Genomic DNA, 72,089 nt, shown 5'->3' with positions numbered 1-72,089 from the left:
CCATGATGGCCGCCATCTACATTTATCAGTTGCAACAAACGGACCAAATAACTAACTTCGGGGTGGACATCGCGCGCAGGCTGTGCACAGTGCTAGAGTACTCTAATGAGACTGTGATGCTTCAAAAGTGAGACCATACGGCAAAGATGCACCAAAAACTGTCTAAATTTCGCAAAGAAATATGCGCGCCAATTTCCTTCTCACCTCCTGAACCCTAGTAAACAGCATATCTGGTTGAGCCGAATCGGTCAGCGCTGAATAATCACATGCATGCATGCACTTTAGTACTGGCGCGCTCAACAGGTATTGACTTTTTCCCATTAGGTATTGCAAGTTACGGCCTGCAACCGATCTAGATGGCACGCCATAGTTTGAATCCGCCAAATTTCGAATTGATTGCGAATATTGTCTTGCAGCAACACCAAATTTTCTTACTAACCAGCTGAGAACTAGAATGTGTGGACAGATACATTTTAAGGTATTATTAAAACTGTTAAACCTGTAGAATTTCATGAATAATGAAATAACGATGTTTATTGTTATTATAATTTTCTTCTTTCCTATAGTGCAAGCCTGAATACAAGGTTCCGGGTCTCTACGTGATTGATTCAATTGTTAGGCAATCAAGGCATCAGGTAAGCATTGAAAAAATATCACAAAAGAATTTGATGTAATCCAGGCTGTAAATAATAAAATGTAAAGAAAGCGAGTATTAACCAACAGAGCACAGTGCTGAAAAATTCCATCAAAATCTAATGGATGTTTTTGAATTTCAATTATAGCAATATTTTGTGAATATAGCTTTGATATGATGTCATGTCTCCTGCTTTTTGTCTCATTTTATTTATAAAATCATTATTATCATTGAAATCAATTATTTCATACATGTATTCATGTCGCCCATGTAACAAATCAAGTTTCAGCAGCGATGATCTTAATACACAGTACCGGTAATCAGTTGGCAGTCCCATTTTTACGTTCTTGATACAATTTGAATACATGTAGTTTCAATGAAATACATACATGTACTGTACAAAGAATATAAAGGAGATGACATCATCAGCTGGCTCATTGCATATTCAATGAAGACATGAATTAAACTGTTTCATCAACATAATGCCAAACTGTCTCTCAATATCAAAAATTTTCTTATTCCTCAATCGACTTAGATGAAATTTTCAGTGTTTTATTTTTGTGATATTACTCTTAGCAGTTCAAACGATAATATTTGGGGGGTCACAAGATCAAAGGTGACCCACATGTAGGTCACATATCTCAAAACTTGTTGTTCTTGTGAAGTACCATTTGAGGGATCAACTTAAAAGAGACACAAACCAGCAGCCGTAATAGCGCCACCTCAGGTCCTCAATTACTCACATCTGGCCAGGTTCATTACCCCATAATGCAACATTCTAAGTTGTGTAGTCTTGTAATAGTCTTGTATAGGCCCACTTGAATGATAAACACTAAATCACCACTCAATTCATTCATACCACTAATTAAGATACCAAGTAGCAAAGCAAGTACTTTTCTCTCAAAAATATTTTAGTTTCTCTATACAAATGCAATTATAGGTCAATTTATTCTCTTTATCATTAGTGGTGATCTCAAACATATACAATATATATTTTTTAGACTATTTTTTAAAGCTATTTATATAAACATGCATTTGCTCCCATTAAAAAAAAAAAAAAAGCTGATACATCTGGGAGTGATGACTTTTTGCTTCAATGTGGGAGTCACAAAACAACTCAAACAAGCCTTTGTATATTGTCATTCTAATTCAGTTTGGAGCAGAGAAGGATGTCTTTGCTCCCCGGTTTGCCAAGAACATCCATGGCACATTTCAGCACCTGTTCAAGTGTCCTACAGATGACCGAGCCAAGATTGTACGAGTGCTGAACCTTTGGCAGAAGAATGTGGTGTTTGGTGAAGAAGTCATCCAGCCCCTCCTGGACATGGCAAACCCCGGTGAGGATCAATGCAGGATCAGTGAGCCTTTATGTAGAAGCTTAAAATGGACACCAGGGTCCCGTAACACAAAGCTTAACAATGATCGTAGAACATTTTTCTACGATTGATTCCATCGACTACAACGTGCAATCAATCGTGAAAATCGAGCAATCGATTAATCGCTAACCTTTGTGTTACAGGAGCATGTAACAGCAATGATCGTAGAACATTTTTTTAAACGATTGATTGTATTGACTACGATGTAAGATCAATCGTAAAAATGAAGCGTACGATCAATCGCTTACCTTTGTGTTACGGGACCCAGATATATTCCATGAGTTAGAGCGAATATTGCACGAATCGTACATTTAGGTGATTCCAACAAATGGAATATTTCTGGTATTCCATTAAATAAAGCCATACAATATTATTGTTACTGTACCTATGATCTCCCAAAAATGTTTTTTTCCAAGATTTCAGTTTTTACAAAAAATGGCATTTTCTGTTGTGTACATCTCACCAAAGAATACAAAATTTGATGTTTAGAACAGCACTGAAGAAGTCAGACTTTGCATTTCAGAATTAACAGAAAACTGGGGACTTGTGTCTTACCTGTTGTTTAACTATGGGGAGTCACTTGTGACATAAATCTTAGGGTTGATACAATGCTTGAATCTAAAAAAAAAAGGAAACTGTCTGGTAACTTTGAATAGTTTTCTCCATCTTTAAAGCATCAATGAATACAGTGAAAATGTGAAATATACAGTGTAAACAAACTATTAACATATTTGGCTTCCCATAATTTTAGCTCAGAAGTTAGACCTTGTCTTTTATAAGATAACAAGAGTTAAGGGGACTGTTGCATACTTGCATGAAACAAGTAGTCAGTGATTTTCACTAACTAATTTATTCTGAGCCAATCAGTTCAAGGATCTCTTTTAATAGAGTGTATCAATAGCGGGCGAAGGTTTAATGTAAACTCCCCAGAATATATATAGGCATAAGAAGATATTACACTCGATATAGTATTTTGAAACTGACAGGGAGTTCAAACAAGCCACCAAAAGTTTCTTATGCAAGTATGAATGGAAGCTCATTCGTTAAAGCGCTGGTTTGTTCATCCAGTATCTTGGTTCAATTTCCACATGCGCACATGTATTTTCATTAGTCTCATTACCAGGGAGTAGTTCACAAAGATTGAAAATTGACTTAGAATTTGACTTAGATTCTTGGTTGTGTGCGCTATAAGAGGCATCACGGCATTGGTCAAATCATGCTAAGAAGATGCACGCTACAAAACATCAATAAGATTCTCTCTCTTCACTTCATCCTGCTACTACTCAAGCCATATTCAGCTCATCTCATCTAGTTTACAGTCCTTTTCAGGACTTCACTCTTCTGATTTCCTCTTTTCATCCTATCTCGTCTTTCCATTTCAATCTTTCTGCCTGTATTTCCTTCCCTTCTTCACCTTACACATTGTGAACCGTAAACCTTCTCCAGGTTATAAACTCCACCATGCAAACCTACAAAGATCATTAGATTGCATGTTGCGTATCATGTAAGCATAAGCATGAACTTACGTCACTTAACTCTTTGGCCCGTATTCTGAAGTCGGGTTTAACTTAAACTCAGGTTTAAAGTTGTGGTTCAAGTATGGGAAGCCAAAAGTATCAAAATTTTTTATTAAGTTGAACGTTTCTTATGTTTACTGCGCTCTTTCCTGAGCCATCGATGGTGAAGACAATAATCTATTTATACTTCCAAGACAATTATGAATGCTTTGAGAGCCAAATGAGCTGAAATATGATATCTCTACCGTTAGTGATTTATGTAACAATTGGCTATTCATACTTAAACCACAACTTTAAACCCGAGTTAAAGTTAAACCCGACTTCAGAATACGGGCCATTGTGTTTTGACACACCCCTCCCCAGGTCCCCGAGAGGATCCAAGGCTTACAAGTTTTCATGCTTTCTTTTATTGGGTGACAAGTCACTGCTATCTCCTCCAAATTTGTTTCCATCGCAGGTAGCATAAAAGGAGGAGGAGATGCCGTAGTTAAGCCAGCTGCGCATGTACCCGCCCCAGTAGTAGCTGCTTCTGTAGCGCCTGAACCGGTAAAGCAGGAGAAGGGTGCCGCTGATGTGGGCTCTTGGCTCTCCAAACATAGTGAAGCTGCCGAACAAGTGGTAAGGTCCTTTCTTTCCTGGCTTGTGCACTGTCAAAACCTGTGTATTAAAGGGGTATCCCTGGCTGAGAAATAATATTGCTTGAATAGGTTAAGACAAATCAGACAAAGCACTGAAAATTTGATCGAAAGTGGACAAGGAAGATAACAAAGTATAAAGAAGCAATCCTAGGTGCCCAAAAGAATTTAGGGCAGCTGAGAAAAAAAAGTTGTATTTCAGAAACATGGCAATGCTGGCGACCTCATATTGTCTAATTCCCGAAGAGAACACTTTCTAGGCAAGAGAAGTTTATGCCTATGTCAAAATCTAAAAATCACACATTTTCACATTTGAGATATGATGTTGTAACAGCCCAGAAATGTCTATGCCTTTGACAGCAACAACAACAGCAGCAGATAGAGCAGCTGCAGCTCCTGCAGAAGCAGCTTCAAAAGCAGTCTCAGGTGCCGAAGGCTGCACCAGGCATTGATACGTCTCTTCTGAGCCAGATGCAGACCTTGACCAGTCAGCTCAATGTATTGACCAACCAAGCATGGACAGGAGACGCGCCCGTCAAGGCGGAGAAGGCCGCCCCTCTCCAGCCAGTCAATACAAACTCCAAACCCTCCGGGTTTAACAAGGTCAGTGTTTTGTCCAGACCCTTCCAGTAAGGTCTAGTACAGAGGCAGTTTTTCTTTCAAGGGCATTTTTTTTCAAATGGAATTTGAAATATTTGGAAACCAAAATTTAAATAATCAGAACAAATTAGAATGAAAAATAATGGGCCTTTTTATGATTATCATCTTCTGACTTTGCATACAGATTACAAAAATATGTGATTTTAATTGCGTAAAAAACACACATTAACTTGCATTTGAATACTAAAATAAACTCTAATCTGAATGAGCAGACCAATTAGATTGAAAAAAAATTTCATTTTTTTTTCTACTTTTGCGCAAAATTGAGCCATTATGGGGAATGTAATAATTAACCCGTATTTAACAATTCAGCGTCAAACGTTGTGCAGACTTAAAAGAAAATTTTGAATGCAAAACGTTGAGGGGGGGGGGGGGGTGGCTTTTCGAAACACCACATACTACATTTTTGTCTCGCCTGCATAGCAGAGCGAGACTATAGGCGCCGCTTTTCCGACGGCGGCGGCGGCGGCGTCAACATCAAATCTTAACCTAAGGTTAAGTTTTTGAAATGACATCATAACTTAGAAAGTATATGGACCTAGTTCATGAAACTTGGGCATAAGGTTAATCAAGTATTAGTGAACATCCTGCCTGAGTTTCAGGTCACATGACCAAGGTCAAAGGTCATTTAGGGTCAATGAACTTTGGTCATGTTGGGGGTATTTGTTGAATTACTATCATAACTTTGAAAATTAATGGATCTAGTCCATGAAACTTGGACATAAGGTTAATAAAGTATTAGTGAACATCCTGCCTGAGTTTCAGGTCACATGACCAAGGTCAAAGGTCATTTAGGGTCAATGAACTTTGGCCAAGTTGGGGGTATTTGTTGAATTACCATCATAACTTTGAAAATTTATGGATTTAGTTCATGAAACTTGGACATTAGGTTAATCAAGTACCACTGAATATCCTGTGCGAGTTTCAGGTCACATGACCATGGTCAATGGTCATTTAAGGTCAATGAACTTTGGCCGTGTTGGGGGTATATGTTAAATTACCATCCTAGCTCTGAAAGTTTATGGATCTAGTTCATAAAACTTGGACATAAGAGTAATCAAGTATCACTGAACATCCTGTACGAGTTTCAGGTCACATGACCATGGTCAAAGGTCATTAAAGGTCATTGAACTTTGGCCGTGTTGGGGGTATTTGTTGAATTACCATCCTAACTGTGAAAGTTTATGGATCTAGTTCATAAAACTTGGGATATAAGAGTAATCAAGTATCACTGAACATCCCCTGTGAGTTTCAGGTCACAAAACCAAGGTCAAAGGTCAGTTAAGGTCAATAAACTTAGGCCATGTTGGGGTAATTGTTGAATTGCCATCATAACTTTGAAAGTTTATGGATAGAGTGAATGAAATGTGGACATGGGTGTAGTTGACAGTCTTAAGTCTCCGTTCAAATGTCATTTATGGTCAATGAACGTGGTATTATGTCATTATATGAATGATGTTTTTGTGAATGATTATTTTATAGTAGTTTTCAAAGTTAGCACTGCTGCTATATTAGATTGCGTAATGCAGGCGAGACTGCCAGAGGCGTTCCACTTGTTTATACAAGTACAAACTTGGTAAATCACTGTCGGGGGATTAGACTAATCCAACCAAATAATCTCCATTTTCCTATAACTATTTCTATCGCATACTTATCCACAAATATAATTCTTCCCAATATTCATGAAAATGGAAATATCCCCATAATTATATTCCATAATTACAGTAGTGCTCAAATGTTAGTCAACCCCGCCAGAAAATGAACATATGAAAGTGTTCAAGTTTTATCCAGGTTAAAGGGGAATCCAACCCAAATAAAAACTTGTTTTTATAACATATAAGAAAAAGAAAAATCAGACAATTTGATAGGTGAAAGTTTGAACAATATTGGACAAACAACAAGAAAGTTATGAATTTTCAAAAGTTGTAAATATTGGTAATCACTATACCCATGGAGACTTCAAATTGGCCGCATATGGGATGTCATAGTGATGTAAGGCAAGGACTACTCTTCCATGTACTCCAATACATATTATGGCTAATATGTCATTTTTCCCAAAAGTTTTATTTCAAATTATATTTTTCTTTCATGAGGACATAAAACAATATACTACCTGGGTTATATTTAGATTACTGCCCCATGGGAATGGGTACTAAGGAGAAAACCACAAATCCCTGATAATAAAGTACATGGCCTATGGGAAAGTTGTCCTTGCCCCTTGTCATAATTTACTTACCCAGTTGCCAATTTGAAATCTACATAGTATTAGTGATCTCAATTTTAAAGCAGCTATAACTTTCTTATTGCTTGTCCGATTTCTTTCAAACTTTCACCATTCTGTTTAATTTATTTTTCTCCTTCCCAACACAACATTTAATGGCCAAGGCTGGATTCCCCTTTAAAGATATTTAATTGTGAAGTCAGGTGATGAGATGTTACATTCAATGAAGTTTGTTTCTCTGGACTCGCCGAACATTGTCGTGTTGTCTACATTCAACACTCGGCATGAAGGAATACATTTTGTGGTGGTGTTCCTTGATTTTTTTTAGCATATTCATATTATGCATATGAATTTCTATGTTCATTGATTAGTTTTTTGTGGGTTTTTTTTTATGTATTCAATAGGCTTTACTTGACTTTGATTATGGAGATGAAGAAGATGAGGATCAATCGTCCAAGAAAGAAGTCACACCCACACCAAGTACAATGTAAGTTCTAGCTCGAAGATTTGAAGATATTCCCTCATGAACTGCCTTGAGGGAGCATTACTAGTATGGTAGGGGGCCCTAAAGCTACGCACCATTCCAATGCGCATGCAATTTCAATTGCAAAATGCGCACTCTGTGTGGAGCTAGTGACTGCAGTGTGACGAACGATTCCTATTCATTTTTTTTCTACAGAGGCTGCAATAAATCGCTAAATACAGAGAAAACCAGCAACTGTTTGGAATTTTGGAGTTATATTCAGTTTGATTTCATATTTTCCTATAAGAATATGAACATTATTTAGAAGTTTAGGCACAGGAAATACTTTTTCTTTGCATGATAAATTGAGTGCGTAGCTTTAGGACCCCTTCTACATCGGGCGGCGAAATCAAGAGGTGTTCGGAAAACACGGCGGGATTTTCGTATTAGTGAGTTTTGTGATATTTTCTTTTTGGTTATGAATCTTTACAATATTTAACACAAATTTGTGAAAGATGGTTTGTTAGAATATAAAAATTTGCATAGTTTTTATTGTTTGTAAACAAAGTGCGTAGCTTTAGGTCCCCCCATCATACCCTTTGGGCAACCTGTTGTGGGAGTGGATCGATCAGCATCCAGTGCTGTCCCTACAAACGGGGTTGGCTGCTGTGCATCTGCAGTTCCTTTCTGTCAAAGACCCTTGTTCTAACCTCTCCATAACCAAGACTAGTCCATCTGATTAGTTCCTGTGATCACAATGTCAAATGTGCAATAATGATAGCACTAAAAAGAATGATGACGATGATGATGATGACGATGATGATGGTAATGGTGGTGGTGGTGGTGGTGGTGATGATGATTGATGATGATGATGATGATGGTTCACAGCTTAAGCGAAATTGTACAAGTCTTTAACAGATAAAATGACAAGAAGACATGAATACAGCAATTTGAAAATCATGTTATTAATTATGAAACGAAGTTATTTGTGATATGAAAATGAGACCTGTTCACATATGACCTTACTTTCGTCTCCTAGGATCCCCAGCTTACAGGCAAGCTTGGAGGCAGTTCAGCGCCTTACCCACCAGCTTCAGCAGGCCGAGTCTCAGGACCAAGTCAAGCAACAGCCAACCTACCCAGAACCTCAGCAGCAACAACAACAACAGCATTTCCAAGAAGAAGAGGTGGGTTCTCCCTATCCTGGGGAGCGTTTCATGAAAGGACTTGTCGGACGTTTTATCCGACAAGTCCCATTTTATCCGACAGTTACCATAGTAACAGTACCTCTCAGCCAATCAACATCAGAGAAAGATGTCAGATCTGACAACTTTTCGGATGAAAATGTTGATGAAACACTCCCCTGATCTCTGTTCGAACAATTACATGAAGTTAAAACAGGGATGTGTTAGAAAGGATAGGAAACTCAGACACGATGCATTTGAAAATCTATCGGAATACAGAGGCATTCCAATCACTGGCAAAGCACTCCACGTGGGTTTTGATATCCCATGTGGCGTGCCGATGTTAACCCTTCGGAGCCGACTGGCTTCTGCAGAAGCAAAATATAAGTATTTACTACTTTTGTCTCTAGATTTGGATCAATTTCTTGTACAAATTTCAAATAAGTTATGGACAACAAAAAGATAAGCCCTTGTGATATTTGCGTGCCAAAATAATACAAAAGATTCATGAAAAAAGACATAGATTTTTTTAACTACTTATAAAATTGACTTATTTCAGCATCTTCCGACAAATTTGCACTATTTCAGAACTCACTCATTATGAAAGATGTATAATTATGAACATAGTTTGTACAGTAATTTATGCGTGTTCTTGCGTGAATCTGGGATAATTAACTTTTAATATTATTCGAATGATGGTTCTTTCTGTTCGCTGATTCCCATTATGCCCACAAAACGTACTGATGCATCATTAAGAACTGGACAAGCGAATTGGAATCTGACCTTATCTTGTTGCTCCGAGAAAATGTGGCCTGAAAAAAAATCTTCCGACATTATCTTGTCGTCGGCTCGTCACATGGGGTTAAAGCATGCTGGTACATTCCTATCCTTTCTAACACATCCCTGGTTAAAATGAATCGACTTGAATTGATCAAAGCATCAACATTTCCTGTCTGACAAGTTGTCAGGTATGACATCTTTCCTTGATTTATATTGGCTGAGGAGCGGAGTTCCTTCGGTAACTGATCAATTTCATGAAATGCTTTTGGAGTTTCCGGGATACTGTGAATGGGGAAAAAACAACAAAGAATTCAGGAAAAACAGGGAATTGTTAAAACTTCACGGAAAATGTAATTACTCTGGCTGAATGATCTGAATCGCAAAAAAGTACAGTGAAAAATCATTAACAAAAGTAAAATTAAATCCGATAAAACAGAAGCATGCATTGGTTGAAAATGTGCACAGTAAACATGATTGTAGTGTGTTCAAGATTTTTCTGCCTGCTGAAGTGTGCCAACCGACCTCGCACAGACATGGGTAGATGTATTAAGTCAAATAATGAATAAATGGGGATACATCGATAGCATCAATTTTGTTTGTGGCTTTCCACAAACCATGTCACATGTTGAAGATACAGTATTCCTCTTGTGTAGCAGGTAAATACGGCTCCTGAACCGGGGGAGATAGAAGCAGAACAGGAACAAGAAGAAGTTGAAGAGAGAGAGGAATACTACAGGTCAGATGAGGTCGAGGAGTACAGACGGGAGGAATCGTCATCGTCATCTAAGAGATCTAGGAGAGATAGAAGCAGGTACGTTATTTTGCCATCAGTTGCAAATTTCTGATGCAAATAGATACCTCTGTTGTTTCTAGAATAAAATTAAGTTCAAATTCGTAGTTACTTGCCAGACAGATGAATATTTGGACCCACAATTGGCTTGCATTTGTTGCTCAATTTTATCACATTTCATTTTAGATGGGAACTGTTTATTAAAGGCCAAGTCCACCCCAGAAAAATGTTGATTTGAATCATTAGAGAAAAATCAAACAATCATAACGCTGAAAAAAATTCATCAAAAAATCAGAAGTAAAATAAGAATGTTATGACATTTCAAACTTGCACTTATTTTTCACAAATCTGTTATATGCACAACCCAGTGGCATGCAAATGAGAGTTGATGATGTCCCTCACTTACTATTTCTTTTGTTTTGTATATCACAGTTTTTGCAGACTTGACAGTAAGGACCAACTTGACTGAACCATAAAATCTTAAAACAATGGTAAAAGCACATATTCAGGGAGGAATAAAACATTGTTTCACATGACAATGATGAGAAAATTAAAATATTTCATATTTCACATAATAAAACACAAAGGAAATAGTGAGTGAATGATGTCATCAGTCCCCTCATTTGCATACCGACCAGGATGTGCATATACAGTAAACTGTTTTGTGAAATTAAGCAAAATTTTGAAATGTCATAACTCTTATTTTACACCAGATTTTGATGACATTGTTAGTGTTATGCTTGTTGGATTTTTCTCTTTATGTAAATCAACTTGTTGTTTGTGTGGACTTGTCCTTTAAACGGATGAATTAACTATATCAATATTAGCAGAATGTGCTTTTTATTGTCTCACCTGGGGGCCGTTTCATAAAGCTGTTCGTAAGTTAAGAGCGACTTTAAGAACGACTGGTGATCCTTTCTTACGCGCTAAACCATCGCCGATTCAATATACCACTTACCGCAAGAAGGGATCACCAGTCGTTCTTAAAGTCGCTCTTAACTTACGAACAGCTTTATGAAACACCCACCTGCATAGCAGAGTGAGACTATAGGCGCCGCTTTTCCGACGGCGGCGGTGGCGTCAACACCAAATCTTAACCTGAGGTTAAGTTTTTGAAATGACAGCATAACTTAGAAAGTATATGGACCTAGTTCATGAAACTTATACATAAGGTTAATCAAGTATCACTGAACATCCTGCATGAGTTTCACGTCACATGACCAAGGTCAAAGGTCATTTAGGGTCAATGAACTTTGGCCGAATGGGGGTATCTGTTGAATTACCATCATAACTTTAAAGGTTAAGGATCTGATTCATGAAACTTGGACATAATAGTAATCAAGTATTACTGAACATCCTGTGCAAGTTTCAAGTCACATGATCAAGGTCAAAGGTCATTTAGGGTCAATGAACTTTGGCCAAATTGGGGTATTTGTTGAATTACAGCCATAAATTTGAAAGTGTGTTGGTCTAGTTCATAAAACTTGGACATAAGAGTAATCAAGTATCACTGAACATCCTGTCCACATTTTAGGTCACATGACCAAGGTCAAAGGTCAATGAACTTTGGCCATAATGGGGGTATCTGTTGAATTACCATCATAACTTTGAAAGTTGATGGATCTGACTCTTGAAACTTGGACATAAGACAAATCAAGTATCACTGAACATCCTGTGCGAGTTTCAGGTCACATGATCAAGGTCAAAGGTCATGTAAGGTCAAAGAACTTTGGCCACGTTGGGGGTATATGTTGAATTGCCATCATATCTCTATAAGTGTATTGGTCTTGTTCATAACACGTGGAAATAAGAGTAACCAAGTATCACTGAACATCTTGTGCAAGTTATAGTAGTTTTCAAAATCAGCACTGCTGCTATATTGAATCGCGTGATGCAGGTGAGACGGCCAGAGGCATTCCACTTGTTAGAAAGAGGTATAATGAAGCTTGTCATAGTGTGTGGTCAACATTATATAATAATGCATTATTTGTATAATAATCAGCAATTCTTGATTTGTTATTGTTGATAATGTGTACTCCTTAGATCGCATACTCCAAAGAAGAGCAGACGTTCACGAAGCCGGTCTCGTTCAAGATCTAGGTCTACCTCAAGATCCAGGTCCAAGTCTAGGTCGAAGCGGAAACGACGATCTCGCTCCAGGAGTCGGTCACGCAAGCGGAGATCACGCTCCCGCGACCGGAAGGACCGAGACAGGGACCGTGACCGCGATAGGGATCGCGACCGGGATAGAGAGGAGAGACATCGAGAGAAAGAGAGGGAACGGGAGGAACGAAGGAAGGAGAAAGAAGAGGAGGAGCGCCAAAGGGAAAAACTGAAGGAAAGAGAAAAGAAGGGTCTTCCATCCATCAAGGAAAAACATCTTAGTGGTAAGAACAAAAGTTCAAGAGATCTTTTTGCGTCTTGTTCTGTGCGTCTATGTGTAGTTTTGTACTCATTTTCAGAGCTGCCAACAATTACTGAAAAATAATGTTACTCTTTACGGAAAAAAATATGATTAGTGTTCAAGAATATGAAAGGCCATCCAAACAGTACGAATTCAGAGCCAAAAAGAGGAATAGAAACTGTTGCCATTTATGTCTTTTTCAAAGTGTAATTATATATTTGCAATTAAAACATAACAAACATGTCAACTGTTGTTGCAACGTATACTTCGTCAAATTATGTGAATTAAAAGGTAAGACATACATGTAGAGCTAGAATGCCAAAGCTGTTTAATCTAGGTTTTGATCTCCGCCTTACCCCTGCCCACCCCCTCCAATCGGGCAATTGCCACAACAATTTGCACAGTGGTAGAGTTGATGTAATTGTGTACTTCTTTTGATTGAAACATTTTTCCCTCTTGGTGTTTTCTGTGCAGTGTGCAGTACAACACTCTGGTTAGGTCGTCTGGGTAAGAATATAGCCGAGTCGGACATCAGAACACTTATCGAGGAATATGGAGAGATCGTTTCAGTCGAGGTATGTCATTCTTTTCGCACAATATAACTTTTGTGACACTGAATTTCAAACAAATTTCTATATTTTAGCAGTCCATCGTTCTCGGCATCAGATCAAACTCGGTCACTGGTAGAAGGAATATAATGACATGACCACTCAGTCCTTTCATGAAACGAACAAATAATTTTTTTTTTTTTGTAAGTCCTTACTTATCCATCTGCGCCTCAGATTAGTTTTCTAGAAAGATAGCAAATTATGAATGTTTTGTTTATTATTAATATTACTAGATTTATTACAGTTAATTTACGGCTGTTTTTTTTTTTCTTTCTTGGTATACAGATCATTGGGACAAGAGGATGTGCCTATGTATGCATGGCAAAGAGACATGAAGCCAACAAAACCCTCAAGAAAATCAAAGACACAAGATTCCGTGGCAATAATCTGAGGGTGAGTGTTTACACATGGGCCCGTATTCTGAAGTCGGGTTTAACTTAAACTCAGGTTTAAAGTTGTGGTTTAAGTATGGGAAGCCAAAAGTGTCACAATTTTTATGAAGTTGTAATGTTTCTTATGTTTACTGTGCTTTTTCCCTATTCACCGATGGTGAAGCCAATCGTCTATTTATACTTCCTAGACAATTATGAATGATTTGAGAGCCAAATGAGCTGTAATAGGATATCTCTACTGTCAGTGATTTATGTAACTATTGGCTATCCATACTTAAACCACAACTTTAAACCAGACTTCAGAATACAGGCCATGGTGTCCTATGGGTCAAATATTGCCACTTAGTCTCATCCTTGTTTATCTTCAACCAGTTTGTCTAAGAACTGTCTAGAAATGGTGTCCCATTGGTCAAGAATGTCTCTACACTAAATTGCCACTTGGTCTACCCCCACTTCGTCTACTTTCCATTTGGTCTCATCCCATATGGTCTAATCCTAGTTTATCTTCAACCAGTTCGTCTAAGAACTGTCTAGAAATGGTGTCCCATTGGTCAGGAATGTCTCTACAGTAAATAGCCACTTGGTCTACACTTGCCATGGGGTCTCATCCCACATGGTCCAATCCTGTATCATCTACAGCCATTTGGTCTAATAATCATTTGGTCTAATGACCTTTTTTTAAAAGACTGTTTACCATTTGACCATATCCATTTCATCTAATATTCACTCGGTCTAACACTATGGTTTATTGTACTGTTTGTGAATAAATTATCATTTGACATAGTAAAAAATGAAAAGTAGACCAAGTGGGCATGAGACCAAATGTGGTGTGGACCAAACAGCAGTTATACCAGTTAGTCTAACTGCCATTCGATCTATACTACTTTTGGTCTCGTGCTCTTTATGTCTACAGGTAACCTTGCCTTAGTCAAATCTTTTGGGACCACAGAAATTTAGAAATTTAATTAGAAGATGTATTAATGTAGAACAAACGTTTTCCGTAATTTAATTTACCCTATCTTAACTGGGCTATTTCGGACCAGTATATACTGGGGGGGGGGGGTCAATTTGACCCACCCCCCCCCCAGATCTCGGCCGCTGATTGCGCGATCACCGCGAAAATTTGCACGCGCGCAGAGCCGGATGTAAACTACAAGACTGTTTAGTAAAATTTTCAAAAAATTGTTTACATTTTTTATTAATTAATTATGCAAATAAGCGTATGAAATTTGCCCTAATTTCTTTTTTTGTGTATTTATTTCTTTAACTCAATTTATATAGCTACTTAGAATGCTAATTTTTGGTGGGAGTATCAATTATTACATTTCTGACAAATATCCACAACAAAATTGCAAAAATATGATTAATTTCTTATGTATTTTATTGTTTTTTCCGATGAGCTTTGTCAGGGACCCTTTTGCGATCATAAATAGCATGAAATAAATCTATTTAAACCAAAAGAAGTAAAAATAATCATACATTTATGATTTTTGGTTGAAAAACACAATTTGCATTGACTTTGTACACGGAATCACGTTTTTGAGCAATTTCGGGTCTGACATGCACTCACAAAATGTTGGGGAATTTCGGGATGGCGTACCCGTGCGTCGCAAATTTGGTCTCATAAGATGTGCAAGACTTGAAAGTAAAGAGTCAGTGAGCGGCGCGGTCAAAACATTTCGCGCGGCGGCGTAGTGACGAAATTTGTTTACGGGGGGGCAAATTGACCCCCCCCCCCCCCAGTTTAATAAGGGTTAATGTATAACAAACGTTTTCCATAATTTAATTTAAACCATTCTTCAAATTGGGCAAATATTCTAGAAGACTTCTGGGAGGCTGAGTTTGCCTACACTTAGCATTTTGCACACTGTTAATGAAAATTGAATTTATAAACAGTTATCTAATAGAGGTGATAGACCAAGTGGAGATTGGGTAAAAAGGAGTTTAGCCTAGCTGGTAATTAGACTAACTAGCAATTAGACCTAATGGCAAGTAGACAAACTGGTTGTAGATGAACTAGAAATTAGACCATGTGGGATGAGACCAAACAGAAAGTATGCAATGCTGGGTAGGCCAAGTGGCAAGGAACCAACTTTTTCATCCAACTTGTTTTTTTTTTTGCCTAACTCTATGGTTGCGTCATATTAAAGTAAATATTGTAAGAGGACGTGAATGATGCAAATTGTAAATGCCTAATCATTTCTTGTGATGTGAATGTTACCTAAAATCTCGGGTCGATTTGATCATGACAGGTTGCATGGGTCTTTGAATATTGCCTAACTCCTGAGGCTGATTTGGTTCATTATACATGTACATGTGGGTTGTTTAGGCCCTTGGTCGAGTTCAGTTCATTTATTTATTTCATTTCTAACAAATATATATCTATATACTCATCAAATATATACATTGATTAAGAAAACATGCAAGAAAAAACAACTTGAAATAAATATTATTTGAGGATAATTAGGCCTGTGTAATAATATAAGAAATTAAAAAAGGGGGGCTTAAAATAAAACCAGTAGTGGCCATGTGAGGTAAAGTCTCCTAAAATAACCAATTTAAATGGGATAAGAAAACGGACGTATAAGATAAGCAAACAGTTGGGTATAAATGGTGATATAGCTGCAAAATGAGGCTTATTTTGAAGAAAAGTATTGGTAGGTATTTAATGGGGCATGAATGCTTCAAATTGTAAATTTGAATATTGCTTAACTCTTAGGTTGATTTACTCCTTGTAGGTTGAGTGGGCCCTTGGTAAGGGCATGAACGATTCAGATTGTGAATGCCTAACCCTTTCACCAAATTAAATATTGCCTAACTCTAATGTGGATTGATTCCTTCTTAGGTTGCGTGGGCCCTGGGTAAGGGCATGAAGGACGCAAACTACAAAGAGTACTGGGAAGTTGAGAAGGGCGTTAGCTACATCCCGTGGGAGGAGCTTCCTTCCAGCGGTAACTACGACGTCATCGCCCAAGGAGCCATGATCGATGAAGACACGTTGCCCCCGGAAATCAGAGAAGGTTAGCATTTTTATTTGACATGATACGTAGAAATCGACGCTAGGGTGTTAAAGACTTGTATCTTCAAATAGACCTTATGCATTGACCTCGTCACACTTCCCTTCACTTCCCCTCACTCAAGATCGTGGCTACTGACTGTATGATTGCATCTCTTCTTAACCACAGAATGTTCTACAAAAGCGAAATGTCTTATCTGATTGATTGTGATAAATTGTGCAGCCAAATTTCATTACAAATTATTCTCCACATGACAAAATGACTAAAAGATTAGACAGGAATATTTTATTGTTAAGGCAGACTCAGATTGGATTCTATTTGTTAAAGTGGAAAAATTTAGAATGGAAGCATCTGCTGAGAACTAGGAGCATATTGTATTGAGTTAATTGAGTTGATACCAGATTTTTTGGAAATATTTTAAGATATTTTGTTCACTTTTGTTTTATTTCAGCCCAAGCCGCTCATGCAGCTGCTTTGAAGGCAGCGGAAGAGGCTGCAGCTTCTGCCGCTGCAGCTGCTGCCGCTACTCCTATTCCTACCACGGTAGCATCTGCTCCACTGCCTCCTCCGATGGCCGCAGCAGCCACTATCCCTGCACCTCCCTTACCAGGCATGCCAGTGATGACTCCAGCACAACCTCAGATCTCTTCTGCACCGGCCGTCCTTCCTGCTGCCACCCAGGTACCAGCTATGGCAGCCATACCAACTCCGATGGCACCCATGGCAACACAGCCTCAGGTTGCCTCCACTGTCACTACTCCAGCTGCAGTTCCTACACCCCAGATGGTACGCATGCCTGTCATGCCCGGTGGCGTCTTCCCTCCGTTTGTTGGGTTTGGTCAGATGGCCACTCAAGGTTATAGATTCCCTCCAGGATTCGTTCCAGGACAGCCACCACCGATTGGTGTTCCTCCTCCAGCTGGAATGATACATCCATCTGGAATACCACCAGCCATGCCACCCTCTATGCCAAGTGTCAGTCAGGCAACGGCTGCCACTGTAGCACCTCAAGAGGCCCAGAAACCACCACCGCCAGGCATCTCTCTCGGAGTCGCAGAGCCAAAGACAGAAGCAAGCGAAGATGTAGCTCCCGCAAACAATAGCATGGCTGGACTAACAACTTCGATGGTTACTTCACAACCTTCATTTGTAATGACGGGTGGTATGAGGCCTCGTTTCAACCTACCAGGCTTAGTGACACAGGGTTTGATTGTTAACCCTGGAATGATTCCAGGGCAAAGGATGCCGCCTCCCAGAACGTCTATGTTCCAACCTATCCCTCCTGCAACTTCTATCACAGCAGCTTCAGTAGCAAATTCAATAGCAGCTGTCCGTCCTATCCAGTCATTACTGAATAATGCAAATCTTCTGGGCCTCACTCCACAGGCTTTAGAAGCAATCCAAAAGACAGTGTCAGAGGCTTCGGCAGTTAAGACTGAACCCCCCAAGTTACATGGAATCTTGAAGAATGCAAGGCCGCAACCTGTTCAGGTCCGACCTGCTCAAGTGGCAGGAATGGGGACACCTCCTAGGCCTTTTCTTGGACCTGGTATTAGAGGATTGAGACCAGTTGGTCTTGCTGCACTACCTAACTCAGGCCAGGGAAATAACCAGCAACCAGGAGCTGAACCCAAAGATGCTTCTGCAGTTGGACAACCGGATAGGCAGGACAAACCCAATTTACCAGAAGTAGGAGGGAGTATGGGTCCTCGACTAGGAGTACCAGAAAGGCAAGGGTCAGGAAATCATGGAGCAGTTGGAGGAAACCCTGATAGGCGAACCCCTGAGAAGCCTGATGATCAGGATGTTGGCTTAGACAAGTTGCAGATGATGTTCGGGGAAAGACCTGGTTTGAGACCAGATATGGGAGGTATGCAGAGATTCCGGCTTCCTGGACCTGGAATGCCAGGAAGACCGATGAGGCCAGAGTTTGGAGACGTCAACAGATTTGCTGGACCTGCACTACGTATGTTGCGTCCCATCGTCGGGCAACCAATGATGCATCGAGGAATTCCTCAGGGTATGCAGATCCGTGTAGGTCCACCCATGCAGAATGTAAGGATAGCTGGTCCATCTGGAGGTGTCCAGTTCCCTCCAAATAGTGGAATGCGTGTTCCACCCCCAGGAATGGGGAATCCTCGAGGGCCACTGCCAGGTATGATGCGTCCACAGGGTATGCCTCCACGGAATCAGGGCATGCGTCCCCCTAATCAAGGGATGCCACCACCAAATCCAGGTATGCCACCTCCGAATCAAGGTATGCCTCCTCCGAATCAAGGAATTCCTCCAAATCAAGGAATCCCCCCAAACCAAGGAATTCCTCCAAACCAAGGAATTCCTCGAAACCAAGGAATTCCTCCTCCAAACCAAGGAATGCCTCCGGACATAAATGACCAACCCAAGAGGCCTGGACCAAATGTTCCTCCACTCTTACCTGAAAAACGTGAAGGGCAAAATAGGAGAGATGAGGATCCAAGAAGGCAAAGTGGAGCACCTAGTAGATGGAGTAATGCTGCACCGGATGAAGGGAATAAGTTCCCAAGTCGCTGGCAAGATGTAAACCAACCAGAGTGGAGAAATAGGAACAGGGGTGGTAATGACCAAGGTGGAAGAGATGGTGGAGGGTTTGGCAGGGATGTTGACATGAGGATGCACGAGAGTCCACGAGATAGGGACTTCCGCCGACCAGAGGAAGGGGATCACCAAGAAAGGGGGTGGAGAAAAGAGCGTGGAGATCGTGATGATCGATTTTCCCGTGACAGAGATGATCGATATTCACGACGTGATCGGGATTCAGACAGAGAAAGGGAGAGAGACCGGGGTTGGCAAGATCGTGAGAGGGACCGCAATCGTGAACGTGATAGAGGACGGGATAGAGATAGAGACCGTGAAAGAGACAGGGATTGGCGAGATCGTGACCGTGGTGACAGAGACAGAGATTATCGCAGGGACAGGAACAGAGAGAGGGACACTGGACGTGAAGTCCCTCCTGGAGAATGGAAACCCATCGGTAAGGAGCCACCTCAAAGCTCTGAAGTAGATCAAAGCACGAGTGCTGAAGGTGCAGTTCCGGATGCCTCTGCCTCTGCTCCTGGACTTCCTCAGGAGGCAATCATGAAACCTTCAGATACTCCACAAGCTGTGCTTCCTGCCCAGCCATTTGAAGCAGCAGAGCCAAGACGGCCATCCTTTGCTGAAGATAGCTATGAACCCGATAAACCAACTGAAGACACAGAGCCAGCATATCCAGAAATGTCCTCCGCAGCCATTCCTCCATCTGTTCCACCACCAGCCGAACCAATGGAAGACTTAGGAGGTGCGCCTGGCGATGTTCCTGGTGTTGCTGACATGCCTCAGGAGCCTGTTAACGACAGTACTAAGCATGAACCAGTCGGACCATACCCTGAACCTCTGGTCCATGAAGAAGCACCGCCACCAGACCCTGCCATGCCGGCATCACCGGATATGCCACAGGCAGCATCCGAGCCTGCCCCAACTGAAACTGCCCAAGTAGAAACTGAGCAAAGTCAGTCTAAAGATGGACAATCAGAATCAGAGAAGCCTGAAGAATCTTGAACTTTCCTTGTCCGTGCAAAAAGTGCCAATGATTCTACATATATTTTCACTGTAATGGTGTGAGGTTGCTTTTTTTAACCAAATCTGTATCTGCACACTCTGTCAGGTTTTCTCATAGAAATTCAACATTCTGGGGATCACAGTCATTTTTCTGCTTTTGTGATAATCAAAATTTTTTGTTGTGTATAAATTGTCCTGAAATGAAATGTAACTTTTTAAAAATTTTATCGAAGCCAGCAACATGTATGTATGAAAGGATAGTTTTGCCTGAAAGAACCCCAAGTAATGTTGACAAAGAAGCAGTATATATGTTGCATTTTTAAAAAGTGAAACTAATTCAATCTGAGCTGGTCATTAGTCTGAAAATCAAACAGATTCATTGGTTCTTGCAATAGGTTTAAAGATCAGCAATAAATGTTATGCATATGACATCATAATATCATAGCGTCCTCCCTCAGAGGATATAGGAATATCCATAAACAGAGTCAGAGATGCGCCAGCTGCAGATCACCTACTCATGCCAGTCAATGGCTTCAGCCTCTAAGATGGCGGAGCGATGACATCAATGCAGAAGGTCTATATCACCAGCTATGTATCATTTTCGGGTTGATGAGGGGCTGCAAGCAGCTTGAAGCATCCATTTCTTAAAATGTCAGGTCTTTTCCGCTCAATTATTCTTTTACACTTTTTTTCATATCGGTAACATGTTCCTTCATTAGTATTTTATACATATTCATATCTTAGGCCCCAGCATTTGAAATGTTGGTGTAAAAATTTGGTGTATTAGTTTAGGGTTCCATTTGCAGACCTCAACCTTTCTAAATTCTGATCCCTTGTTTCAATATATTCTTCTCTCTATTTTGCCTATTGAATGCTTGTGAGATTATAGGTCAAAATCCATTATGTCCCAATAGATTCAGCTTAATGAGATTTTGATATACTTTTGTAAGTTTTGTTTATTTTGATGTGAATTTCAATGAAATGATGTGTTTTAGATTTAACTCCTAAAAATATGCTGCAATGAAGTTAAGGTGAAATTGGATGTACTCAAATTTTCAAATTTCTGCACCACGTGCTTCCTATTTATCATGATTTTTTTTCTCTCTTGGGAACAAATGATTTTTTTATGAAGATTTCAATACTGGTTTGCAAAATACGATATTGAAGGTAGTTATTCAAATAAAGTCTTTGGTATGCTTAAAACTAAGTATCTGTAAAGGGTATGTGATAATATAAATTCTAATTAATGCACATCTAAATGTTAACAACACTTTAAAGGGGGAGCAAATGGACCAACGTTGGTCTCTCATTGGCCGTATGCTATAAATAACTAGTTTTGAAATTACCTTAACCCTAACTAGGCCGGGCTTTTTTGGCTGTTCTGTGGCTGGGGGGGGGGGGTTGATTCAACCCCCCCCCTGAGATCTCGGCCGCCGATTGCCCGAGCGCCGCAAAAATTTGCCACTGGTAGTGTGCGATGTAATCTACAAGGCTGTATGGTGAAATTTTCCAAAATAATGAGATTTTATTTTATATGAATTAATTATGCTAATTTATGCATAAATCATACTTTTTGCTCTAATTCACTAAATAAAGCTCCTAGAATGCTAATTTTTGGTAAAAATATTCTTTGTAGCATTCTTAACAATGGCAATTGAAAAAAACTTCAGTTTGGAAATCAATTTCTTATATATTTTATTGTTTTATGAATTTCTTATGTATTTCTTTGTTTTTCAACCTTTTGTTTTTCTTTGTTTTTTTACCAGATTTATTGCACAACCTTTTTGAAGCATAATTATGCTAAAATCAATTGCTTTCAGCTGTTTAAAGTAAAAATAATCATATCTTTATGAATAAGATGAGAAAACTCAATTTGCATTGACTTTGTACACAAAATCACGTTTTGGAACAATTTTTGGTCTGACATGCGCTTACAAAATGTTGCGTAAATTCGGAACCGCGTACCCAGGCATCGTAAATTTGGCCTCAAAAGATGCGCAAGACTTAAAAGCATAAACTCTGCGAGTGGCGCGGTCAAAAAATTTCGCGCGGCGGAATGATCGCAGAAAATGTTGAGGGGGGGGTTGATTCAACCCCCCCCCCCGGCCATTTTAGGGTTAAGAGATGAATATTATTAACCCTGAGATAACATTAGCCCAGAATTTATTATGCATAGAGAAACTGAAATGTTTTCACAGGAAATATTCTAGTTCTACTTGGTAATGTAATTATTGTGGTGTGAACATGCTGAGAAGTGAATTAGTGTGATAGTATTCAAGTGAGCCTATATTACAAGACGGCACTGCTTAGAATGTTGCATTGTGGGTAAGGGACGTCACCTGGCCGGAGTTGAAGACTTAAGGTGGTGCTATTCAAGGCATCTGTTTTGTATTGGCTTTAAAGGTAAAAGACGATAGTTGCAGCAAATAATTATTTCATGAGAAAGTCTTTAACATCAAGGTTGATTGTCACCATATCATACATCTAGATCTGATCCATTAATGTAGACTTATCTTTGTGATATGAAATCCTAGCTCAAAATCAATGATTTTGATGATCACTAACACAGAAAAGCATATGTGGGACATTGATTTTAACATTGCTTCGAAAAATACCCAACATTTGATGGAATTCCGTGCTTATTCTGCTTATTTCTCAGCAATTACGCATTTTCTTCCAGAGCTATTTGGCACATATTTTTTATTCATACATACTTGGGTGGTAATTTAATTGGATTCTGTTCGAACTCATTTTGAGATCGTTACCACAACTTCTATTGTCTTTAAGATACTCTTAAACCATGTACAACAGCTTTAGGAAGTTTATTTATTTGAAAGTGAACTCTGTATTATAAAGACAGACATCACAATTGCCAGTTGAAAGTTATTGGTGTGGATATTTATTGTAATAAAAGTGTATAATACTTCTTCAGGTCAAGTCTGCCCCAAGAAAATGTCAATTTGAATGAAAATAGAATACAGTAATCAAAATAGCATAACACTGAAAATTTCATTAAAAATTGGATTTAAAAAAAAATCAGATGATTTGTTTTCGTAGGGTGAACCTAAACTCGTGCATATTTATAGTGAGCTCAGGTCGTTACTGCCGCAAGTGTAATTTTTTCTTTTCATCAACTAATTCGTCAAAATTGAAAATGAAGCCGAATTAATTTTTCATCATCTCTCTTTAAAGCCTTATGGATATGTATTGTCTTTTTGCGGATAATCGCCAGGTCTTTCGTAAATTAAAAAAAATTACACAAATCTTTAAAAATATGTTAAAGTTACTCTTAAAAATGAAAAAAGTGGTGACATAACATACCTTTGCTGATTATTCAGAAAAATCTGTGTATTTTCACACAAAATATTAACCTTGGGTTTTTTTTTTCATTCTCTGAAATATTTGAAATAGATTGATACAATCATGTCTGGGGTCTTTACTCAATTTGGTTTATGTCATTTTCCCCATGTAGAAATTGTATTTTTTTAATGAGAAAACCTGATAGATTTGCTGGTTGTGGGAACAGAATGTTTTGCTGTAATTTTGAGTATTTTTGCTTGAAAATTGTTCATCTCTTCTCCAATAGATCTTTGGTCAGGATTTAAAGAAGAATGTCCAAGATAGGAGCATTCATGTTGCAAACTATTTCATTCCAAAATTCTCACAAAAATTCAACCTCCCACCACCAGTAACGATGTGTTTATAACGCGAAGGATATCTGTTGATCGTTGTGGAATTTTATTCCTGAAGGTACTCTTTTAAAGTGCAAATAAAGATAGTATTTTCACAATTTTTTATATGAAAGAATATCGGTCTGCACATCCTAGTGTAATCTTTCCATCTCGACTTTTCACTTATCTTTTTTTTTAACATTACTTTTTGTGGCACGCAATTTGTGTAGGGATGTAGCCGGAGCAGCATCTTTCAAAGGGAGGGCTATTGAATATTATCGCCTGTAAATTGCTTTAACTTGTCATTTATTTAGTGTGTATGAAGTATACTCCCCTATTTTGAAAAGTCTAGAAATGATTGTGAAACTGAAAAAAAAAAGGGAAAATGATTGAATAAGGTTGAAAGAAAATGCCCCTTCCATACAAAAAGAAAATAAATAGATGTTGCTGAGGAAGAGGGATGAAAAATAATGATAATTTGTACTTTTGGGCCACATTTTAGACTACTTTTCCACTAGAGGTGATGTTTATTATTAATTTGGCCACTTGTAAATATTTGCATATTGTCAACGAATCATGTTTTGTTTGATTTTTTTGGCATGATTGATTGTTGATATCTTACTCATAATGCATCGCATTTTGTAGATATAAGGTATATATATTGTAACGGTAGTGAATGTGTAGTGAATTATGTGCATTTGTGGTCTTCACTAAGACCCAGCGTTGGACCAGGTCTTCACTAAGACCCAGCGATGGAACAGGTCTTCACTGAGACCCTACGTGGGACCAGGTCTTCACTGTTGGACCATGACATGAACTGAACTAAGTGAACATTTCAGGTAATTCCCTTGCCTCTAACGTAGGCCTGGGCTGAACCACTTTAAATTCCCTCGCCTCTAACGTAGGCCTGGGCTGAACCACTTTAAATTCCCTCGCCTCTAACGTAGGCCTGGGCTGAACCTCTTTCAATTCCCTCGCCTCTAACGTAGGCTTGGGCAGAACCACTTTGGAATGATTTCTTATATTTTGTGATTCTCATGACATATATGTTATAACTTTGTACATATTCATTATACACCAGTTTCTTTGTTGCAGAGGTATAAAATCACACGGGACAAAAGAAATGTACCATTTTCTCCAGCATTCATGGTGTGCATCTTCAAAGTTTCTTTCCCGAATTGCATGTACATTTACAACTATAATTTCATAGACAAAACCTTTTTGTTTTTAAGAATGAAAATTAAGATCAGACCTGAGCAAAAGGCAATACCTGCAGTAAGTGGTAATGACCATACTTTTGTTCCATATTAAGTGATTTTATCCCCTTTATGGTTGTCGAGACCTTTCAATGTATATAATTGCGATGCAGAGAATTCTACAAAGGAGGTTCAGTTTATTTCTTTTTCTTAAAAAAAAACAAATAAGTGAAAGGTTGGTTAGAACCTGTTCTGTTGAAGTATGATGTCGGGTTATACCTTTTTCTCGAGAGGTACACATGGCAGAAATGAGAAATAATAAAGGGCCTAGTAAAGACCCCCTGTGGCACTCCTCATGTAATAAGTTTTTTATGAGAGGTGCCCCCTCTTATAAAGATAGAAAAGGGGCCAAGATTTACTGATGGAATTCTCTGTTGAGCATCGACAAACTTGTTTCTTGATTTTGTGTTTAGTGGAGTAGATGTTTACATATTGGTGAATTAAACAGATTGATTAGTACATTTCTCCCATATTCTGATCTGTATTTGATATGTGTGCCATATTCCTTTTTTTCACAGCATTCTTTACTTTCATTTTAGTCACTAACCTAATTTTAGAACAGGTAGGCAGAGGGACATCTGAAGCAGGCAAGTACATGAGCTAAATACTAGGGCGCCCTCAGGGAATTTGGATGGGGAAGACAACCTTTTTTCCCCTTTTTTTTCTTCACCTTTGGCTATAGAAAGAGCTAGTATAGGGGCAAGAGTGAAATTTTGTGAATTACCCTCCCTCCCCCCCCCCCCCCGAAAATATATTTACGGGCCACCCTAATTGTGTTTGGTGGTGGGGGTGACTTGCAAACCTGGAATGGTCAAGGTAAAATTGGATTGAGATGGGTAATATATAATAGCAGGGCCCGCTGGGAGAACAGCCAGTTTTCAGAACTGAAGTGGCTTCCTTGGATAAATATACCTATATCATTAATATTATTAACCCCCCCCCCCCCCGTATACCCAATTATTCGATATATCTTTTACCTATTGATATGACTAGCATCATATCGTCAAACAATAGGTTTTTCCACAGCAACCCTCTTTGATTAGTAAAGCGAGCTGTGATTATGGCAATTAGTGACCCTCTTTGATTTGACTAGCATTTTCATCCGTTAATTCAAAATGTTCCGCCCCCCCCAAAAAAAAAAACCAAAACAACAACAACAACAACAACTGGTCATGCTAAATTAATCTCCCAAAACCCGGAATTCAGTATCCAATTAATAGCTATGATCTTTAGAATTTAGTGTTTAACAAAACAAACTTAAGACAATTATAGGCCTCCATCGAGCACGGGGAGGGGGGCACTTCTATTGACCAGAAGATAACATGCATCTCCATGGGGTTTAAAAAAACAGTCGAAACGATTAAGTACTAGTAGGCCATATTTTCAATGGTCTTGAAACCCCCAGTAGTTTGGGACCCCATCCGGCGGCTACTAACAGAACCTTATTCTTTACAAACAATAATTTTTTTGTACCCTAAAAACAAGTAGGTCCGATAGTATTAGAGATTAGAGTACCGAAACGTATCATGTATAACCAGAGAGTTGTCCTAGTATACACTTCTTTTCTAAATAGTCCCGGCCTTGTGCAATTTCTCTTCCTCTGAATCGGTTCGGGGTAAATCGGACCCTATACAAACACTTAATGTTGGCGCAAAAATACTCTTTTATATATTTACTTTTATACCCTCGCAAAAGGCAGACCCTATAATCACAGGTTTTTTTTTTTTTTTACGAAAGTCAGCGTTTTGGTGTTTTTTAATTCCTAATACTTGTCTTATCTTGAATACCTTTTTACACATTCTTTTTTTTTTAGGACATGTATGATAAAATAGAAGTGCCCTCCGGGCATCTAAAAAAAATTGCGTCTTGATCTTGAAATGTCCTCTTCGTTGATAATGGAATAGCCAGCTAGGGACGGATTTGTAAGGGGGGGGGCTGATGGAAAAAAAAATCACAATCGGGTCATTTTTGTGGTTAAGTTTTTTTTGTACACCGGCGGCTTGGAAAAAAGAAGGAGGCCGAAGCCCACCTATACCCCGCCCCCCCCCCCTTCCGCGGCCCGCTGATATAGCGACATTATAGCGAGTATGGGCGACCCTGATGAGCGAGGGGATCTCTAAAAATTAAGGAGAATGCATGGTTCGCCATTTTCGGGCCATATCGCATATCTGCGAAGGAGGGAAGAATTTTTACCCATCCCAATTAACTTTAACTTCTGCCAGCTTTACAAATGTGGCAACCGAAATACTAAAAATCGTGATGTAGGCCTATACTGGCTATTTGACTTTTTATATAGCCAACTGTTTTGGTGCATGATGGTTTAATGGTTAGGCTAATTCAAATTTTGTGTCAAAATTGAATTCATCAATGCATGATATAGTTTACAGATGAAAGTGTTGCCGCGGGAATTCCCGTCGACTATATTAGGCCTATATTCATCATCCGCGTGTTTGGTCGACGTAGATCGAGGAAGGGGATGGGGAACGGCGGATCCATGTTTGGCCAAAAGGGATGGAGTGGCAAAATAAACATTATGGCCCGTATTTTGATAGCAGGTTTAAAGTTGTGTTTTAAGTATGGGAAGCCAAAAGTATCAACATTTTTATCAAGTTGTATGTTATTTTTCATGTTTACTGTGCTCTCACCGGCTTTCCTGATTCATCGATGATCGAGTTAAAACTGTCTGCCATTGTTCCAGCTTATTATGAACGCATATAGGCCCGTATTCTGAAGTCAGGTTTAACTTTTTAAAATCAGGTTTAAAGTTGTGGTTTTAGTATGGCTAGCCAATTGTTACATAAATCATTAACAGTATATAGAGATATAATATTTCCCCTCATTTGGCTCTGAAATCATTCATAATTGTGTAGGAAGTATAAATAGATTATTGTCTTCACCATCGATGAATCAGGAAAGAGCATAGTAAACATAAGAAACCTACTACTTAATAACAATGTTGAAACTTTTGGCTTCCCATAATTTTAACACAGCTAGAGTTAGACCATATGGTCTCAGTTAAACCCGACTTCAAAATACGGGCCGTAATGTCCTAATACCTATTATGGTGAAGAACAGATGATGATATCTGAACGAAGTCCAAACAAGTGGATATACTTTCAAGCCTGTCTAAAGCTTTGGGAAAAGGGTCTGTTATGTGAATGGGGGGGGGGGGGTCAATTCATTTATTTTCCACTAAAACTCGAGTAAAACAAATACACAATTTACAAATAAAAATCGGAAGAACCCCACGAAAACCTTTTAGAAGAATGGGGCCCTGTACAAAGACCAGCAGGCAAATTTGAAATCAAAGTGAAAAAAAAAAAAAGAGTATCTCATACATACGCAAGCATACAATCACAACACACACCCTATGCAAATCTAAGTTTGTTTTTTTAATCTAAAAATGTGATTTGAACACTTTACAAATTTCGTAATTGGTTACTGAAATTTTCAGCCCATTCCATAATCCATGCTCGAGATTTAGGGATGCACCATTAGATACCGGGGGGGGGGGGGGGGGGCTGGAAGTTTGGGTTGATGCGATTTTTTTTTTCCTTCTTTGAGTAGTCTTTTTTTTCCCAGTCAATTGAGTTTTTTTTATTTTTTTTAACCCTTTCAGATGGTTAGAGGACCAAGTTTCTTTTCTTTTACTATGATGGCGAGTCAAGTTTATTCCCCCTCATATATCAAGTCAATTTATTTTTTGGGGGGAACTTCCAGCCCCCCTGGATATCTAATGGTGCATCCCTTTAAAAAGAGGTTTTAAATCAACAAGGCACAAATATTTTATTTTCGATACCTGATCAAAAGAAATTTTGACGTAAAATCCACACAAACGTAATTTTCTCCTTCGCATCACAACTATTTCATGGCATCGATATAATCTAGCAATGAAAATGACACAAACATTGGGGGATTTAACAAAACTAAAGATGCACTTTAGGATTTGACTGGAAAACTTATTTTGATCAGATGCCCAAGAAAAAATACAAATAATTGCATTTTTATTTTCATAAAACCATTTCAATATCAAAGCCCGGGATCAAACCCAACTTTAGACAGGCTCTAAACACAACTTGACTGTTGGTTTATACAAAACTTCAGATGAAAGGCACATTTCACAAACTTATTAACTTTTTTTTTCTCTTTAATAAACTATATTCATTTCAATACCAATGTACTTTTATGAGACATACTTAGAGCTTGGCTCACGATCATCTTCAAAGCAAATGCATGTATGAGCGCATGTACATGACATATGTTTAGTTTTATAATATAACCAGCAATTGATAGTGCTTTTAGAGATATATTTTTATTTCCTTTTAGTCTATGGAGAAGACATTAAAAAAAAAATGTTTAAACTTGCAAAGATAAACATGAATCTCCATGTATGCACTTGTTAAGTGACTGGAAAATATCAGATAAATCACAAGTCTAGTTACAGGAGACAACACTCATTTCTCGAAAAGTCATCTTTTTTAACAAAATATAAATCTATTGATACAAATACAAGTCAATAATCTTTGCAGGAAACTCTCATCATGAACAACAGTACTTTTATAATCGTTTCTTTTTTTTTTACTTACAATGCTACAATATGCTCAATGACAATTCACGCGTGGAGGAAAATTAGCTGGAAAATGTGGAATACAAGTCGTAATGATTATTAACTGACGGTAAGAAAAAATGTATTACTATATACATGTATATAGCAACGAGACAGTAAACACTTTTGATAGTCAATTATCAGACGGTTTAAGGAAGAAAAATGCTCCAACTTCCAAGTTTAGTTTCTCGACACAACTCTGACACATGCATTGTGAACTTCAGCAACTTATCTGGTCATAAAATAAAAGGATTCCATGGGCTTCTGCAGTCCCTGCTCCAAACAATATCATATTTATCATTAAAACTTAAAATGAGAAATTTACACCAATTGCTCTTGAATATCATTTTAAACATGATTGTACAGAAGATAAATTGCTTTACCACACAACAAAGACACAAATGTTAATTACAGTGCAAAATGAAGTTGACCGAAATTGTTTTCCCCAAGTGAGGGTAATACAAGTTGTCTACTTAAACTTGGCCATGATGTAAAATATTACAATTTATTAAGCATTCTACTTCATATGCCACATCACCTTATTCCAAACATTTCACCCCTCGTGTTCATGTGCATATAAATGCTATGATAACTTTGGGCAAGGACAGATTAAACTTTCTTAGCATAGGGATTCCACTTGATATATTTTTTTTTTATAGAACTAATACTGGCTTAATTAATCTGTGTGAAATGACAGTGAAACAAATCAATATTAAAGATTGATTAAATTACACTACATAGTCACTGATCTTATACAAAAACAATGCCAAAATTCTGGTGTAATCAATGATCGTTCCAACAAAAAGCCACTCTCTATCTACACGTAATTGCATCGAATAAATCAAAGTGTTTACACATATACATATATATCCGAGATTATTAATGAATGTTTGAGCGCAAGGTTCAGAGTCGTGGTGCATCTAGTCAAGCCTTCCTGATTCCAATGACTCCACAAGCAAGACGCCCTCCCGCGTTACCCGTGGTCTTGCTGAGCTCGTGACCACCTTTCCCCAAATCATCAATGTCGGCATGCACCTGAATGGTTCAATAGAAGAATGAATGTTATTATAGAAATGGGGGGTTCAGGTCATTGGCGGCAGAAGCCAAAAAATTAAGGGGGGGGACCACCAAATTTTTTTGACAAGCAAAAAAAAAATAGTTGTCAATGTCAACCTTAATTATAAAGGGGGGGGGACGAACAAATTTTTTGACAAGCAAAAAAAAAAAAAAAAGGTATCAACCAAAATTTTAGGGGGCACGGAGGAAACAGAATTGACAAGCAAAAAAAAAAAAAAAAGGTTATCAACAAGAAATTTAGGGGGGGATATCACTTCTGCCGCCTATGGTTCAGGTTAGTTTTTCCATTATTAGAAAATTGTTATGGTTTTCCCATATTTGCCGACCCTGCCAGCCAAGTAATAGGAACAAATTACTGAGAAAATTTACAGAAAGAATACATTCTTCAATTTCCTATTGAATACTTCATACAATTTTTCACAGAAATAAAAATGCTCAGGTTAAAATGGAAATTTTCCTCTCCCTAAAATCTTTATTCCTATTATAATATCATAGGAACAGTTGTAAGGTGCATGTTTCAATTACAGGCATGAAAAGTGAGTTTTCAAAAAACAAAACAATGAAAAATCTTTTAGTCTCAGCGAGGAAGGAGAGTGACTGAGCAGGGGGAGGGTGTGGGAGGGGGGACATCCCCCTCCCACGGTACAAGTAAGATTTACACACATACACTGATGTATAAAAAGGCCGGGGAAAAAGGTTTGATTCCTCCCTGAACATGTGGAATTTTTACTGAAACTATAGATAATGGAATTGCTTCTTTGATTTCAGGCTAATTATTTTGTAATCATTTACGCATGGCATCTAACGAACAACAAATACCGAGGCAAGTTAGGAACAAATTTTTTGTTCTTAACTCACATTAGAATCTCATCTTAAAAATTCAAAGCATTTTCATACAAGGGGAAGTTCACCCCAAGAAAAGGTTTGTTTTTAATGAATATAGAAAAATGAAGCAAGCATAGGGCTGAAAATTTAATAAAAATCAGATGCAAAATAATAAAATTATGGCAAGTTAAACTTAATATTGTCACAAAACAGGTACATGTATGCGCATCAGGGAGTGAGGAGGATATGCATATGAGAATAGGTTACCTCAGTAGAAATTCCACATGTTCAGGGAGGAATCAAACCTTGTTATAAAAATACAAAGACAAAATTAAGATAGTTCATGTTTATACAAAACAAGCGAGTGGGTGGGTAATAACGTTACTTTGATGAAATTTTCAGCATTTTGCTCTGTGAATTTCACTTTATTTATTGAGATATATTTCAGCCCGGAGTACTCCTTTAAAATGGCTATTTTGACTCGCCGTATGGCCCCCGTAGGGGAAACGTGACTGCGCCATTGATATCAATTTTTGGTGTACACCTTTTAGCACTGCAGTGCAATGCACAAAAAAAGTTAATTATCATAATCATGACACGTTTTGAACAATCACAATGCTTGAATTCGTGTTACCCTTAAAATAAGAATCAAAATGTAAATTCTTACCACCACCGAGCGTCCAATGATAGATTGAGGTCCAGACAGAGAGAGTTGTCTGTCAGTGATGTTTACGTTGGCAGTACCACTGTCATCAGCTACGATGTTACCAAGATCTCCAGCATGTCTAGAAAAGAAAAGAAATTACATAATATACAATTACACAGTAAAACAGAAAGTTACCTTACATGCATGGTGTTGAGTACACGAACACTATGGTCAACCAATCTTACAGGATTGAAGTGTACGAGTGATGTCAAAATAATGGCGCAATTTGTGTGCATATATTCATTATGAAACGCACTTGGGGAGAAAGCGTGCCATAAACCCTGCTTCAGATTCTGTTTATTCTCATCGCAAATCAATGTAGGTAAGTTGTTGATCATCATAAGCAGTGGATTGATGGCTCGACCATATCTCTGTCACTACTGGTGGGTGTTTCATAAAGCTGTTCGTAAAGTTACAAACGACTTTACGCACGACTGGAACATGTTTTAATGTAATAACTCAATTACATAGAGATATCACATAGCATGAGAGAGGATCACCAGTCGTGCGTAAAGTCATTCGTATCTTACAAACAGCTTTATGAAACACCCACCTGGGCCCATCTCACAAATCTATGCGATTGATCCAATCAACCCAAACTATGGAAAACCAGCAACCTCATCATCTAGAATGCATGCATCTGTTCATTTTTTTTTCCTTCTCATGCAGACATCACTGTCTTGACAATTCCTCTATTTTCAAAGGAGGTTGTGGCAGTCAGCAATCTCCGAGTGTAATTACACTCCAATCTACACCCAGGTCCAGAACAATAGAGTGAACAAGCCAGAACTATAGCAGGACAATGGATTCATTGCACCATTTCCTTTGTTCTGGCTTGAGTGTAAATCGAGTGTATGCTCAAAGATTGCCGACTGGGTCTGTACATTTTCTTAACCCTAATAAGACTGGGTGGGGTGTAATTCAGCCCCTCCTCAACATTTTTCGCAATAAATCCGCAGAGTAAATCTTTTTTAACCGTGTCGCTCGCTGACTTTTTACTTTCCAAGTCTCGCGCAACTTAATTGAAATGAAAATTACGAGCCCTGGGTACGCGGTTCAAAGATTACGCAACATTTCGTAAAGTGCATGTAGTCTCAGAATTGCTAAAAACATGAATTTGTGTGCAAATTCAATGCAAATGGTGTTTTTACCCAAATTTCACAAATGTATCATTATATTTCCTTTTACTGATTGAAATAAATTAATTTCATCTTGTTTATGGTAAAAATAGAGACCATGACAATTTCCATTGAAAAAACAATAAAAACAAAGAAATACATTAGAAATTTAAATAACAATAAAATACATTAAAAAATAAATGTGTCTTTGAAAAAAACAATTATTAAGTACCACTACATTTGATCAGACAGTCTGTGAACCAAAAAATTACATTTAAGGGGCATTATTTAGAGCAAACTTGATTTTATGCATTAAATTAGCATAACTAGCAATGAGATTTTTCACAGAATTTGATTTTATAGTTTTGTAGATTATGCCATGGTAACACACGTGCCAGATTAATTCAGCGCATATACATGTAATTGAGAGTGTCCAATACAAAATGCATTATCCCAGCATACTTAATTTGTATGAGTTTACCATGCTAACAGCAATAATGAGCCAACTATTATGAGTCTACTGTTTACATGTACCGGTATGTCTATTACTTTGTGTGGAGCGTTGTGGCCCAGTGAATAGTCTCCGGACTTTGAAACAGAGGGTCGTGGGTTCGTATCCCAGCCATGGCGTAATTTCCTTCGGCAAGAAATTTATCCACATTGTGCCGCACTCGACCCAGGTGAGGTGAATAGGTACCCCGGTAGGAAGTAATTCCTTGAATGCTTGAGCGCCAGATCAAGTTAGCCGTGCTAATGCCGGGGTAATAATAATAGCAGGGCCCGCTGGAAGAACAGTTTTCGGAACTAAAGTGGCTACCCTGGGCAAATATGCCGTTATTATTACTTATTATTTACATTAACAGATGGCTTTATTGATTCAAAAACGTTAGTAACAAGCTTCGATTTTTAGTGCCCTGTGAAAAAGTGGAGAAGTGATCAGAGCACACTTCTTCTTTTATACAACATTCTCCAACCTGTAAAATTGTTGTATCTCCTTCACTTCTATTTAGTTTAACCATTCCATGTCATATAACTTCGTACCTCCACCCTCCATTAGGCTACCACAGATTCTTGAGCATTTTCTTTACTTCAAATTACATGTTACACTTCTTGCAAGAATGACACTTCACAGTTCTGTAAAAAAGCTTAAAGGTCAAGACTACCCCCCAACATAAAGTTTATTTCAAAAACTGTTAATAGCATAGAGAAATCAAAATTTCGATTCTCTTTATTGAAACCTGATTTCGAATTTAAAAAAAAATCCCATTCTCCTGTCAAAACAAGCAAGACTTAAAAATGCCTATATCTTTCTAATTTTACAACCGATTTTGATGAAATTGTTAGTGCTATGCTTGTTTGATTTTCCTCTACGGATACAAATCAACTTGTTCTGGGGGTGGGGACTTGTCCTTAAAAAAAATCATGACAAACAAATTGAATGTTTTCCTTTGAGAGATTATAACATAATTGGAGGGCTCCATCAACATTTATAAAAAAATAATTTGCTTTTTTTCAAATCAACGTGATGTCAAAATGAACTCCCCCCAAAGCAACTGACCTCTCTTCGTCTTCTGGTGCTCCATGTGTTTTAGCATTGGGATTGAAGTGACCTCCAGCAGAAACACATCCTGTAATATAAATAGCACATAATAAATGTAGAGTGCTGCACAATAACTTCTGGTACACAATTTCATATATGGTAGGGGGTCCTAAAGCTACGCACCACTCAACACATGTAGTTTCAATGTCAAAATGCGCACTCTGTGTGTGGAACTGACTGCAGTGTGAAGGACGATTCCTATTCAATTTTTTTACAGAGGCGGCAATAAATCACTAAAAGCAGAGAAAAAACGCAACTTTGGGGGAATTTCGGAGCCTTATATTAAGTTATAATTGCTTTAATTTCACAATTTCCTATAACGATAATAATACGAACATATTTTAGAAATTGAGGCGCAGAAAATAATATTTCTTTGTATGATAAATTGAGTGCGTAGCTTTAGGACCCCTTCTACATCGGGTGGAGAAATCAAGAGGTGTTCGGAAAACACAGCATTATTTTCTTATTAGTGAGTTTTGTGATATTTTCTTCTTGGTATGGGATCTTCAGAATATTTACCACAAATAATCGAAAGATGATTTGTTCAAATATTAAACTTAATATAGTTTTTATCGCTTGTAAACAAAGAGCATATAGCTTTAGGTCCCCCATCAAACAGGTGTACATGTAAATTCATGATCACCTGATATTTGATTTTATCCTACTTCTCAGGACTACCGTAAAACTTTGCAGCAATAAATAATACATATACAAATATAACCGGTTTCTTGGCTCAGTTGGTCGAGCGTAGGTCACACAACCGGGAGGTCGGGGTTTCAAACCCCGGCCGCGTCAGACCAAAAGACGTTAAAAGATGAAAGTTGCTGCTACCCTGTTTGGCGTTCAACGATTCAAGGGATAGAGCCCCATCGATCTGGCCCTGCACAGCGGCTGCTTGGCCCACGATCAATTGGGCAAAGCAAATTTTCGGAGTATTTCATTTCATGTCTATTTCGAACAATAAAATATGGATTTTCATCATTCATTTTTTTCTTCAAATACAGTGGTGCTCAAAAGTTAGTGAACCCCACGTGAAACTGAACATATTAAAAGTGTTCAAGTTCTGCCAGGTTTTAGATATTTAATTGTGAAATCAAGTGATAAAGTATTACTCTAAATCAAGTTTTTTTTCTCTGGGCTTGCCGAACATTGTAGTGTTGTTGACCATATTCGACACGCGGCAATAAGGACAGCATTAAAGTTTTGAGCACAACTGTATGTAATTTCAGAGCTCTGTCTAGATTGCAGATTTCCCTTCCATACTGGAAATATAAATGCTGGAAAGTACTTTGGATGTGGAAATGCTAAGATATGCTTTAGAAACACCTGGGCAATATCTGTATTGTATACCGGTATTCAAGAAGTATTATTTTCGGGAGATACCATATTACATGTATACTTCCCTCAGTAGACCCATATTGCCCTTGCTATCACTCAGCACAATTATGAGATTAATTCTGGAGATACAGGTATATGGTATCTCCTTCAAAGCCAGTTAATATTATTTAAAGGGGAATGAAACCTTTGGAACAAGTTGGCTTTTGTGGAGACAGTAAAATCAAAGAATAAGATCAAAGCAAGTTTGAGAAAAATCGGGCAAATAATGAGGAAGTGATGAGCATTTGAATATTGCGATCACTAATGCTGTGGAGATCCTCCTATTGGCAATGCGACAAATGTATGTGATGTCACATGTGAACAACTTTCCCTTTGATGGACTGTGAAATAATGGGAATTAATGGGAAAGTTGTTTGCATGTGACATCACACATTGTCGCATTGCCAATAGGAGGATCTACATTACAATAATGATCTAAACTTAAAATGCTCATAATTTTGTAATTATTCATTCATTTTTTTCTCAAACTTTTGTTTATCTGTTTCTTTGATTTTTCTGTTTTTGCAAAAGCTATCATGTTTCAAGGGTTTCATTTTCCTTTAAGTATTTCCCTGTATTTCCAACTATGTCCCATTTCCTTTAAAAAAAATTACTGAGGCAGTATTTACCACCAGTATTTCTCACTCAGCCAAACTTGGAAGGCAGAAGTGTTGCTTGGAAGCTTATACTTGAAACTCAAGGTGAGTTTAGTAATAAAAATATATAAAAAACTATCCTCAACCACCCCCCCCCCCCATAAGACCTCGATTAACTATTAAGACTGATTTCACTATACCATTCGTGTTGTCTCCAAATTGATGGATATGGAAGCCATGTTGACCAGGGGCAAGGCCCGTCACTGTACCGCTGACATTTACACCAGCCTAAAACAAAACAAGGAAATTAGTAAATTAATTCTAAACTCCATGCATGCCTCTATCAGAATTTCAGGAATGTAGATGATAACGTGTACCATATGGCACAAGTATTCAACCCGGCATTATTCAATCCATTTGGAAAGATTCCCCCAAATATTTTAAAATAGGGAATTTATCATAATTTAATACCTTTGTTATTTCCAGGGTAATCTGTTGTCGGTATTTTCTTTGTCAATCTGTCGACTGTATACGCAGAGGATTGAATTATGCGGCGATGACGTTTTGCACTGAATTGCAGTAGTATTAAACCTTGTGGTGATAACTTCTGAAGGTTTCCATGGCAAAGAAGAACAGTGTAGTAGGTTTCACGGTACACCATGTATCTTTCTTGGGCAAGTGTTGGTCCTGAAAAGGACCACCCAATTTCGATGTTTCGACAAGTGTGTTCTTGTCGTCCTCAGGAGAATGAGGATGACAAGAACACACTTGTCGAAACGTCAAGATTGGGTGGTCCTTTTCAGGACCAACACTTGCCCAAGAAAGATACACGGTGTACCGTGAAACCTAGTCTACACTAGTGATAGCGAATCTCAAAATGGTTTAGATTGCTCAACTAGATCTACATCTATGTCAGTCTCTGGCTTTGACTAATCCTCTGTTGGTCTCATCTCAAATGGTCTAGTCCTTAGTCGTTTCGGACAAGGGCAGATTGAGAGACAGGGGCATCTTTCATCGCTAGGTTGAATACTAGTGTTGGTAGGTTGAATACTAGTGCAAAAAGCCATCGCCACATTATTCCATCGCACGCGCATACAGTCGACAGATTGATAAAAACAATATTGGCAACAGACAATCCTGAACTTTCTCTTGGAAATGAGAAAGGTCTGAAATTAAGGTAGATTCCCAATTTCTATGTATTTGAGGAAGTTCTCAAAACGGATTGAATAATAGTGCGTACAGTACGCATAGATCTTTGCGATGGTGTTCATAGATCTATGTACTTCATCATCAAGTAATAAAGTGTGACTGCATAAAAAAAACCTAGATTTTGCATTTCATTGGTTTTTTTTAAAGGAGCAGATGACAAATAACCACAGCCCAAATTTGGTAGGAATTGGTTCATCAGGGCTTGTAATAAACCACATCAATACCTCATAGTAAGATTGAAGTCAATTACTCGCCTAATTCTAAACACTCGGGCTTAAAATGATCAAATACCGAGCATATAAAGGCTATACCCTAAATCTCACATCCAATTCCATAAGAGGTCGTATCGAACTATATTGACTCTTCTTAAAAAGGTGGTATTCTGAAATTTAAACCTAGGCTTTAGCCCTAAACCAGAATTTTAAACCACACTTCCACGGAAAGCTGGGCTTCATAGCAATGTATTCCATATTTGTGACAATTATAATAATTCAATAAGATTCATTATAATTCGTTTTATTATCCTACATGTGTATTCTTCACATTTCACAACTTGATTCATTTTCTACAATTTTTTGCAGCTCGATAAGAATAAATTCAATTGGCGAATAAGGTTTAATAATCAACTGGCACTCCATAAAAGCATGGTCTAAGTTAACCCTGTTTCAATAACTAAACCATGCATATCAGAACACCACCCGATGAGCTGCAAGGGTAATGTCTAGATACAAATTACAATGCCTTTCATTCTTAGAATTTGAATGCTTTGCCTGAAAAGCTTTAATACGCAACTTGTTCATTTGAAAATGTTAGTGCTCATCCTAATGAAAAATCGCAAAAGGCCATTCGAGAAAAGTTGATGTGAGCTATCCTGTGAACTGACTTATTGGTACATGTACAAATTATCTTCAATAAGCCCTAGGCCTTAAGTCCAAATTCAATATTAAGTGGAATTTTGTGGAAGCTCCCAAACACCAAGGAGGGTTGCGAAAAGGTTCACAATACATCTAAGGATGAAGAAAGCTTGGCCTTCATTTCGAGTTTGATCAAAGAAGATAAAATGCAATAAATCAGACAATTTTAAAGTAAGGGGCAACTTGTAAAACTTGAAAATTCTAAAACAGAATGGGCAAGACACCTCGTAAATATATCAAAACTATTACTTGATTTGTTTCGAATCTTTCAACAAGCTCCCCCACCCTATTACTTTTTTAATGCCAAAATTACAATTCCATGTTCATGCAAAAGGTGTGCAACGAAAATTGACATTGCACGCTCAAGCAAACCAGTGCGGTAGAAGTCCAACAAAACTGTACTGTAACTTTTTTCAAAATTGTTTCTGTGTTGCTATTTTATAAAACAAATAATGCACTTGCTCTGTCGTGCGTAAAAGTAAATGCAGAGAAAGCTCGGTTTCTTCAGATGGAGCACACTGGGCACTCGCCGCAAGCGGCTCGTGCACAGTGCGACTCCTATCTAAAGAAACCTCGCGTGCTCTGCATTTCCACTAACGCACTCGGCTGCATGCATTATTTGTATAACACAACATTTGCTCGGGCGACAATTGCTCCGGGCTTTATTTTGTCTAAGATACAGGGTTAGGGTTGCAAATATAGTTTTATGTTACATGTAGGTTTATGGTTAGGTTTAGGATAGGGTATAGTGTTAAACTCAGGGTTGAAGTTGGCCATTCCATTAAAGGGATGCTCCAGGCTTAAAATATTTATAGCTAGATAGAGTAGAATTCACAGAGCAAAATACTGAAAATTTCATCAAATTGGATATTAAAACAAATAATGAAGTTATTTTAAACATTTGCATTATTCTGCTGAAACAGTTCCACACATGTCTTCATGAATATTCATTGAGTGGAATGATGATGTCACATCCCCACTTTCCTATTTCTTTATGTTATTAAATTTTTTAATGTCTCCATTATCAATATTATGAAATAAATTGCAGCAAGAAATAACTAATGCACTTAATCAGTTGTCAATCTAATTGTTTTAGTTCTTGGTAGGAAAATTTTGAATAAGCCTAATTTCGTATAATCAAATACAAAAGAACAAGTAGAGATATGACATCATCAGCCCACCTAATAAATATTCATGAAGACATGCCTAGAACTGTTTCACCAGAAGAATGCAAATCTTTGAAATTCAATAACATTGTTATTCGATTTTGATGACATTTTCAGCATTTTGCTCTGTGAATTTATTGAGATATAAATATCTGCAGCCTGGAGCATCCCTTTAATGAGTAGAATTTGCAGCGAAGCAATTGTCGCCTTAGCAAATGTCATGGAACCATATACATTGTAAGTATTTACTGTTCCCTTAATATGAAAAATGAAAGCAAAACTAAAATGGTTGCGTTACTTGTGTAGTCCGGTCTTGAATGAATTTTCATTTCTTATTTTTTTAATAGCAATCATTGATGGCTTTTTTTCTTATATCCAAGATATATTGCAAAAAACATCTTTCAACTTTCATTTGCAAATTTGAAATCAATTCTTTGAAACAATTGGAATCGGCAGGTACCGGTACTACTGATGGTCCCCTCCCCCTCCTTTTTAATAGATAAAAAGATAAAGGAAGTACACACATAACTACTGGTACAGTACTGGTGGGGGATAAAAAAGGTAGTATACATGCCTGGTACCTGCATATTTTTCCCCCCAACATCAAAGTCTGCCTTTACCTATTAAAGTTGGTAAAATTCCCCCAAATGTATCCACATGTATTACTATTCGAAGTCATTACTACTACATGGATATGTGTATGCCCTAAAACTACATGTATTACGAAGTGGAGGATAATATGAAATGACAATGTGTTTTCCAAGCTAAATTTTGCTCATTTACATGTACACTGTATACAAATTTATCATGATCGGGTGCCTGATCAAATGCTTTTTTTCCTTTTTTTTTTGGTTAATACAAAATATATTCCAAATCCAAAGCATGGAATTGGCTGAAATTTTCAGAACATTATCTTTTTTATGTGGCTTTCTGATATCGAAGTACTAAGGTTTAAGACGAGTGTTTCCAAGTACCCTTTTTGAAGAGGAACACAAAAATCCCTAATATCTAATAAAATGAAGGTATCTAAGATTTGAATAATTGAAATTTTCAGAGAATCGGCGTTTGAAAAAGGATTCAGTGGCTATATATACTGTACATGTACACTTCGGTGAGACTGGCATATTTACTGAAGTATAATTCACATAACTGAACAATTAACAAGGCTTTATATTATCCTTTGAAACCAAGGTACAAGTTGAATAGAGATAATCACTGTAGTGAATCTAAGATAATCATTCAATTGTTTATTTATCTGTTGGATTTGTTCAAACTCAATTTTTCCCTTTTTAGATTCTACTACAACTGACTTTAATGGTGCCTGTGCATAAACAGGTTAAGGTTTAGTCAAATTCAGTCAAAGCTGATTTTCCTTAAATTTTTTCTTTTAGAATCATAATGGCTTGGATGCATAAAAACTAGCAATTGCTTTTGCTTGGTTTTTACTTGTGTATGCATAAAAAATGAGCAATTGCTTGCAAGCAAAAGGTTTTTACTAGTAAGCTCAAGCAATTGCTCACTGCCTGCTGGCATTTGCTTGACGCTTGCATTTCCTTTAAAGCATTAATTAATGACCCTTGGGAAATGTTGTTTCAAATATGTATCACATGCCTTTGCGTTCTGATACCCAGATCCAGCACAAGTCATTGATTGCATGGTGCATTGCAGATACTGTAGCCCGATAGATGCTAGATCTACTTTAATAAGTCCAACCCAGAAAACTGTTGATTTGAATAAATAGAGAAAATTCAAACAAGTACACCAATGAAAATTTCATCAAAATTTGATGTAAAATAAGACCTACATGGACGACATATTAAAGTTTTGCTTACTTTTCACAAAAGTTATTATATGCGCAACTCAGTGACATGTAAATAAGAGAGTAAATGATGTCCCTCACTCACTATTTCTTTTGATTTTTATTGTTTGAATTACACAATATTTCATATAGAGTCTATAACTTTAGGTTATATCATAACCTTGTTCATTGACATTGAATGAGTGGGTCTACATGCAGTCTACCTACCACTTTTGTGTTCGAGTGCCCCCCGGAATAGTTCAGTGAAAATGGGCTTGAAATGAAATGCTGAAAACTGAAGACTTTGAAAGTCAGCTGCAGCTAGGGTTAATGTGACACACATCACACCCAATCAATCAAAATACAATTTGTTCGTTTAGTTTACTCCAACGATGTTGTACTTGTAGGACTAAGCCTGTTCATCGATCAAAGTAGAAAGTCTATTGCGGCTCTCCTTCAGACAAAATTAGGTGTGCTACTTATGTTGGCAGGGAGGGGTGGCAGGGGTATCGTAGACAGCAAAACAATTCCATGAGAACACACGAGAATCGAAAATCACTCAAAATCATAGGCAATCTTCTCCCAATGCCTATCGGTATCCAGTCTATTCTTAAATGCAATCACTGAACAAGCAGAACCGGTACCTACATCTTCTGGGAGACTGTTCCACACATCTATCACTCGGTTAGCAAAGAAAAAATTTACGCACGTCAAGACGTGAATATCTTTTCTCTAGCTTTAAGGAATGACCACGTGTTTTACCACCATTTCTCAGACAGAAAAGCTCAGAACTTGCATCAACTATCATAGTAAATCATGAATGCCCCCCCCCCCTCCCCCAACCAGGTGATGCCTGGCCTTCTTCATGCCTCATAAAGTCATATCATAATCATACTCATCATAGTCACAGTCATAAGTCATCATGGGAGTCGACATTCAACATTATTTGCACAGTTTGGATTATTTATTTTTCATTTAACGTGAGGCCTATCTATCACAAGTTGAGTGGCTGCCATGGGCATGGCCATGGAATGCATGCATGATTACAAAATGCCAGTCATTTTCATGCCAGTCATTGACTCAGTCATCATCAAGACATCAGTTTTCTTTTCCTCAAAAATTAAGAGACTACAGACCGATAGATACCTCTTTAGCCTCAAAGTTGATGACCCCCTTTACTTCTCCAGGTCCGGCAAGAGTGCAAACTGCAAGTACAGACATGATTCTTCTTTTAATTTACGGTTTAAAACGAAGAACTTGGCGAGATTGTCCAGCAGGCTCAGTCAGTTTTTGTCTGGTCTTTGCACACGGTACTAGATGCACTTGACTAGTTGTTTACGGCCGTACAAACACGTGTACCGGGGCCGAGCTGGGTAGGAATCTCAGGAGCTACGCTAGGCCGGCCAGCACTGGCCTAGCTCCGGGCTTTACCTCGTTGTGCTTTATTTTTGCGTGGCGTGTGCAAAACATTTATAGTAACCTCTAGCTGTTGAAGCGGGTTTGAAAAATTCTTCTTTTTTAAATATGGACTGCGATCCTGGTATCAAAAGAACACGTATTGTGAAAAGTACAGTGAATGTGCCTATAGAATTTATTGGCGAAAATTGGGCATACACCAACGAGCCTGCTGCTGACTATTGCGACGTATACGCAGCAGCGCGGCTACCGAATTAGAGGGGGGGGGGGGGGGGGTGAGGGTAACATTGAGACTTCACATTTATTTTTGTTTTCATTTTCTAATTCTTTAATTGGATTCAATTATTAGAATACTGGCGTAAAAACGGGGGGGGGGGGGGAGGTGGGCCCCAAAATTCCAACAGCGACCACGGGGGGGGGGGGGGGGAGTGGGAAGTCAATATCAAGTCGAGTAGGCCTAGTAATTGGGATCGATTAGGGCCCCAAAATTTCCAGGACAAGCCAAAAAAGGGGGAGGGGGAGATGATGAGGGAAAAGAAATGAGATTCGTAAATTAAAGAGTTTATGTTGGGTTTGCTTGGTAATTGCTTGCTTTATTAGGAGTTGGGAAAGGGATCGTCCGGGCTGAAAATGAGTAGAATTCACTGAGCAAAATGCCGAAAATTTCATCAAAATCGGATAAAGGGGAGGCGCGATAGCTCAGTCGGTAGAGCGGGGTTTCGGTCCGGTGACCAGGGTTCGATTCCCAAGTGGTGCGCTAGTGCCCTTTGGTAAGGCATTTATCCTCATTACCAGGTCCCTCGGAGAGGACCTTAAGCCGTTGGTCCCCTGGTTGCTTGCTCAAAGGCATTCATGCTTTCTTAGCAGTCAGGTAAAACAACCTCGGTATAACAAATGATAAAGTTATTGAAGTTTAAAGTTTAGCAATATTTTGTGAAAACAGTCGTCATGAATGTGGGGGACTGATGATGTCACATCTCCCCTTTCCGTTTTCTATGTTATCACATACAATCATAATTTTTTCATTATTTCATACTTGTGTGAATAATATGTCTCCCTTATAATGAAATAAGATGCAGCAATAAATATCTTATGCACTAAATCAGTTGTAAATCCAATTTTTCTAGTTCTTCGAGGTAAAAATTTGAATAAACCTAATTTCATATAATAAATACAAAAGAACAAGTGGGGATGTGACATCATCAGCCCACATAATAATATAGGGTATTTAAATTGCGCACATATCCACCTTGTTAGGTGCTCAAGGCGCTCCTATATTACCCGGCTAAGCTAGGCGTTCATAGCGCACACAGCTTTTTAAGGAATTACTTCCTACCGGTACCCTAATGAATATTCATGACGACTGTTTTCACAAAATATTGCTAAAATTTAAAATTCAATAACTTTATTTGTTATCCGAAATTGATGAAATTTTCGGCATTTAGCTCAGTGAATTCTACTCTATTTATTAAAGGGGAATCCAGCCTTGGCCATAAAATGTTGTGTTGGGAAGGAGAAAAATAAATTAAACAGAATGGAGAAAGTCTAAAAGAAATCGGACAAGCAATAAGAATGTTATAGCTGCTTTAAAATTGAGATCACTAGTACTATGTAGATTTCAAATTGGCAACTGGGTAAGTAAATTATGACAAGGGGCAAGGACAACTTTCCCATAGGCCATGTACTTTATTATCAAGGATTTGTGGTTTTCTCCTAAGTACCCATTCCCCTGTGGCAGTAATCTAAATATAACCCAGGTAGTATATTGTTTTATGTCCTCATGAAAGAAAAATATAATTTGAAATAAAACTTTTGGGAAAAATGACATTTTAGCCATAATATGTATTGGAGTACATGGAAGAGTAGTCCTTGCCTTACATCACTATGACATCCCATATGCGGCCAATTTGAAGTCTCCGTGGGTATAGTGATTACCAATATTTACAACTTTTAAAAATTCATAACTTTCTTGTTGTTTGTCCAATATTGTTCAAACTTTCACCTATCAACTTGTCTGATATTTCTTTTCCTTATAAAAACAAGTTTTTATTTGGGTTGGATTCCCCTTTAAGCTATAAATACTTTCAGCCCGGACCATCCCTTTAATTGAGAAATTTACCAGAATGACATGCACGTAGGCATAATTTGCTGCCCATTTGGCTATGGTCAGTAAAGTAATCTGTGTAAGTACCTCCAATGAGCTCTCGGCGAGCTCGGCCCGAGAATGATTCCTGCAACTTCAGAGTCCGGGGGTAGATGTATATGCTTAAGTATTTTGCAATTGAAGGTATAGGCTTCTATATAGAGCCCGATATAGAGGGATTTCAGAATCAAGTTTTGCATATCTCATTAGCAGAATAACGTTGCGTGCTCGATCAAAGACATGTAGGCCTACCATATAGAAAATTGGGTGAGTATAGGCCCCGGCCAGGCTTATATATGACAGCTATATAGTGCATTTTATGATATAATGCACGGGACAAAAAAAAAAAAAATATATATTTTTTTTAAAATCGAGGCGTGGCCTAAAAATGAAGAGTCATCCTCCGTTCGGAAATGCAGTCCCATTTTCATTACATTGGTGTTATATTGATGAGGACACCAATCTGCTTCAAATGAGATGTGTAAAACTTGGCTTTGAAAAGTATATAATGCAACATTTCTATACCCCATGTTAGCAACAAGAAGATGCCTCTTTTTTTCCCTACAATTTTCTTGAGATCTCTAGCCCCCCCAACCTTTCTCCCTCAGAACAGGCGCTCTTCCAGTACCCCCCCCCATCTTAATCCCCTCACTCATTCACCTTAATTGCCTCTCCCCTATATCTCTCAGGCTGCCCTGTCGCTATATCCACCCCCCCTCTGTCTCATCCTCTCTCTCCCTCACCCCCCCCCCTCTGTCTCATCCTCTCTCTCCCTCACCCCCCCCCTCTGTCTCATCCTCTCTCTCCCTCACCCCCCCCCCCTCTGTCTCATCCTCTCTCTCCCTCACCCCCCCCCCCCTCTGTATCATCCTCTCTCTCCCTCCCTCCCTCACCTTTTCCCTTCCCCTCCTCCAATATTCCCCCTCTTCTCCCCTTTCTTTCAGTCGCTCTCCCTTCCCCCTTCCTCTACTGCACAATTGTATTTTAGTTCTACATATACGTTCATTTATTCCCACCGTTACTTTCCACTGTATACCATCCCAATCTTGTGTGTGGCGTACATCTGGGTCCAATTTCACAAGTTACAACTCCAAAGAACTTTGTCATTTTGGCAACTACCATGGTAACAGGGCTCAGCAGCCAATCACAACCATGGTAGTTTCCATGATAATGGCAAAGTTACCATCATAGTCGCAACTCTTAATGAAATTGGTCCAATATTTCCTTTATGTAACAATGTTACGAAAATTCCATGCCTTTCATCTTGCACCAACAGCCAGAAAATTATTCATATATTATGAAATTTTTCTCATGCAGGGTTACTGTATTTGATTTATCTAAATTTAATCTTGCTTCCTAAGGGTATTTATAGGCACTCATTTGGTTGAAGTATGGATAGCCAATTTTTACATAAATCACTAACATTAGAGATATCATATTTCAGTTCATTTGGCTCTCAAATCATTCATAATTGTCTAGAAAGTATACATAGATGATTGTACAGTGAACATAAGAAACATACAACTTAATAAGAATTTTGACACGTTTGGCTTCCCATAATTTTAGCAGAGTTAGACCATGGTCTAAATTAAACCTGACTTCAGAATACGGGCCATAGACTAAGAGGTTTTGAACCAAATCAATATTTGGGTAGGACCTAACTAGAAATTAGGCAAACTAGTAAATGGGTTAAATGGCAATATGACCAAATGTTAAAGGTCAAGTCCACCCCAGGAAAATGCTTTCTTGCATAGAGAAAATCAAACTAGCATAGTGCTGAAAATTTCATCAAAATCGGATGTAAAATAAGAAAGTTATGACATTTTAAAGTTTCACTATTTCTCACAAAACAGTGATAAGCATAAGTAGGTCACTCAGTCGATGATGTCCATCACTCACTATTTGTTTTGTTTTTTGTTTGAATTATACAATATTTCATTTTTTAGATATTTGACAATAAGGACCAACTTGACTGAACCACATGCTAATTCCACATGTTCAGGGAGGAATTAATTGTTTTATCACTTGACAATGAGAAAATTTGAATATTTCATATTTCACATAATAAAATACAAAAGAAATAGTGAGTGGATGACCTCATAGTCTCCTCATTTGCATACCAGCCAGGATGTGCATATAACTGTTCTGTGAAATTAAGCGAAACTTTAAAATGTCATAACTTTCTTAATTTACATCCGATTTTGATGAAATTTTCAGTGTTGTGCTTGTTGCATTTTCTCTTTTCATTCAAATCAACTTTTTGTTGGGGTGGATTTGTCCTTTAAGTAGACGAACTGGTTGCCGATGAATAAAGATTAGACCAAGTGGGATGAGAGGAGACGCAAAGACGAAGAGAATGAGGTGTAGGGCAATCAGCAATTTACCTGGGAGAGTTACCTGTATGTCCGGTAGGGACAATTGAACAGAAGACAAACTAGAAACTTATTGAGGCCGTCCAGACTCAAAAAGACACATTGACACTCGTTTCCTTCTTTTTTTTGCATGTGACTTTATTCACTGCAGAATGAACACTTGGTGTGATCATGGTCTTAACAGTTCATTGATAGATGTGTTTCAATGGAAGCCATAGCCTTCAATGATCTTCTGGTAGGGGGCGATTTTGTCTCCAACACTCTTTACCGCTTTCCTTCGCAGGGCCTGGGTCGGGGGGGGGGGGGGAAGCAGAGTAGAAAAATAAGTTAATATCATAATTCATTTAACAAGAGGATAAGACGCAATGGATTTGCCCACATGTATGGGAACCCTCACATGCCACTCTGTACATGTAGTGTGACAAAGATCAGATTTTGAGAGTGCAAACAAAACACATAGAGAGCATCAACCAAAAATGGCACTGAGTATGAATATCATTTAAAAAAAGATTTATTGAATATTTTCTTGTTTTGTTTTTGTGATGCAAAAGCTACATTGAAAAAAAAGGTTCAATCGATGTTAACCGAGTATTGTGTTGAAAATTGCTATGAAGACATATATTTCAACATAGGGACAAATCTATTGCTGTTGTCAAGTGTAAAAAATTGAATAGATAAGACAAAACTTGTCTCTATTCTGATGGGCATGCAACAATTACATAAATCAAGCTGTTGACAACTTCTGCATGGTAAGTCACTTGTTGTGGTAATTCAGCTTGGACCGCAGTGGTAATATTGACCAATGTGCATCAGAATTCATGCTTTTTCTCATTGTAGTTATCAAACAATGTAGGTAGAATGAAAAGTCATCATTAGCAAGCTGGTCAGTGCCTCCCACCTTCCACAAAATTAGATTATTCCAATATCCTTCAACAAGTTTCTCTGCATGGTAAGAAATCATTGTTCTTTTTTGTGGGTTACTTTATTTTATTTTTTCAAGTTGGGATGTTAGTATCACTGTTGGAGCGAATCCTTTCATTCCGATGGCTAGTTCATTTATGCAACAAGAAATTTGTGAAATTCAAACCTCATTGTTCTGCCATATTGATTTTAAAAAATATTCATGAATATTTTTTGTGGCGTCTCTACAAAAGATGATGGTCATCCCAGAGCAATCTACTTTCAGAATTTGAGGGGCCATTTGGAGGGCATAATTGCCTTTCAGGCTCATGTATTTCCTTCACTGTTTCTACGCCTCGACTTTAAATCCCACTTGTCGACAATAAAAGTTAGACTGAAATGATTAAGTGGTTGAGAAAAGTGACTTACCACTTTCCTCTGTTCTTTCTGGTAGTGCAGATGGGCGCGGGCCTTTCTCTTCTCCTCCAAAGCCTCGACGATGTTCTTGTACTTCCAGCCGACCTCATGAGCAAGACGGCCAAGTTGGCAGAACTACAACATTTGATATGAGATTGAATCAGACAATGATATAGGAATGGGCATAGGGGGTGTTTCATGAAAGTTGTCAGCACTGACTTAATTGTCAGTGCTGATTATTTCAGTGAAATCCTTGCTTGTGATTGGCTGAGAAGCTCTGGCCTCTGACTGTCACTATTGTAACTGTCGGAGAAAGACATCTTGTCAGTGCTGACAACTTTCATGAAACAGTCCCCAGCAGGTGACTCTGCCACAGTAAAAAATTTTGGGGGGACCACAAAATTCTGTTTAGAGTACAAGCAAATAAGTAATGTTTTTCATATTCTGGTCTGAAATTCCGCTAATACTGAGGTGTTGCGACTTATGGAAGGACGAATTGTGCAAAATTTGACTTACGAATTGGGACATGTAAATAAGGAATGTTTTCATATTCTAGTCTGAAATGATAGTTGATTTGACTTATGGGAGGATGAATAATAAAGTCTACTGCCTTTCAACTTGCGTTTGCATGGAATTCGACACGCTCACAATCGACCTTTTCTTCAGCCAATCAGAAGGGTGCATTTAGGATTGCAACTGATTACAAAGACTGCAATCAAACACAGTTTATGCAACAGATCTAAAAACAGGACATTAGAATACAAGTATATGTTGGCAGTCCACAACGGCATCCATCAGGGTAATCATTCTCCTAAATATAGAATTTCTTTGATCCTAAGAGATTTAATCAGTTATCAATATTTATATAATTGAGCAAAGAAAGCATCTACTTGGACAAATGATCAAAGAGTGAGCCACTGCAAACATGCAACACTTCTTATGACATTTTTTTTTTCGGGGGCTCCATTTTCAATTTTTTGTAAAATTTCGGGGGCTCCATTTCTACCTTTCGGGGGCTACTTTTTGCATTTCGGGGGCTACTTTTTGCATTTCGGGGCTCTTTTCAAATGCTACTTTTTTGTATTTTGAGGAATACCTGTTCACTTATTAATGAATTATTACTTATTGTTTAATATTGTTTTTAAAGTTATTTTTTTCATGCTTAGAATCTTGGATGTGGGTGTGTGTTTGTGACTGTGAGTTGAACTTGGATATAAATGAATTCAATATCTTATTTCTACTCCATCTATTCCAGTACAATAACCTGTACTTGGCCATGTTATAAAAGGTCCACATACCCCAACTTTTCCTTAAGTTCTTTGAAAACGCAGATCTCCACGAAAATTGCATTTCTCTATGGGGGAGTCTAAATTTGGTGAGAATGAACTCATTAATAACTTAAATATACATGACAATGAAGAAACCATTAAACTTTATTGGCAGTTTTTAATAATATACCCGAAATGTAAACTGTCTGAAACAGAAAACCACCATCATTGAGGCCTTTACTGAGCGAATTGTCCCCCTAGCTAATACAAGCGCCGATGCGGGCGTGCGTGAGCCTTCCTGCCAGTTTTGTAAAATAGATGGAGCTTTGATGATTTATTGTCTGATATTTACCTCATCCCCTAGAAAAATAAAACAAATGATTTTTAAGTAATAATCAACAAATAAGGTCAATTATTTTGGATGTTAATAGGCCGTTTTGAAAAGCAAATCTGAATGACAACTCACCAATGCGAGGTTACTAGACTCTGGGATTTATTTCCTGTGTAATTCAAATTATTTTATCACAGAATTGTGATATCTGTAGGGGAAAATGTGCATTAGAAATTGCACATGGTGGTAGTCATAATGGACCCCTATACATGCAACTGTTTCCCGACCGTTGCGTTGATTTTTTTTTCATACCATGTGTATGGAAAAACGTATTACAGAAAAAAAAGACGCAACTTCAGAATTTGAAACTGTGCTCCTCGCTATTTTCAAGGCTTGTTCATTATTTTGAGTGCGGATTTTTGATGATTTTTAAATGGTAAGCGGAGCTCATGCATATGGCGCTCGTGGGCCACTGAGTTGTTATCGCTCGGCAATAATTTCGGGGGCGACATCAAGATTTTCTGTCGCCCCGAAAGCATGATTTTGGGTGATTTCGAGGGCGACGTTAGGCATTTCCGGGGCGAATTCGCCCGCCGCCCCCGTGTATTTTTCCCGCTTACTACTGTTTGTATTCAAATGACTTCTATATTGAGGTGAGCAATATTTAACTCTTCTTTAGATCACTTTCTACACTAACGCACAAAACTTCCATCCTGGGAAAAAAAGGTCTGTTTCAGAACTTGCAGATTTATTCTCATGATTAGATCGATCCGCTGAATTGAAATTCATCACAAACAGACCACTTGAGGCATGCAGCATCTCTTCTGCATGGGAGCATTTCATCAGTGATTTTTCACTGACAATGTTACAGGCTAGAGAAATCCTTGCATCTGATTTGTTCAGAATGAATTTATTAGGGAACAACACCGACTATTGGCTTTGTGAAATACTCCGGAGATAATGCTTTGAACTAGGTTTCAAAATAATTTTTTCCACATAATTGCTCGAATAACTTTCAAATACATTTCTTGATGAGGGGGAATGTAGTATGAGTCTGAGAGGCATAGTGATCACTATTTTACGAATTTGAAGTTAAATTCTTTTACTATTGACCAAATTTGGTTCAAGCTTTCACCTCTCAGCTTTTCTGATTTTTTTTTTACATTACATTTTTTAATTTGCCAAAACAAACTAGAACTAAAATAATAAAGAAGTTTGAAAACACAAGATATGAAATGGTAGCTAACAGGCTGACAAACTTCGCGATAACACACTGAATCTACTCTACCCCCATAGAACTCCATTTGATCGGGATTATGATGATGTTTGGCTGATAAAATTAGGTATTTTCCTTTTTCTTACCTTCCTCTTGGGTTTGAGTCGCATAACTCTCAGAGCAGAGGGGACAACGAACCGCTTCTTCTGTTTAGGTTAAAGACAAGTTGAGAAAGAAGTGAACAACACTAATATCATGCGCTTACTACTTGAATGAATAATTCTAATGAAAGAAACAACAATTAACATACCATTAACTACTGACCTTAAAAAATGAGAAGTTTCATTCATTCTTATTCAAACCGCCTATGTAGCTGGTACAAAAAATAAATCAAACAGCTGTTTTCGACTTGCCGTATGGCTGCCGTAGAGCAAATGTGACTGAGGCATTAGATCATACGATGCAAGACCTGTGTTATCCACCTTTTTTACCCCTTTAAAAAATCATAGATGTCCTGTACAAACTAAAGCTTGAAAAGCATTTATGGCAAGTTGCTGGGGTCTAAAAAATCAGGCAAATCTGATTTTGAACCCGAGAACATGCTCCTGGCTTGTGTTGAGTACATAATGCAACGTTCTATTTTTTGTGCACCTCAAATAAGTTTGGGATGTTTCTTGATAGAATATGCCGTTTGTATAAATGCCTATCATTATTTATTACTCTTATTAAAGGAGAATGAAATCCTTGAAACCAGCTGAATCCATATCAAAGAGAAAAATCAAAGAAACATATTGTTGAAAAATTGAGGAAGATTGAATGAATAATAAGAAAGTTATGAGCATTTGAATATTGAGATCACTAATGCCATGTAGATCCTCCCATTGGCAATGCGACCAAGATCTGTGATGTCACACACGTACAACTCCCTCATTACTTTAGTACTTATTTCACTTATATTCTCACTTTTATAGAGTCTATCACAAGGTGAGGTGTTCTCTTTATGAGAGGACAAGTACATAGGTTTCACAACATTATATCATTGATGAATCGTTTGTCATATGATTAGAATGAGCAAAAAGAGATGTTTTGGGGTATATTTTCAGCGTCCAAAAGGGGAGAGTTGTTTATCTGTGACATCATAGATCTTGGTCGCATTGCCAATGGGAGGATCTCCATAGCATTAGTGATCTCGACATTCAAATGCTCATAACTCTTCTATTGCTAGTCCTATTTTACTCAAACTTTTGTTGATCTTATTCTTTGATTTGTCTGCTTTCACAAAAGCTAACTTGCTCCAAGAGTTTCATTCTCCTTTAAAGAAAAATCCTGTCTCAGAATCATGCTTGTTCTCATGAATAAATCAAACAATGTAGGTAGGATGATAATTCATCACTGACAGGGAATGAAGTATCATCTATCATTATCAGTAAATAAAGCACTTTCATATCAGCACAACAAATATTACAACAGTTATCAAACATTGCTGACAACGTACATGTCCATCCAAACTTCGATTGCATCAACATAACCAAGTTACAAGGAAGAAATACATGCAATAGATTAACATGCATGTGAACACATCCGATTTCGAGTTCAATTAGGGGTTTGGGATTAGGAGTGACGAGTGCATCATCCAGAAATCATATCAACTTGAGGCTTTGAATCAAGACTTGAACAACAAATTAACCAACAGTCATGTGACCTTAGCAGTCAGTCATGTGATATTAGTACCTTCTTCAACTCTGATTCCATCTTTTCCCCTTCACCAATGGCTCCTGTGGATAATGTGCACATTAAGCCAAATTTACACACGAATCTCAAACCCAACCCTAAATCTAACAGCATTCTGAACCTCAAACCCCTACCACAGCCCGTGCGGTACCATCACACCAACGTAACAGACTCTAAAATGGGGAATGGCCCGTCATCGATAAAAACCAAATTGCTTTCTTTGGACTAGGAGTCGATTTCGCTGGAGTGCCTGTAACACAACCCAGCATCTCCAAACATTCAGGCAGGAATATTCTTGTTGGAGCAGCAAATACCAAGTCGCCAACTTACCCTGTCGTAGGGGGCAGGACATCCTTCAAAGACCTTGAGCCTTTCCAGGGCTTCCACACCACGTGTTCTCTTGTGTGGCAACATTCCTACAATAAAATAATTCACATGTTTCATCAATCAAATTTACAGTATCATGCTGGTGTAAATACGTATGAAAAGGCAAATCTTGGGGGTGATATTCTCATACAATGGTTTACTTAATTCAAGGCTGATTTAGATGTTAGAACACACTTTTGTGGAGTGCCATTTGTCAACGCATTCACCAAGAACAAATTACTTGAGTATCGGTGAAAATTTTTCAAAAACGTAAATTTCATGAGAAGAAAAAATATCATGACGATATAATGATATAGAAATCAGGGAATAACATGGTACATTAATTAGCTTTGCCATGAATGTTGAATCAAGAAGAAACTTAGCACTCTTAAATTCTTGTCAAGTCAGAGTTAAACCCAGGTTTTAATATCAGAACCCCACCGAGGGGCCCGTATTCTGAAGTCGAGTTTAAATTTAAACTCTGGTTTTAAGTTGTGGTTTAACTATGGAAAGCCAGTTGTTACATAAATCTATAACAGGAGAGGTTCAATGTATCAGCTCATTTGACTCCCAAAGCATTAACTGCCTGGGAAGGATACTGTAAGTATGACAGTTGTCTTCACCATTATAAGAATTAGTAAAGAGCGCAGTAAACATGAGAAGCATTCACTGTAAACAAAATTTGAAATGTTTGGCTTCCCATAATTTTAGCACAGAGTTAGACCATGGTCTAAGTTAACCCTCAATCACCCGGGGTATTTTGATTCTTGTCATTCCCGGGGGGGGGGCCATTATGGCCCCCCCTTAAGATCTCGGCCGCTGATCGCTCGAGCGACGCAAAAATTTGCATGCTTGTTGTGTGCGATGTAATCTACAAGGCTGTATGGTAAAATTTTCCAAAATAATGAGATTTTATTTTATATGAATTAATTATGCTAATTTATGCATAAATCATACTTTTTGCTCTAATTCACTAAATAAAGCTCCTAGAATGCTAATTTTTGGTTAAAATATTCTTTGTAGCATTCTTAACAATCGCAATTAAAAAAAACTTCGGTTTGGAAATCAATTTCTTATGTATTTTATTGTTTTATGAATTTCTTATGTATTTCCTTGTTTTTTTTACTTTTTGTTTTTTATTGTTTTTTCAATGGAAATCGTTCCAGACTTAATTCTGATCATAAGCAAGGCAAAATTAATTAAATTCAATCAGTAAAAGTAGAAATAATGATACATTTATGAATTTCGGCTAAATACACAATTTGCATTGGATTTGTACATGAAATCACGTTTATGAGCAATTTTGGGTCTGACATGCACTTACATAATGTTGCGTAATGTCGTAACCGCGTATCCGGGCGTCACAAATTTGGTCTCAAAATTTGCGCGAGACTTGAAAGTAAAAAGTCAGTGAGCGGCGAGGTCAAAAAATTTTGCGCAGCGGATATATCGCGAAAATTGTCGAGGGGGGGGCCATTATGGCCCCCCCCCCCGGGAGAATTAGGGTTAAACCCGACTTCAGAATACGGGCCAGGGGGTTTCAGATCTGAATGGGCAAGACTTGGATCCAAGCCTATCGATCATGTGTGGTACGCCACGTTGACTACTGATAGAACCTTGAGTTTGCTCTTAATGTGCAAGGGCACGGGAAGTCAGCTTGTCATTATGACACACAGGTGAAAATTTAGTGGACACAAGCGCACATCATCCCAGATTTGGAATTTTCAATCTTGACTTTTGATTGTGGACAAAGGAAGCATGGTGCATGCAGTGCCTTGAAATAAAGACAAGACATTTGCTCTTGCAACAATTGCTCAAGTCTTTATTCCATCTCCGTCTCGTCTCTAAGATGTAGGGTTAGGGTAATAGGGTTACAATATGGATTTATGTTAGAATTAGGGTTAGATTTAGTGTAGGGTAGTGTTAAATCCAGGTTAAAAGTTAGTTTATATTTGATTAGTGTGTAGAATTTGTTTAGGAGCAATTGTCACTGGAGCAAATATATGGAACCTGAATTACATCACTAAATAGCAGTGTTCTATACGATGTGCACACCCATTACTTTTTGCCCACCTTTTAGGTATGTTTTAGGGGAAAAAACTATCATCTTTTGATCTTTTTTTGTCCCTTATCAGTCTCAAGTGACTCAATATAAAATACACAATGCCAGACTAAGTGAAATTCAGCCCATCTCAGATGGTAGTGCATGTAAAATAAAGCTTGTCTCATTGTTAGTCACTCGAAACAGTGAGATGATTTCATCACTGATGGGCTGATTTCAGAATCTCTTCTTCCACATATTCATGAAATTCATAAAATGGCCAATTTACACTAGCAAATGAATCAAAATCTACACATACTTTGGAGAAAAGTAAATGGCATTGTGCAATTTTTTTTTTTTTTTTTTTTTTTTGGGGGGGGGGGGGGGGGTTACTTAGTCCTGTAATATAGGTGGTGCCCTGAGAAGCTATGTGTTCTTCCAGGTTTGACAAATGTGACCTGGGCCAGGTAACATAAAGCTTAGCAATTGATCGTTGGGCACATTTCTCTGATTGATCATACACAATATGCAATGCAATCAATCCCACAATGAATTGCTCAGATTGATGTTACTGTGCACGGCAGTGTCCAACCCTTTCGCTACAATCGGGAATGGGAATGATGCGCGGTTGATCTAACTGGGTACGAAAGATATCTATTTCACAAACTGGGCAGTTCAGATTTAAAAAAAATCAAAATGATTTCAGGTTGCTTGTTTCCATGGTAACTGAGCTATGGCTAAATAATACTCACCCCTGATGACTCTCCAGAACATACGGCTGGGGCTACGGAGATGGTAGGGCCCACGAGAGGGCTTGGTGTTGGTGCGCTTGCGCATGAACTGCATGTACTTCACTGGGTGAAGGGGGGAGGAAGAATGATACAAATGGCATAAATACCTACAGACAAATGTATGTAGTGCACAATCACACAATGAAAATTAAGAAATATTACGACCGAATTTCTGGGGAGCGTTTCATTAACATTTTCGTCCGACAAGACTTGTCAGCTCTGACATCTTTCCTTAAATCTGATTGGCTAAGAAGCACTGTTACTATGGTAACTGTCTGATAAAATGGGACTTGTTGGACAAAACGTCTGACAAGTCCTTTCATGGAACGCTCCCCTGGAAAGTTATGACTTGCATGATGAATGAAACCTCAGGTCTTGGTATCACATTGTAACTGAGTTGAATTTATTGGAAATCCTTCATGATAAAAAGCAAGATGAATTGAACATGTGAAATTCAGCCCATCTCAGATGGTAGTGCATGTAAAAGAAAGTTTTCTCATTGCTTGTCACTCGAAACAGTGAGATGACATCATCACTGAAAGGCTGATATCACTATTCCCGCGCTCTCACAAAATGGACATCGAGAACTTACATCTTCTATATAGGAGGAACAATATGTGGGTAAATTCTGAGATTTTGCCATATTGCATTAATTGTATTTAAAAAATTCATACTAATAATAAATGCAAATGTAGTACAAAGTATTGACAAATACGGAATTGGCTAAATATTCAGGATATTTGTAATTAAAGCTTTCTGATATCAAAGGATTCCAAGCACTATGTAAGATGTGTTCATATGGTCCTTGGGTTCTTTTTTAAAGAAAAATAAAAACAGTATACAAGGCACAAAAAAATATAATTTTCACAAAGATTCAACAGATAAAAAAAAGACGGCCACTACACTTCAATAAGATTGGAATGTTAAATGATACCCCAAGTGTTGTAGCAAACTTTGAGGAGGAAGATACAAAGAATTTGGATAAGAGATAGACCTGGAAACTCGACTGCAGACCTCTGCTTTTTTCCAGTACATCTGGTAATAAGGTGTAATTCACAATATTAACGACAGCTTTAGATGGATTTTTTAAAGTCAAGTGCAACAGCTCGATCAAACAATGGATTGGGTTCCACAACACATAAGATTAGCGATTAATTGCACGCTTGAATTATGTCCTTTGTTACAGGCCCCTTGTCACTTGGCATTCCATACTTACGCTTGTTCCTGTAGAAGCTGCCCGAGATGTTGATGAGCTCACATCGTACTACGACCACCTTCTGACCTACGAGATTAAAAACATGGTGGCATGATAGCATGGTCTTTCAACTTGAACACTGTGACATGTTTTTGTAAATGTCATAGAATAGAAAGCAGGCCAGCTCAGATGGTAGTGCATGTATAAGGAGTTTCTTCTCATGGCTTAACACTCGAAACAGTGAGAATAGTATCATCACAGATGGCCAACTTCAGTTATTTCAAATGCATACTGAAGCTTTGCAAGTCTATTAAAGGGTGCTTAAAGGACAAGTCCACCCCAACAAAAGGTTGATTTGAAAAAAAGGAGAAATTTCCAACAAGCAAAATACCGAAAATTTCATCAAAATCGGATGTAAAATAAGAAAGTTATGACATTGTAAAGTTTCGCTTAATTTCACAAAACTGTTATATGCACATCCTGGTCGGTATGCAAATTGGTAGACTGATGACGTCACCCACTCACTATTTCTTTTGTATTTTATTATATGAAATACGAAATATTCTAATTTTCTCCTCCTTGTCAAGTGAAACAAAGTTTCATTTCTACCTGAACATGTGGAATTACCATTGTGTTAACAGTTTATGGTTAAGTTAAGTTGGTCCTTCTTGTCAAATCTGTAAAAAATTAAAATATTGTATTATTCAAACAATAAAGAACATAAGAAATAATGAGTGATGGACATCATCGACTCTCGCATTTGCATATCACTGAGTTGTGCATTTAACTGTTTTGTAAAAAATAAGTGAAACTTAAAAATGTCATAACTTTCTTATTTTACATCCGATTTCGATGAAATTTGCAGCGTTATGTTTGTTTTATTTTTCTCTATCGATTCAAATCATCAATTTTCTGGGGTGGACTTGACCTTTAAATTGATAAAACTTACTTGCAATAATCTATCACTTGCAAATTTGCATTTGGAATTTCATCAAATATCCAATTTGAAGAAAAAAATTGTCAGAGTTCTGAACCCGACATTACATTATACGATCAACTTAGCAAAAGTCAAAATTCTAAAGGTGTCTGAGATTAATCGCCCTAGTTGTAGTCGATGTAGTGACCATTCAATAACCAAAACCTAAATTGACGTGGATTAGCTCTGTTGAATACCTGACAGGAAACATGGCCGTACGCAGAAATTTTTTTGCTGGGGGGGGGGGGGGGGGGATGGGGCAGCACGCGTAAACAATTTCGGAAAAAAATCAAAAGCGAGGGAGCGAAGCAACCAAGCTTGTCATTGGGGCACTTTTGCCCTTTTTAAACTGGAATTGAAGTATTCCTTGCATACTTTTGTGAAAATTTTCAGTAAAAAATTTGTTTTCAAAATTTCTGGAGGGGGGGGGGGACTAAGTTAGGGGAAATGCCCCCCCTGCTGCATATGGCCATGACAGGAAAGAAAGGAGTTTCATAGTCTTGTCTTGATTTCTACTGCAGAATTTGCTCCAAGCAAATCAGTTATCTTCATGAAAGCCACCCCCCCCCCCCCCGTGTCCCTGACGTACCTTGGAGGAGGTTCTTGGCTACTATGGACGCCAGACGTCCAAGTAGATGACCTCTCCCATCAATCACCAGCACCTGAAAGGAAAAAAAAACAAAAACATATGCAAGGTTCAATAAACGATGCACAGAGTGAGCATCAGCCTGCTGAAGAGTAACCAATAGTCTGTGAAAATATTAAGTTATTGATGCGTAGGATCGTGAAGAGTTAAGTCCAAAATTTAAATCATAAAATTAAAAAACGATAAAAATCATAAAATAAAAAAACAAGTCGTTTCTTAAGCATTCAAAATTGGAAAGAATAGACACTTTCTTGGGAACTAAATCGACTAAATCAACATAAATGGAAATTTGGGGTACATCATGTACCATGCGAGTCAGCAGTTGTTAATAAATTCATGGTTTAGTAACTAACAGTTCATGAAACGACCCGAAGCCTAAGATATTGCTCAATCATTCATCATAAAATTTAAACCTTTGTAGAATTCCATACACATTTACTAATGTGCAAGCGTAATAAAGAAGTAGTAATTCATTACAAATCAAAACTGGACATTTCAAATGTCAGGCATTCCATGCAAAGGGTTCAAATGCAGTGTTTCCTAAAGTGTGTAATATTAAATGGGCATACACATATGCATGGGCCATATTGATCTTTTTATTCTAAAAAATGACAGTCCGGTTTTTCATGTAAATACAAATCAAGTTTATGCTATTTCGGTTAGATTTTTAGCATATTTACTTTTCAGAATTGTAACTTGGAATAAATATAAAATGAAGCTTTGGTGGAATATTAAAGTAATCCTTGTCCAATTTTGGGTGCGTAGACATAGGGTCCCCAGCCCCCTCATAGAATAGAAATCAAATTACGGTTGTTCATACTTGGCTCATATAGCTCATCATTCAAAATTTTTTAACTGACCTCCACAATTTTTTCTAACATTAATTGTCTGGTAGAATTAGGGTATAGGTACAACGTCCGTGAATTAAACATGACTCAAACATGAATCAAAAGCACAACAGCACAGCACAACAAGGTTTGTGCTTAGTTTAGTCCAACATTTTCAAATAGAATCTAATTCATGAATGTTGCTTGCAAAATAAAATTAATACAAAATGTTTGGGATGGAATCTTAAACATAGCAAATTGAAAAACCAGGAAATAAGATCGCATAGAATTGGACAATAACCTTAAATTATGTTAATAGACCTTATCGCAAATTTAGATTTACGCGAAGGATCATGGGATAAAAAAAGGAGCAGTAGCGCCGCTATTGTCCGGATGCGACCATGCGAACGCTAGCAGCCGACAATATAGTGTATGATTTTCATAGTGCATCAAAATACGATCGACGCTCACAGCCAACATTTTGCTTTCTTCAAGTAAACGCCTCGTCATATTTGTTCCAGAGCCTAACATCACTTTTCTTCTTGATTATGGGTGGCAGAGATAGATGTGCTGTCTGTAGCTGCAAGAATTACCACAGATTTCATGACAAGCGCAACTTTATTTCATTCTCGCGCACTGTCTGTGCGTATTCTGAGCTGTGACTTTGCAAAGTGCGCCTGTATGCACGGACTGCGGGAACTCTCGGCCCAGTGACAGTGTACGTCGGTGAGGTTGAGGAAAGTCCCGGAATTCCAAGGAAAATAATAAAATGATTAAAAAAAAAAACTCTGCAGTGGATTTGATTACTTTATTCTAGTTATATATTTTAGTAATATATATCAATCAACTGTCAAGAATACATGTCTTATAAATAATAATCTCAATCATGATTTTATTCAGATAACCTAAGTTAGCTGGGTTTTCTTTTTCTCTCCACACTGATACATGATTATAGCATGTAATTCAGGATCATGGCCGGACATTCTGAAGTTCTATTAGTGGCTTGGTCCCAAAATTGTATAATACTGCAAAGACAAAATAATGAATTAAATAGCAAAAATTTGAGAAAAGATGAAAGTATAATGAGAGAAAAATCAGTAATAAAAAAAAAGGAAATGAGGAAGGTGATCTGTGAGAGAATTAGTGACTGAAATCAATGAAATTAATTGAAGATAAAACTTAAGAAATATTTGTTTTATTAATAAAGCTGTAAAAATGGAATATTTATATCATTTACATGAATCCATCAGCTGCTTCTGACAAAATAAAATTACAGGGAGGCTAGAGGGAAACCATGAAGAATACTCTGACCTATTAGGCCAAGTAAAAAAAGATAGTAGTTGATCGTCCGGGTTTTCTGAGAGCAGTGATGAGGGAGGTCCTTACTATTTGCTATCTTGCTATTTTTTTTAAAAACAAGGAGGCATTTTCTCGGCCCGTTTTTTGACATCAGTGATGAGGGAGGTCCTTACTATTTACTATTTTTTTTGCTATTTTTTATTCAAATGATTGTCAGGCCATGTCAAGCTCGAATTATGTGATCGATGCATGCTCAATATTAATAATAAATGAGTAGAATATATATATATATATATATATATATATATATATATATATATATATATATATATATATATATATATATATATGCGTAATATATATATATGTATACAATTGTTTGGAAATCTATATGGAAAATGTATTATGCGATAAAAATCTATTGAAGTATTACTGATGTATACCAGTACTTGTTGTAAAACAAAATGTTCATGTCAAGTGAATGATTTCACATTATTCTATATAAATATATATGTAAGGGTAAAACATGCATGGGGGGGGGGGGGGGTCATTTTCATTACCATGGAGCCATGTTCAGTTTTCCAGAGCCAATCTCTCTTTTAGCTCTGGGCATGGTTTCGCATTGCAGTTTCCAGCTGCTTGTATATTCGTTTACATAATGTTTAATACTGTTCAATTTTTATTCATTTTTTTTATTTATATCAAGTGCTAAATGATTATTGAATTAATTGTTAATTGTTCACATAATGTCTATTATTTCAATATTTGTAACTGTTAGTGTTAGATCTATTTACTAATTTTTACAATTGTCCATCAAATTGAATAGCTCGAGGAAGAATTACGTTTTTTCAAATTTGAACAGAATTGGCACTTACTGGAATCCCATTAATGATTTTCAATATTGATAATGAATAACCCACTTGAAATTATTTGTTGAATATTCAATGCATTGCCTGCTGACGTAAGAAAACTTGCCAGAAAATTCAATTTATTTCACAAATTCACATGTCGCGCCAGCACAGTCAATCACATCATCCCAGCACACATGCATTCACAGAGTCACAAGCACAGCTCCTTCACTCACCGTAACACACATCGAAGTACTGGCGCTATCACTCACCAAAATACCCAGCTAAAATACAAATTACATCATTAAAATTGATTTATCTGCGCCATATTTCCAAAGCATGCGACGGATTAGTTCAGATTCAGGAAGCGGGGTCCCCGAAAATGCACTAAAAATGAAGAAATCTGTGATCTTTTCCGAGTTTGCAAACTTTATTTTCTCGCCAATTTATGATGGTATCTTCAAAATTCCAATAAAAAACCAAATCAGAATTTTTTTCCTTCTTGCAGTTACGGCGATATCGGACTTAGCAATTGTTTTTTAAGTTGCGAGAGAGATCCCAGAGCACATGAGAGCAAATCACTCGCCAATCTTGTGAATTTTTTCCACTATACAGCAGCCATAAAAATAGTAAATATCAAGAAAATTGATGCTGCAATCAAAAAGGAAAGCAGGCACGGAGGAGAAACGTCACTTTTTTTTTTTTTTTTTTTTTTTTTTAAGCCAATTTTTGAAAATAGTAAATAGTAAAAATTTTCATGCGGCGGCCAAAATAGATGCGCGCGAGGACGATCAACTACTTTCTTTCTTTACTTGGCCTTATATGGCATCATAAATTCAGGGATTTATTTAATCTTTATTCTGCATGTCATAGGCCTCTCTCTCTCTACTAGCTTATTTTTAATATACAGTTTTGTATTTGGTCTCTCCGTTCGATCCTCGAGTCTCACCCCCCCCCCCCCAGCCCTCTCTCTATAAACATTAGAGTTTAAGTTGTAACATGATCAAACTCAAAAGCCAAATTTGCAAAGCCAAGGACTAACGTTAGGCCTATATTTCCCCCAAAATAACAAAATCAATTTACTAGTTATGGAGATAAAAAGTATATCTATATGGTCTATCATCCACGCGACACGCTCTTTTCTAAAGTCCATCAGCATTGACCCGGTATGGTGAGACTACCACATATAGACCACCTCTTTTGAAACCGAATACCTTGCGCGCGTTAAAATTATTGCGTATTACAAACGATACGCGCGGGAGAGTAGGCGCAGTGTCCATAGAAACGGTAAGAATCGATTTTACGAGAAAAAAAGAAGCAACAAAATTAAAAATTTAGTAGAATTAATCAAAATTGTATTGACCAGACCCAAACCCCGCTGAAAAACCAAGAAATCCGATAGGAAACGGCTTTAGAACAAATATCCGTCGTCAATCCTCGAATCAAGTGCCGGAGCTCGCAGTGGAACTTAGTTAGTGAGACGATAATTTAGCATGTTGACATGATAGTACTTGAATGATACTGATAGAGCTGATTTTGAAGAGTAAAAATATTTCGCCACCGCGACAAGAATCGGCCGTAAACTTAGTGATCGCGGGTGGTCGGTTTCAAAAGACGGGTGCAAATGAGCAAATGTAAAATCGTCGTATTCGTTGTTAGTCGATATATACGCGGATTGAATCGGAGTCGCCGAGTGAAACATGGGAATCTGATCTGCTCAATTTTCTGCACAAATGAGACGAAAATTTGGTAAAAATTGATGAATATTTTTGCAGATACGATGCTTAGAAGATTAGGTGGTCGATAAGGGGTAGTTCCAACCATACATTGATGCATGCAGTCTCCGAATCCGATTCGCTGAGCGGAGACAGTCTAAAAGTTATCAATTTTTACACAGTCTACTCTAGTAGTCTAGACTTTTATGGACAATTTACCACTGTGCACCGTCTACTTTTGTTTTATGTTGTCATCCACACAAAACACAAATGGGCTTCTGACCTCAGTGAGACTTAGTTTTCAAAATAATTCATTCAATTATTTTGGCGAGGCCGCGCGGCATGTCCATGCCCATGGACCATACGGGCCCTACCCCTGCACAAAAAAAAAATTACCATGCCGCATGCATGGCCATGCGTGTGCTGGAGCCTGCGCGGCCGCGGACAATACGCCGCACCTGCAGCATATCCATGTATCCCGAATGTTTCTACGTAATTATTTCACTTATTTGTATAACTTTGCTCAGTTTTAATCTATTACATTATGACATAATTATAACAAAACCCTATCATGAAATTTGCACCATTGTTATTTTCATCATTTCGTTTAAGTGTACTTTGAAATGGAGGCTTGCATGTGTCATACCTTCATAAAACTCGACATGGCTGCCAAAAAGACCGAAAGGTGAACTTTTAACTTTGACGTCATTTCCGCCGGCCACTTGTTTTTTTTGTGCAAATTAATTAAAATTATCATTTACGTAGTCATCACAGGAATGAAATAATAAGAAATCGATACGTTAGAACATATCATAAAATTTGATAGACCAGCTTTCATGATATCTAAGATTATATGTAATGTTTCTTGAATATGAAAAAGCCCCAAAATGGGGATCATTAATATTACAATATAAGTATATAATCAACCATAATAAATGTAAGGATGACTCCGTGGCGCAACGGTAGCGCGTCTGACTCCAGATCAGAAGGTTGCGTGTTCGAATCACGTCGGGGTCAACACCGCTCTTTTGCAATTTCCATTTTTACTAATTATTTTTTTAAAGCTCATATTTGTTCAATATTTGGTATCTTTGTACTTCTTATTAAAGGTCAAGTCCACTTCAAAAAAACGTTGATTTGAATCAATAGAGGCCGAAAAACAGACAAACATAATGCTGAAAATTTCATCAAAATCAGATATAAAATAAGAAAGTAAACATTTTAAAGTTCTGCTTATTTTTCACAAAATAGTTATATGCACAATTTAGTCACATGCAACTGAGAGAATCGATGACGTCCCTCACTCAATATTTCCTTTGTTTTTTTTATTGTTTGAATTCTACAAAATTTCATTTTTACAGATTTGACAATAAGGACCGACTGAACCATAAAATGTTAAACAATTGTAATTCCACATGTTCAGGAAGAAATGAAACAGTTTGTTTCACAGGACAAAGGGGAGAAAATTAGAATATTTCCTATAAATTATATTTAAAAAATACAAAATAAATAGTGAGTGAGTGTGTGATGTCATTAGTCCCCTCATTTGCATGCCGACCGGTATATGTGCATATAACTGTTTTGTGAGTTTGAGCGAAATTTAAAAATGTCATAACTTTCTTATTTTACATCCGATTTTGATGAAATTTTCAGTTTTACACTCGTTGACTTTTTCTCGTTTTATTCAAATCAACTTGTTCTTGGTGTGGACTTGTCCTTTAAGATTATGCATTTTAAAAAAAAGCACAATCCGTTTGAAAGACTTAATCAACATTATGTAGACCTGGACGTGGCCCTATTCCTTCTCTTTTTTTTTTACCCCGGGAATCTTCTTCCCCGGAGTACTACTACCCATGCAGGTCCGTGAATTTTCAAAGAGGATCCTAATAAACAACCATAGGCGGCGGAAGCAGGGGAGGGGGCGGGGGCCCCTATATAGCCCCCGGGATAGCCCCCCCCCCCCGGCCTTATAGAGAGAGAAAGAAAGAGAGAAAAAAAGGGAGGGAGGGATCAAGGAAGGAAGGAAGGGAAGGCAAAAAGAGAAAGAGATAAAAAAGAGCTATATAGAGAAAGTACACTGAAAATAGAAATGTTAAAACCTACATAGAATAGCAAAAAAATCGCATTTTTGGCTATGAAAAATTGACATGCATAAAGTCTTGGCGGTGATTCTTATACCCCGACGCTTCCCAGTTCACAGGGTCATATTTATTTGGGGACATTGTTTAATTGTTTACCCTTCATAATGCAATGTTATAAGGAATATGACGAATGTACTTAATAGTGATCAGACAAATATTGAAAGAATAATTAGATTTGAATTTAAATATGCACGGAAATATTTTCAAGCCTGCACTCTGCGCTAGCTCGCATTAAACTCAGTCGCTCGATTTTTTTTTCGTTTGTTTCTTAGAAGGGGTAGTTATAACAGTCACTATATAGCTTTATTCTTTGAACACAACATGAATATATAACAATGCCATAATCTCTATTTTAAATAATGCAATTAAGCGCGAAGCGCGAGCTAAATCTTTTGAAATTTGATTATTTTGTCCTATTTTAAACTGCAGGGCGCCTTTGTAAAGCAGTTTTAAGAACTGAACAGGCCTACCCTGCAGTATAAGATAAATAAAACAAAATAAATAAATAAATAAATAAATAAAAATTGAACATTCTGGGCAATGTTTGTGATCCTGAACAAGATGCGTATTGACCTAGCTTGAAAGTTTTAATATACGTTCTAGCCTGATCGAAAAGGGACCTGCCTTATAAGGAATGTTTATATGAAGACAATACATAAAACATGAGAGCCTATTTTCAACAATCAAATAATGCGAGCGCGAAGCGCAAGCTGATTTTTTTTTTGACGTTTTGACCTAAGAATGGAATTCTAAGCACTTTTTTGTAATCATGAACAGGATAGGTATGTACATAAAACGATTGATGCGAGCGCGAAGCGCGAGAGGAAAAAAATGAGATTTTGGCCTAAAAACGGAACACCTAGCTATTCATGCTTTTGGTAAATCATGAAAACTAGGCAATTTGGCATCTTCCTACGTAATGCTAGCGCGAAGCGCAAGCAGAAAATTGTTGATATTTTGATCTGAAACTGGACAATTTTAGCACGTCCGAATAAAGAGCAAGCTGCGTATATCTCAATAAAGTTAACATGCGTGCGCGTGTCCTAGATTTAGACCTATTCAGAATCTAGGTAATCTAAATACATTTTTTGTCATAAAATCAATAATGCGAACTGAAAATATTTTATATTCCGACCTGAAAAAGGATCAATTTAAGCATACGTCAAACACTGTGTAGGAAAATTTGCCTCTAAATGATGCGACATTCTAGAACTTTTGTCATCATATGTCATTCTAAAATGAACACCATCTTCCTATTCCTCTATCTAAGCGCGAGATTTTTTTTAACAAGTGCACACCAAGTTACCAATAATGCATATAGCATTTCCATTTATTTGAAAGCAGGATAAAAGAGCATTGTACATTAAATGCTTTGTTCCGGGGGCATAGGTGCCGCGGCCGGGGATCGAACCCCGGACTTTTCATTTCATTTCGTTTATTTCTATTTTCAACAATTACAGTTTGTTTTGTACATTTTGACATGCAAATAACAAAACATATTTCAAGTATCCCTGTACAAAAATTATATTCAAGATTATAACATATCAGGTTGGAAATGGAGGAGGCTGCTAAAAAGCGGAGATTGTAGAGTGCAGCCTCCTAATAAATATTCTTGTAGTTACATAGCATATACAAATCAAAATAACAACTTGAGCATTAACCAGTTAAATTAAAAAGAAAAGGAAATAAGAAAAAGAGAGATTAAAGGTCTCCAGAATCCAGCCCCGGTACATACAAACAAACCTCGCTGAGCAACAGGAAAACGAAAGAGATGGAAAAGTGTACGTCACACGATAATTAGGTTTGATTTATAAAAAAAACATGAATTTGAGTGATGAAGAGTTAATTCAATGGTTATCTTGGAGAATTTTTTTGAACTTATATTTGAAAGAATTCAGGCTTGGTGATTCTTTGATGTTATTATTAATAGGGACACTAGCGTATGGGGGGGGGGGGCAGGGGGCAGACTGACCCCCCTGACGAGTCACAACTGATCCAGGAGACGTGCCCCTGCCCCCCTGACGAGTCACAACTGATCCAGGAGACGTGCCCCTGCCCCCCTGACGAGTCACAACTGATCCAGGGGACGTGCCCCCCCCCCTTTGAGAACAAATTTAATAATTTGTAATGTAAAAATGCAATGAAAACAGACGTGTGCCCTCTCTTTTGAACTTTTTTTTTCTTGTCATTTTTTTTTCTGGTATACGAAATCTCCTTATTTTGCGGTTGAAGACCTTTTTTTTTTTTTGCTTGTCATTTTTTTATGGTACGAAATATCCTTTATTTGCGGTTGAAGACCCTTTTTTTTTTTTTTTGCTTGTCTAGGGCCTTCAAAAGTAAAAATTGATTTTGTAAGGATGGTCCGGGGTAGTGGTAAATGGAATTCATCTGATTGACGTGTGGGATATTTGTGAAGAGTTTTGTTTTTGTTAAATGAAAAATTAAATATGGGTGGTAACATAATTGTTTAACTGATACATGAATTGACCTATAAGTTATATACAGTGTTTTTATTTTCAAAATGTTATTGTTGACAAACAAGTGATCTGCATGACTTGTGTGGGATCTCCAGGACAAGTTGAAAATAACACGCAACGCCTTCTTTTGTAAAAGCAATATTCTATCTAGGTAGGTTGTATTTCCCCCAAACAATTGCTCCATAATTTAGATATGGTAAAATTAATGTTGAATAAAGCATATTATTTAGGAAGGAAGTTGGAAGAAAAAAACTTTACTTTGTTGATAACAGCAATATTGCGTGAAATTGTACGACATAATAAAGTCAATGTGTGTTTTCCAAGATAATTTGTTGTCTATTATGAGACCTAAAAATGATGTTGTAGTAACAACTTCAATGTCTTTATTGTCCAGTTTAATATTAAATGGCAATTGTTCTAAAGAAATGCTAAAAAGCACATTTCGTTTTTTTTTTGTACATTAATTGCCAATTTATTAGCCCTAATCCATTGTACCAACTTACCGACCAACTTTCTATGTATAGCCATGCAGGCGCGTTAACCCACTCGGCCACGGCACCTTCATGAAAATTATCGATATTCTATTCTGAAAAAGGGACACTTTGATTATTACAGGAATTTAGAAAAATTTTATTATCTTATTCATTAGTCTAATAAGCCTAATGAGAGCGCGAAAATTCAGTTGTAGACATCAAGGGTGAAAACTGGACATTTTAAGCACATTAGTATGAGGCGCCGATTGTACAAATATTATATAGAACAATTATTTGTTACATAATCATTATTTATTAAATAATAACTATTATTTGTATATAATTTACATTTTATTTGTAAATAATTACTATTATATAAAACAACATTTCTAATTATTTATATATAATTCCAAGTAATACTTCATTATTTGTAAATAATAATAGTTCGACATTCCATTATTTATAAATAATGATTATTTGTTTTTCATTATTTATAAATAATGATTATTTGATTTTCATTATTTATAAATAATGATTATTTGTTTTCATTATTTATAGATAATGATTATTTGTTTTTCATTATTTATAAATAATGATTATTTGTTTTTCATTATTTGTTTTTCATTATTTATAAATAATGAAAAACAAATAATCATTATTTATAAATAATGAAAAACAAATAATCATTATTTATAAATAATGAAAAACAAATAAAAACTATTTATAAATAATGAAAAACAAATATTCATTATTTATAAATAATGAAAATCAAATAATCATTATTTATAAATAATGAAAAACAAATAATCATTATTTATAAATAATGGAATGTCGAACTATTATTATTTACAAATAATGAAGTATTACTTGGAATTATATATAAATAATTAGAAATGTTGTTTTATATAATAGTAATTATTTACAAATAAAATGTAAATTATATATAAATAATAGTTATTATTTAATAAATAATGATTATATAACAAATAATATGATTGTTCTATATAATATTGGTACAATCGGCGCCTCATACATTTGTTATTATATATGAATAGAATGCATGGGCAAATATATTTTTAACAATTGATGCAAACGCATGCAAATTACGAGCCGAAAATTTTCATTGATAAAATGTCATGAAAATTGAATTTTAACATGTTTAAATCTTTGTTATAGAATTAATATATAGAGATATACATAATTCAAAATGCGAGCGCATAGCGCTAGCTGTTACGTTTTGACAATCAGACCTGAAAATTGATATTAAATTTTTAGAACTTTATAGAATACACAAATTTTTTGAATTTTAAAGTTTAGCAATATTTTGTGCAAACAGTTATATGCACATCGTCATGAATATTCATTAGGTATACTGATGATGTCACATCCACACTTTCCCTTTTCTTATGTTATTAATGAAATCATAGTTGCTTCATTATTTCATACATGACTGTGTGAATAATAATGTCTCCCTTATAATGCAATAAGTTGCATCAATGAATAAGTACTAAATCAGTTGTCAATCTATTTTTTTTAGTTCTTGGAGGAAAAAAATGACTAAACCTCATTTCATATTTTAAAAAAATACAAAAGAACAACTGGGGATATGACATCATCATTTTGCTCATTGAATATTCATGATTCATGTCATGAAGTCATGCCAAGACCTGTTTCACCGGAAAATGCAAAATTTGAAATGTCATAATTTCGTTATTCCTAGACCGATTTTGATCAAATTTTCGGTGTTTTGATTGTCTTATTTTTCTTCTGTTCAAAGCATATTTACTTTAGACTGGAGTACCCCTTTGATGTAAGTAATGTACTAATTTTATTCTTAAATAAGCCACTATGCATGCTAAGCCTATCACGTTGCTATATATCATTGTCATAGATGACCGTTCTGCCTATATTACCCCTATTTAAAAAAAAAAAATTGTCTTCCGTATCGACTAAACTTAAAATTATTGATTTTTTTGTATGATAAAAACAAACTGACCAGAAAAGGGGGCTTCATTTAGCACTGTTTTGACATGTTGCCTGGAGAGGATACAAATCTAAAATGAAAAAAAAAAGATAATAATCCGAGCATGGAGTGTAAGCTAAGAAGCAATTTTCAGATAGGCCTATGCATTAAATACCCATCCCTTTCGCATAGTTTGTAGAGTTATTAAGATGAATAATTCCATTATCAAATCATTGTAAAGTGATGATATAATAATGATGATAATAATAAAAATAATAATAATAATAATTAATAATGATACTATAATATTAGCATTTCGAATATCTTAATTGTTGCATTTCACATTATATTCATTTCCCAC

At 37.2% G+C, this 72,089-nt stretch overlaps 3 protein-coding genes and 6 non-coding genes across 10 annotated transcripts in view; 2 read left to right on the top strand and 7 right to left on the bottom strand.

Annotated features, from left to right (window-relative positions):
• Nucleotides 1-25,645, top strand: part of LOC129259292 (SR-related and CTD-associated factor 4-like) — a 34,334-nt gene extending 8,689 nt beyond the window's left edge. Inside the window, exons 2-13 of one of the 2 annotated variants that reach the window (XM_064098686.1) lie at nt 567-635; nt 1,788-1,971; nt 3,985-4,145; nt 4,523-4,765; nt 7,448-7,530; nt 8,546-8,693; nt 10,127-10,281; nt 12,304-12,647; nt 13,139-13,239; nt 13,558-13,665; nt 16,510-16,684; nt 17,133-25,645. In XM_064098686.1, the coding sequence (XP_063954756.1) occupies nt 567-635; nt 1,788-1,971; nt 3,985-4,145; nt 4,523-4,765; nt 7,448-7,530; nt 8,546-8,693; nt 10,127-10,281; nt 12,304-12,647; nt 13,139-13,239; nt 13,558-13,665; nt 16,510-16,684; nt 17,133-20,257 (4,896 nt within the window). In that variant the 3' untranslated portion in view covers nt 20,258-25,645. Of the gene's footprint in view, nt 1-566; nt 636-1,787; nt 1,972-3,984; nt 4,146-4,522; nt 4,766-7,447; nt 7,531-8,545; nt 8,694-10,123; nt 10,282-12,303; nt 12,648-13,138; nt 13,240-13,557; nt 13,666-16,509; nt 16,685-17,132 lie in introns of both variants that reach the window. The other variant, XM_054897589.2, reaches the window with a different exon arrangement.
• Nucleotides 25,646-28,567: 2,922 nt separating this feature from the next.
• Nucleotides 28,568-43,840, bottom strand: LOC129259293 (superoxide dismutase [Cu-Zn]-like). The gene is made up of 5 exons (XM_064098685.1): nt 43,323-43,840; nt 37,290-37,377; nt 35,075-35,144; nt 32,360-32,477; nt 28,568-30,825 (listed from the first exon to the last, which is right to left on the bottom strand). Exons 1-5 carry the CDS (start codon nt 43,395-43,397, stop codon nt 30,715-30,717), a joined length of 462 nt encoding a protein of 153 aa, XP_063954755.1. The 5' UTR covers nt 43,398-43,840; the 3' UTR covers nt 28,568-30,714.
• A 3,214-nt stretch (nt 43,841-47,054) lies between these two features.
• Nucleotides 47,055-65,388, bottom strand: LOC129258784 (large ribosomal subunit protein uL13-like). Its single transcript, XM_064098684.1, has 8 exons — nt 65,321-65,388; nt 59,929-60,001; nt 58,385-58,450; nt 57,130-57,231; nt 54,301-54,386; nt 52,386-52,445; nt 49,437-49,559; nt 47,055-48,393 (listed from the first exon to the last, which is right to left on the bottom strand). Exons 1-8 carry the CDS (start codon nt 65,381-65,383, stop codon nt 48,310-48,312), a joined length of 657 nt encoding a protein of 218 aa, XP_063954754.1. The 5' UTR covers nt 65,384-65,388; the 3' UTR covers nt 47,055-48,309.
• LOC129259768 (small nucleolar RNA SNORD34) lies at nt 48,910-48,988 on the bottom strand. Its single transcript, XR_008584379.2, has one exon. It is a non-coding gene; the product is annotated as a small nucleolar RNA SNORD34 (small nucleolar RNA).
• Nucleotides 53,564-53,640, bottom strand: LOC129259767 (small nucleolar RNA SNORD34). Its single transcript, XR_008584377.2, has one exon. It is a non-coding gene; the product is annotated as a small nucleolar RNA SNORD34 (small nucleolar RNA).
• LOC129259759 (small nucleolar RNA Z195/SNORD33/SNORD32 family) lies at nt 56,523-56,608 on the bottom strand. The gene has a single exon (XR_008584370.1). It is a non-coding gene; the product is annotated as a small nucleolar RNA Z195/SNORD33/SNORD32 family (small nucleolar RNA).
• On the bottom strand, nt 57,627-57,711 carry LOC129259763 (small nucleolar RNA Z195/SNORD33/SNORD32 family). The gene has a single exon (XR_008584374.1). It is a non-coding gene; the product is annotated as a small nucleolar RNA Z195/SNORD33/SNORD32 family (small nucleolar RNA).
• Nucleotides 58,543-58,629, bottom strand: LOC129259764 (small nucleolar RNA Z195/SNORD33/SNORD32 family). The gene has a single exon (XR_008584375.2). It is a non-coding gene; the product is annotated as a small nucleolar RNA Z195/SNORD33/SNORD32 family (small nucleolar RNA).
• Nucleotides 65,389-65,619: 231 nt separating the features above from the next.
• TRNAW-CCA (transfer RNA tryptophan (anticodon CCA)) lies at nt 65,620-65,691 on the top strand. The gene has a single exon. It is a non-coding gene; the product is annotated as a tRNA-Trp (tRNA).
• The last annotated feature ends 6,398 nt before the right edge of the window (nt 65,692-72,089 follow it).

Source organism: Lytechinus pictus, chromosome 4 (genome assembly GCF_037042905.1).
Source record: "Lytechinus pictus isolate F3 Inbred chromosome 4, Lp3.0, whole genome shotgun sequence".
NCBI classification, from domain to species: domain Eukaryota; kingdom Metazoa; phylum Echinodermata; class Echinoidea; order Temnopleuroida; family Toxopneustidae; genus Lytechinus; species Lytechinus pictus.
The sequence above is the reverse complement of the archived record's forward strand: the minus strand, read 5'-3'. Positions and strand labels throughout refer to the sequence as shown.

What these genes read in the sequence shown, in the direction of transcription:
- LOC129259293 (XM_064098685.1), bottom strand. Translation starts at nt 43,397, where the DNA reads ATGTCTGTACTTGCAGTTTGCACTCTTGCCGGACCTGGAGAAGTAAAG. An exon ending in ATTTGGAGACAACACGAATG is followed by an intron (nt 35,145 to 37,289) that starts GTATAGTGAAAT and finishes TTTATATTACAG; the next exon opens with GATGTGTTTCTGCTGGAGGT. An exon ending in GCACCAGAAGACGAAGAGAG is followed by an intron (nt 32,478 to 35,074) that starts GTCAGTTGCTTT and finishes TTTCTTTTCTAG; the next exon opens with ACATGCTGGAGATCTTGGTA.
- LOC129258784 (XM_064098684.1), bottom strand. Translation starts at nt 65,383, where the DNA reads ATGACGTCAAAGTTAAAAGTTCACCTTTCGGTCTTTTTGGCAGCCATG. An exon ending in CAGCTTCTACAGGAACAAGC is followed by an intron (nt 57,232 to 58,384) that starts GTAAGTATGGAA and finishes CCCTTCACCCAG; the next exon opens with TGAAGTACATGCAGTTCATG. An exon ending in AGAAAGAACAGAGGAAAGTG is followed by an intron (nt 48,394 to 49,436) that starts GTAAGTCACTTT and finishes CCCCCGACCCAG; the next exon opens with GCCCTGCGAAGGAAAGCGGT.